Genomic DNA, 71,739 nt, shown 5'->3' on the forward strand with positions numbered 1-71,739 from the left:
AGCCTAAAGAATTAAAAGTGGAGTTGATTAAAAGCCCCCAGAAGAGTATCTGCCTGGTGTGTAGCAATCCTCAGTCAATACGCATTGAATGAATGGTTGAGAAGGGACGGAGTCTGGTGGACTGCCGTATTTTTGTCTTTCCATTCCATTGGAATTTGTAGCCACCTGCGCACATGACTTTAAAAGAATCTTAACAGATAAAGACAAATACTTATCACATATATGGAATCTAAAAAATAAAACAACAATGGAAAAAAATCTGAAAAAAATAGGCTTATATATGTACTTGTAACTGAATCACTTTGCTGTATACCTGAAACTAACATGAAACTTAAGTCAACTATTCAGTAAAAAAATTAAATTAAAAAAATAAATAGAACAAACTAGTGGTTACCAGTGGAGAGAGAAGGGGCGAGGGGCAAGATAGGGGATAGAGATTGAGAGGTACAAACTACTATGATGCAATAAATAAACTACAAGAATAAATTGTACAGCACAGAGAATATAGCCAATATTTTATAATAACTATAAATGGAGTATAATCTATAAAGTTTTTGAATCACTATGTTGTACACCTGAAGCTAACACTATTGTAAATCAACTACACCTCAATAAAAACTCTATTATCTGCATTTATTATACAATAAAATTTCTATGAAACAAAAAAATTATCAAAATTTTAAAGATTTGAACATGCACCTCACCCAAAGAAAAATTCATTATGTTTTAAGAAACAGATATCATGTATTGGTTTGAGAATAAATTTTGTATAAAATACAAATCAAAATACATTCTGCAGTACTGAAAATACAGTTTTCATTTATGGATATTTGGTATTTTTGCATTTTTCACTTCACTAGCTTCTTATCTATAATTGTCACATTTTTATCTATAAATGATGAGAATTTCCAACTAGCATTTGCAAGCACTTCTCTGCAAATACCACATTCCTATCATAGGTAGTCTTTATTTCCAACTAACATAAAGCCAAATTGGATAAAATTATCATATTGGATATAATTTTCTCTTTGGTTTATTTTTAACTACTCTAAGAATCTCAATATAATATCTATGAATTTGGGTCACATCCCTGCAGCTCAGGTTACTAGGAAAGCTGATCTTGAGGCGTGAATATGCTGATAAATTATAATTTTTTGCCTCCTACGTTCTTGCATTTCAACATCAGCATTCTCTTGGCCTTCTCGTTTTGTCTATTAGTCATTATGAATTTTCATTAAATAATATGCAATTATAAAGAAATGGTTCAAAACTTCATACTGATTACTGTCCTGCAGGGCAACAGTGTTTAGCTGAGTGAGTGACTTGCCAGTTGAGTGCCTGATTCTGACTGTGTTCATCTGACCATCAGGAGCCATAATATGCATGAGAGCTCTCAAAGTGGTCTGTTTTAAAGGCAGCAAGAAGAGAAGATACATCACCCTTCTCTTGAAGATTCCAATAAAAAATAGTGAGAGCGTCCCCATGGTAGAAGGAGGTGCAATGGGGCGTAACTTATATTGAGCTAGGAAATTTTGAAGAGGTTGAAGCAGAAAAAGAAAGATCACTTCTATTTCTTCTGTGGACTTCTCCCTGAGTTGTTGCTTCTGCTAAATTATTTGAATTTATAGATCACAACACATACTGTTCATTCTTCGTATCATTTTGGCTCATGCTTTGCCCATTCCCACCCTTGACTTTTCCAAGCAACACTGGATGGGTTCACATTAGGTTTTGCTGCGAGTGACAGGAAACCCAAAATGGCGATTTCTTTCCCTCTTACGTAAATTAAGTCAGGAGGTAAGCAGTGAGTGGCAGCTGTGATTGTCAGGAACCCAGGCTCCTTCTACCTTGTTGCTCCACCTTCCTCAGCAATTCAATTATATTTACTTTCATGGTCCATAATGGCTGTTCAAGCTCCAGCCATTGCCTCATTATCTCTTTTTTCAAGCCAATGGAATATAAAAAGGGGCAAAGACTTGCATATGCCGTCCTTTAAGAATACTTCTGAATGTTCTGTATACTCTAGTTCTACTACTTTGCATTGACTAGAACTTAGGGACATGATCATACCTAGCTACAAGCAAGTCTTAAAAATTTAATCTTTCTTTTGAGCAGCAAGGAATTGTAAGAGGCTTATTACTAAGGAAAAGAAAAAAGGAAACAAGTAGAAGATTCTGCTACCAATGTAATCTTAAACTAACAGTAAGTGCCAGTGGGCTGTCTGTGAATGTTTTACAGAGTACTCCCAAGGAAAGGAGCTTGAAAAAAGCCACATGCCTAGCTAAAGGTAGGCTTCTTGTATGGAAGAAGGGGAGAGTGGACTTTGGGAGAAACCTGACAGCCTCTAGTATGACCACGAACACTAAGTGGTGTGTATCAGGCTTCTCCTAAAGAGTCAGGGCAACAGAGGATGTTTACATGCAACATTGAAAAACTCTGATTGTAATCTTAAAAGTCTGTGACCATCCAGCTCCTGGGACTTGATCACAGGGCACTGGGCACCTGTTACCTCAGGGTGAATTCTCCAGCCTTCACCCCTTCTCACTCTCTGATCTTTTCTCTCAAGTCTTCAGAACCTCGAATTCCTGGAAGCTACATCAATCTGTATAAGAAATCAACTCTCTGCTTAGGTATGGAAGATGAGAGCCCAACGCCAAGGTCTGGAATTTTATTTTCCTTAACAAAGACAGTTCTTTCCCTAAGAGGATTTCTAGTTCCAGTTGTTGAAGTAAAGTTTCCACTCTGCTTAACTTGTTTGCTAAAAAAAATGGTCTAAATTTTTCTCTACAGGGTTCCTGGATCAATTGGAAAGATAAATTCTGGGGGCTTTAATCCCCATACCAACAAGATGCACTTGCCAAACAGTCATTGATTCAGCAGCTATTGTGCTGGCCATGGTGCTGGGCGCTCAGTACACAAAGGTGAGTGAGATAAAAACGATGTTTGTTCTCATGGGTCTTACCACCCAGCGCCATCTAGTACCATCCAGATTTTGTGAAGAGACAACAAGTGGCTCTTACGAGACCTGTCACCCACACATTTCTTAGACACATAGCAGGAGTTTGGGGCTATATCCAAAACAAGAAAAAAAAATCCATATTGATGCTAAGTTGACCCTTCCCAGAGTTTGTCATCCATGATGCACGTGGACCTCACAGCACAGCAGTAGACTAGACTTCAAGAATGAATAGGGATGACAATAATAGCTATTATCGTCTAAAATATTTTCAGTTTTTCGGGGCACATGGTAGAATAGCACTCCTGTGTCTCTTGCAGTTAGGTGTGGTCACGTGACTTGCTTTGGCTAATTAAATGTGAGTGGAAGTCCTTTACCACTTCTATTTGTAAGTTTGAAGAGTCAGTGCTCAGGTGAGCCAACCTCTCCTTCTCCCACCTTGACAACCTGCCACACATCAGCTGGTGGCTGCTTTGTCAGCCTGGACTAAAGATGTCAAAGAGCTGAGTCCTCAGCTAGTCAATGATAGATACAATATAAGTGGAAAATTAACCTTTGTCTTTTTAAGTCACTGAGATTTGGGAGTTATTACTAGAGTATAACCTAGTTTAATCCTAACTGATGCAATAGCCAAATCATCTATGCCTCTCAATAGAAGCATCCTTTTACGTCTTCTACAAAAGTTAACTCCTCTCATTCTCATAGGAAACAGATACTATTATTATCCCGGTAATTTTCCCAGATGCGAAAATTTAGAGATCAAAGTGTGGATTAGTTAAGTGTCAATACTCGGATCTGAGGATCCCAAGTCTGCTTTCATGCTCTGGTCACTCAAACCACAGTTTTGTTTCATTTTTCTCTTAATTAATAAATTAATAAATAACTCATCTATCACGGGTGCCAGGCTCTCTGCCTTGGGCACTGGGAATACAAGGAGTGAAGGAGACAGACAATAACTTACTCGGTAGGGGAGGAGAATGAAAAGACTGAATGAAAAGACTTCAGTAAACAAACGCAAAATAACTTCAGTTCATTATGAAGAACACAAAACACAGAGATGTGATAGAATGAGGGAAGGTGACAGTCCTGTGGGGTGAAATTGTCAGAAAAAAAGGTGGGTTTTCATTTGAAGTGAGAAAGATGAGAGACGTCCCAGGCAGAGGGACCAGGCTAACGAGGAGCAGAGGGAGGGAGCGAGCATGGCAGAGAGCACAGGCTGGTGGGCGGGTAAGAGATGCTGTTGGATCCTCTGTAGGGCTGGAGGGTTCTGCAAGCACTTTTCAGCTGGGGAGTGACTCGACCTCATCCGCTTTGTGGCAGGAGCTTTCCAGACGCGACAGGGTGCGTGAGGCGCTGGTGAGTGGAAGCAGGAGGGGAGGCAGGAGGCTACAGCAGCAGACTAGGGCTATTTACCGTGCAAGGCCAGCTCATCCCCTACGCCTATCCTTTTTGAAACTACGGACGTCTGCTGCGCATAGCTAGAACGCAGCCGGGTCACAAGCGAGCATCCCCTGAGTTTGAGCACACCCCACAGTATTACTTTATTCTGTTGCGCAGATCACGCGCTTGGACGCTGCAGTCGGAATCTTATGAACGTCTCTAAGTGCTCCTCTTCCTTTCTGTATCCATCCCCTCCCTGGGGACCCGACACGGGGACTGGCCCCTGTCTACACCACGCTTTGCCTAGCGCTGATCTAGGCGAGGGACGCTGGCTACTGGGACCAGCTTAGTCTCGGAAGCCGGGCCTGTTCTGTGCCTGGCACCGTGGTGTATCCTGGCGCCTCAAGAAAGAACAAAACCCCACTGATGTGTGTCCTTCTGGGACTTACAGCTCAGAGCCGGCGGCGCATGTTTATAAGTAAATCTAACACAATGTTGGGGAGGAGATGTGAACTCAATAGGAACGCCTTTAACCTCAAGCCATCTGAATCTTTCAGGGCGACATTTGCATTTGTTTAAATACAAATGTTACAAATGTTGGTTGGAAGAGCGCAACGGAGGGTTTCCCCTAAGGCCAGAGCCCAACGCTACACTGAGCCCTCCGTGAATTCGCCAACGGGGCAAGTCCAGCCTCCCACGGTCCCGCTCCCAAGGCATAAGAGAAGCAAAAGCAAAGCGGCACAACGCGATTCTCGCCGGAGGTGGGTCGGAGGGAGGGCTGGCCGCCGGCTCGGGGGTGGGAGCAGGGGACAGGGCTGAATCCCCGACGGCTTGGAGAGCGCGGGGCCGCAGGTGCGCTGGCGCGGGGTAGATAGAGCTCTACACGCGCGGAGCCGGGACAGCCCGCCGCGCAACGACGCCACAGGCCGCCGGCGGTACTGCAGCGCTCGGCGGGCGCGGGCGGGGCCGGGGCGAGGTCCAGGCGGCCTCCCGTGGCTCTACCGGCCGCGCATGCCCGGTGCGCTGCTCGCGGCTGCCGGCTGGACCCAGCGGGCTGGACCCAGCGGGCTGTCCTGCCGATCTGGACGCGACCAAGCAGGGCGCGGGAGAAGGAGGCAGCGCCGCAGGGAGGCAAGGGGTGGCTGGAGCCTGAGCCTAACCTCAGGCGCCCTCCTCCGCCCCTACCACCTCCACAAAACGTTGCCCCAGTTACTCTTTTTGCACCAATGAGAAAAGCGTCTCAGAGACCGGCATAATTTGCCCAGGGCCACACAGCCGGTACAGATGAGTAATGGGACCAGGATTCGACTCTGCCGCCTCCACCTCCCGCGCCTCAGGACTGGAAGGAAAACTGAATTTGAGTATCTGGGCTTGGGACCTTGGGCAAGGAGGCCTTCGTGTCTCTTTCACAGATGAGCAGACTAAGGCTCAAAGTTACTACGCATTCTTGAAATATTTCAAAGTGTTCAAAAACAAACAAACCAGCCGCTTCCTTGGGTCTACTGTTTATGCATGGCCTTTACATGCCCGGGATTTACATGTCTTTGTCCTCGCCCCCTCTCCGTCTCTCCCTCTCGCCACCCTCCATCCCCCAAACACTAGCATGAGGTTGCCAATCTGGCTGTTAGAGACCAAGCCGTCTTCCAAGGCAAAGTAGGGACAAGACCTTCCTCTGAACCACAGGGTCTTCACTGGCAGAATCCGAGTAAATGGCTCCCTAAAGTCAAACGGTTTTTAAGTGTGACCTCCTAGGATGACCTAAATCTACGCTGCCCTTCCTTCTTCCTCATTCGTGCACAACCTGTGCCCGTTTCAGGGTCTCTGCCCTTCTCTCTGTGTAAAGAAAGCTCTTTTCCATGTTCCTGTGCTGGGTCCTACTCATGGCTGAGAGCTCAGTTTCAGTCCCCTTCATTGAGCCTTTCAGCTCATCCTGTCTCTTGCTTTGCAGTCCCTTCCACATCACCCTACCCAGTTTTATTTTCCCCTTGGCCTCTAGCACTCCCTAATATTAATTAAATATTCCATTAATTGCTTGAGATCTACAGCCCTCAACAAAGTGAATGCTCCCTGAGAGCAGAGCCTCATCTGGTTCCTCTCTCTAACCTCAGACCCAGCCTGCGCCTGCACTAAATAGGCCCTCAACAAATGTTTGTTGAATTAGTAAGTAAAGGAATAACTGTCAGCTCCCAGCCCTTACACTCAGTGACTGGTCTTGGTCACAGTGTCTTCCGTCCTCTCTCCTGTCTGTTAACCAGTCATATCTGGGAGCTTGTATTAAGTGCTTAGGGCTGCTGTAACAAATAGACATTTATAGTATCACAGTTCTGGAGGCTAGCAATCAGCAGAGCCATGCTCCCTCTGAAATCTATAGGGGAGGATCCTTGCTTCTTTTCAGCTTCTGGTAGCCTGAGGCATTCCTTGGCTTGTGGCGGCATAACCCAAATTTTGGCTTGTCTTCACCTAGCCCTTTTCTCCCTGTGTCTCTGTGTCTTCTCTTAATCTCTTCTCTTAAGGACACCAATCATGTTGGATTAGGGCCCACCTAATGATCTCACTTTAACTACCTCTGCAAAGACCCTAGTTCCAATAAGGTCACATTCACAGGTGTCAATTCCCATTCCCACGTACTGAATTTTAACATCTTTTGAGGGGACATAGTCCAGCCTACAACAGAGGTGACCCACGGTTTACTGCGAAGGGATTTAGGCAAACTAAGCGAGAGGGTGGGGAAGAAGACATGAAGGGCAATCGTCAGTGTAGGAAATGTGCACTGGCTGACCGCCCTGAAATAACATTTCTGGGTGAACTCTCCTGCATCAAAAGAGTTTTAGGGGACAACACTTCAACTTCAAGGGTTTCTACAGGAGTGGTTTCTATCCCTGCTTGGCCCTTTTCCAGGCTGTAAACACCCCATTTCCAGATCTTCCACAAAGCATTTTATCTCCCTGAATTTGGGCTTCTGAGAAGTATAAATCTGTCAGGGACTGTGCTAACCCTTGACCTGTTTTCTCTTGTTCAATGTTGACAACTGGCTTGTGGGGTAGGTCCTAGTCTTCACTGAATTTCACAAGGAAAACTGAGGTTCAGACAGGCTAGGGAGCAGGCTCACAGCTTGCGTGTGCGTGAGGTCGGATTTATAACCTGCTAGCTCTAACTCCAGAGAAACTTCCAGGAAACCCAGAGGTAGTCTTTCAGCAGTTCTGTGTGACTCAAGAGGGCAGAACTATACTGCATGAGTGGAAGTTACAAGGAGAGGCAACGATTTGGGATAAATTTCAGGAAACAAATCTCTAATCCTTAGAATTAACAGGTTTTCTTGATTTGGCTTCTTTTGCCACCGAGACTTCCAGGCAGTGACCAGTTTGGATTCTCAATGCCCTTCCCAAACCCACCTGACTCCTGAGGCTTTGAACTCTCTGCCCCATTCTCTCTGATACGAACTGGACATAAATGTGTTTTTCTGAGAAGAGGTGCACTAGCTTCTCTGAGCCCCAGGAAACAACAGGAGCAGGGGGCTCCCTTATCAGGAGTAAGTACCTCGCATAGAACAGGGGGGAGGAAGAACTGCTGATGGTGGTCTCTCTCTGGGATGGCATTCTCTCTGCCCAACTCTTGCTATCTTAGTGGTGGGCGTGCTTGCCCGCTGCTGGTCCCGAAGCTGGCATTGTCTTCCCGAAGTTCACTTCTCCATGTTGAATAATTGTCCCAGCCCCGCATCTCCTTCCTGCATCCGGGCCGATGTCCACGCGCCCCGACCTCTGACCTCCAACAGGAAGGTGTTGGAAAGCAGCCTTGCCCCTTCCGGCGCTTTGAAATAAACTCTTAGCTGTTATTCCTGGAGAAACTTGGATTCCCGGTGACGCTGCTCCCCTGCCACAATCTGCTCGTAATAGGGAGAAATTGTATTGTGTGGGGAGCCGCATCCGAGTCACTGATTATAGGGACTCTAGCAATATAGTTCCCTTCTTTCTTAGAGAGGGGTCTATTCGAGGTATATCTTCCTTGTGTAAGGTTAGAAGGTTCCCCCTACACAGTACTGCAGTCCGAGAAACAGGAAAAAACACTGGCATTAGATTCGCTTACTCCATCTCCAGGCTTTCCCCAAATCACTGTCTGGTCTGCCCCTCGAAACAACCTACGTGTTAAATGAGGCTCTGAGCTCCAGGTCTGATCTTCCTCACTTTCAGAAATGAAAATTTTGAGACACCGAGAGATCAGGGGCCTTTCTTGCCCAAGGACCCGCAGCTAGGATGCAAGAGTCGGGATTCGAACCTGGCCTTCAAGGCCATTTCCTTGACTGCTGCTTTCAGAAGAAAGAATTTGGACGCTGAAGACTGAGCTCCTTTTCTGCTCCTGGACTTAAAGCTCCCCGAGGGCGGAGGGCCAAGGCGCCCTCGGCTTGGACCTAGCGCGGCCACACAGCTGGGGCCCACGACCGGTCTGCTGGGCCAACAATGGAAGCAGAGTCAATTCTTCTTCGGGGAGGCTCCTGGAGCTTGCGGGCATCCGGGCTAAGCACGGACACTGCACGCAGTAGACGTGGACGCGTCGGGTCGAGCTCTAAGTCCAAGACCAGGGCTCGGCGGGGCTTTCGCCTCCGCGCAGCGTGGAGACCCGGCGGGGGCGGGCGCAGCCTTAGGGACCTCGGACGCCCGCCGCGCTGCAGCCGAGCCTCCGCGCAGCACTGCGCAGGCGCGGAGCCGGCCGGGCTCCGCCCCCGGAGTAGGGACCTACAGCGGGCGCGGCGGCGGCGGCGGCGGCGGTGGCGGCGGCTTGAGGCGGGCGGTGTAGACGCCCCTTCCCGGGACCCGGACCGGCCGGCCGGGTGAGTGGCTGAGCGGGAGGACGACGGCGCCGGGTCCGCGTGCCCGGGGCGGGCGGGGCCGGGGTGCGGAGGGGTGCCGCGGGGCCGCGCGGGGCAGGAGCCGGACGACGAGGCCGCGCCGGGGCCGGCAGCCGGCGCCGGGTGGTGCGGGCCGCGGCCCCGCGTGCCCGAGCCGCCGGCCGGCGTCGTGGCGGGAGGCCTCGGGGCAGACGGGACGGGGCCGCGGGCCCCGGGCTGGGTGCGGGGGAAGGGGCGGCGGGCCCCGGGAGAGGGGAGGGGAGGGGAGGGCGGGGGGCGCCGGGCGGGGTGGGGGGAGGGGGCGCGGGGCCGGGCGGGGCGGGCGGGGCGGGAAGCGCAGAGCCCGGGGCCAGGGGTGGCGGGGGCTGCGAGTCCGGCGCCCCCCGGCCCGCCCGCCCGCCTGCCTTTGTGCAGCCACCGCGACCCTCACACGCGCCCCGAACGCTCTGGGTCGCGACCCTCGGCGGCGGCGGTCGGGCTGCGGGGCGACTGGAGTGGAGCCGCCGGGCCCGGCCTCCTCCGCCCGCCCCCGGCGTTTTAAATGATGCAGCTCCCGGGAGAGTTCCTACCGGTCGGCTGCGAGCAGGAAGTGTCGTCAGGAGGCCATTTTTAAAGCCTCCTGCGGGCCTCGGAGGTAAGCGTTGACGTGTTGGGTTTTCAGTAGTTAGACGAGAGCTCTGCGACCCCTGGAGGGGCCCGGACGTCCCCCGGGAGACAAGGATGTAACCCCATTGTCCCCGCGCCTCCCCTTCTAGCCGCCGCGCTGTGAGATGTAGACTCGCCTTGGAAACTGTGTCCCGTCGGTGTGAGTGTGCCAACAATAAACTTGAAAACCGGACTGGCATTGTCTTTCCTTGGGAGTTTTGGGGCAGGTGCCCAGGGATGGGCTTGTCCGTCGAGGACCTGTGCATCTTTTTGCTGGAGAGGGGCTAAGGGGAGGGCCGATGATGAAGGTTTGACTCATTCTGAATGCTGATGTCACTCTTTGTGGGAGCTCCCCCGTCCCAGCTGCCCTTTTCTCTGGTTGCGTTGGGGTCGTTGGGCAGTTTAAGGTTAGGAAACAACGCAGGGTGCAAAAGAATGAAAATGCCTTAATCGGAAAGGGAAAGCCAAGGAGAGGATGAACACGTAAGTTCCTCTGTGTGCTTTGAGTGTATCCCGTTAAAATATCCTTGATTTTAAAAACTGGAATGATGAACGATTTACCAAGCCAGCGTTAAAAAATAAAAAATGAAATGATGAGCCCTCTGTCCTGCTTAAAAATAAACGTCTACACAGCTCAGCTATAATGTGTTAGAACCCTTAAACTGTGTCCCTTAAGTTTAGAATTGAAGTCACCAGGAGAGAGAGAAAACCAAGGTCTCCAGGAGCCTGTAGAAAAGCAGAGAAACAGAACAGGAATGTATTCTTTGTCTGTACCTGAATCTGGTGTGTGAGGTTCATTCCAGCCCACGATGTGTGTACACAGCAGGCAATACTGGCCCAGCAAATCGTTGTTTAAAAACCATCATTGTAATATCATATCATCTGTTCAGGTAGAATACAAATGTTTGGCTTTTTTGAATTGTATTGATGTAATCTTTAACCGAGGATGCCTTATTTTGGTTGGTTTTTTTTTAAATCTTGGATCTAACGGCCTTGAAAAATAACACTTCTGTATGTATCCAGTTCTATTGTGCTGATAAACGTTCATTGCAGATGCATTCTGAAAACAGACAAAGGAGGACGTTATTTTATTTATTGGGCCTCCTCCCTGATGTGTCATGCCAAACTAATGTAGATTTTTAAAATCCAGTAATAGCAATTGAAAAAAAAAAACAAACAAACATCTATCTCTCTTGGTTGGTTTGTTTTAAAGTAAGAGGATCTGGGCCAGTTTAGGAGTAAGGGGGAAAACAAAACGTTGTTACTATTGTCACCACAAAGGCTGACATTTCTTTCGTTCATTGACTCATCCATTCAGCCCCTACGTGTAGAGTGCCTTCTGTGACCAAGCCCTGTGCTGTTGACCGCGATAAACGAGGTCCTCACCAGTGAGGTTTCCTCTGCCTTGATTGTTCTCAAGCTGCTTGGCGTAGACTGCATTTTCTTTGTTCACATACACAAACTCAGCCAGCTGCAGTTTCCAGGATCCATCCTTGGAGCAGAAGTGGCTGGAGACCATTTGATGCAGACATGCTTATCATAGGGTGGGGAGTGGGGAGGCATCAGAATAACCTGGGAGGAGTTTGAAACCACATGCCTGAGCCCACCCCAGGAAAAGGACAGTCTAACTCATTCATTCACCTGAGTCCAGGGAAGCCTTTTTTTTTTTTTTTTTCATTTTAGACTCCTTCACTTAATAAAGGCTTTGGGGGGCTTATTCCCCTTATTTTCCAGAAGAAAAGTACCTGGAGAAAGCAAGGCTATACAGGCCCAGGACTCAACCCCCAGTGTCTGGCTTCTGTTGCAGGGCCCTCTGCCGTGCCTCGCTGCCTCTCAGGGTTCTGAGCTTGGAACCCTGTGCCAGGGCCTGATGTTGAGACCGGATGGGACTCGGTGCCTGGGAAGAGGCCCGACAGAGAAGGAAGAGCCCGTGGGACTCACCATGCGTTTGACTCACATCAGCAGCTCGGTGGCTCCAGGCAGGAAGTCAGAACAGTGCCCGAGTGGCAGCCGACGGCTGTGACTTCAGTGCACAGTGTCACAGCAGGGTAGCAGAATACACAGAACTTAGACTAGACGCCAGCTGACCAACTCCATAACCGTAGAAAAGCCACAGTTTCTCCAGATCTTACAAGAAGCAGGTAAGTGAAGGTGTACTTTGAGGAGTGATGGAGGTAATGTATGAATCTACCTCCTTCCACCTGACTTGGGCCAGGGTGCTCCAGGATTGACAACTCAGCCAGCCACTGACAGCATCCTGATCAGGTCACTAGTGCAGCGTTCACCACTTCACTGAAACCATTTCTTTCCGGCTCCTTTTACTACTCTGTAAACAAGCAAGACTGAGAAAACCAGCCTTTGGCAGGTGCCGGGGTCAGCAGTCCTGGGTCACGCTCATTGTACTCACCCTGCCGGGCACATTTACGTTTCTAAGACTAAAAAGTGGTTCCTGTACTTACACTCTGGAGCGCATCAGTGATGTTGTTTCCAAGGTCAGATGGCTAATAAACAAGGGTAGGACCCAGAGTCTACCTGCCTGGTCTTACCATTGCAGTTCATGGCATGGGCCTTGCCCCACCTCCAGGCGCCCGTGGCACGGGGGCGTTGATACTACTGTCATTCCCTGTGTGCTCCTCTGCACCTCTAGTGTCTGGTGGTTGGTCACAACCTTGGCTGAACACTAGACCCACCTGGGAAGCTTTTAAAACACCCAAAGCCTCCCCCAGCACACAGTGAGGCCCAGACATGATTATTTGTACAGCTCCCCTGGTGAATCTGGTGTGTGGCAGGGTGACCAAACATCCTAGGGACCTCTTTATGTAAGCTTAACATGCTGGTTATATTGTGATAGGTTGATTACCCTAATGCAGCCAAGGTTAAGAATCACTGGTTTAGTGGGAGATAATTCTCCTTTGTATAATTATACTTTCTATTAAACTTTCACTCCATTTCTTCTACAAAATTCTGATTTTAAGGCAAAAAGGAGGGGAGTACAGAAATGTATTTGGCCTCCTCCTTTATCATCTTTGGAGACCTGGAGTCACTGGGAGTGTTTAATGACACAGAGTGTCATGCTTGTAGCGCTGCTTTATTTTTACCCTTTTTAATGCAAACGAGCATATTTGCCTCAACACTTTTTCCTCGTATAGAACCGTAACTTTTAGACTTTAAAGGCTCTAGCACTAGTCATACAGTCTTTAGAAATGTTGTCTCTTAAACTGTTTTTAAAAAAACTGTATAAAGTCCTTTGTTTTCCAGTGTAGCCTCAATTCATGTGCTCAGCAGTGTGCTCCACAGTGCCCAGCCATCCCAGGATCTCTCCTTGGTAGCCTGAAGGGTGGGGCGGGATGACCCCCTTCCCCAGCCATGGAACTCAGCCTGAGGCCTTGTTCTCACTCAGCTCGTTTGTGAAGCTGAGATTACTGGGCTCTTGTACATTTGAAGGAATCTTAAACAGGAATACATTGACTTATTTCCTGACAAAACACGCAGTTTGCCAAGCATAAGGTTACCTGCTATTTGCATGTACCATCTCCCCACACCGGCCATGTAAATCAGGCATTATTCCCATTTTACAAGTGAGGAAACTCAGGCTCAGAGAGGAGCTAGCAAGCCCAGAATGACACAGGTGTTAAGTCAGAAACCCAGGTTTTGAACCTCGTTCCTGATACCCCAAGGTGATTACGCTTTCCGCTCCGCTGCACTTGTCACCTGGAAAGCAGAGGAGTCAGAACAGGGGCTGTCTTGTCCAGCCTTCTTACCCCAGTCTGTGCCCCAAATAATACACTTAGTTTCAGAAGGAAAGCTAGAGTCCCAAAGATGTCCAAATGTTCATCAGCAACATTTGGAAGTGTTTTTAGCCATTAAGATGGCTGTCAATTTTCAGTTCAGTCATGGCTGACTGCAAGGTAGATTCACAAGAAGAAAATAATACTTCATTGATGTTTTTCATTGTTTAGATCTATTTACCACTCAGTGGCAATTCTTATTCTTCGCAATTGTCTGAAAAAGTTCTTGGCTGAGTCAGGCAGCAGTTTGTTCTTAAATACTAGCTTACTGGGGAAGTATTGGCAGTTTACATTCCTAACGTTGGATTTTTTTTTTTTTTCCCTCTGATCGGGTATTACTCGGTTACAAGCTACTGGTCACCTGGGAGTTGAGTGTTTTAAATTTTTCGTTATTGGGAGATGTTAGACTAGTCTTTGCTATGGCTAAATAGACCAGAGGAGCTGATACAGTTTGGGAGCACATGTGCCACTGGGCTGAGGGCTTTGCATACATTATTCTAGTTTGCTTCTCCTAATTACCCTTTAAGTTAATGGTATTAAAGCCTCTTTCCTTGCCTGACAGTAAGTGGGGAGAACTCCTATGTGTAAGGACGCAGCAAATAAGGGACAGAGTCAGAGTTCGAGCTGCAAAGCTGCCCGCTCCGTTCCCTGTGCTCCTCAGGGAGAGCAGCCATTCCTGCCCCAGCAGTGGAGGTGATAGAAGCCGCCGTGAAAAGGTTTCTGGAAGAGCTTCCTACGTTTGCATCTCCATCCAAAAGAGGACGCTGTCGGGCAGCTAGAACTTAACTGAGTTCGGTGGGCCTCTTGTGAACAGAAATGTATGTGGTGAGCCATGTGGCACTCATGTGACTTAATTGCCAAGCCCCTTTCTGTTTTTTTTTTTGACTTTTCACATTAACATCTGGCATGGGAACACATTCGTTTGCTACAGGGATAATTCACAATTCAGCTGGGCTTGGAGAATAAAAGGTAGGTCAGTAACTAGAGTGTATGTAAACCTGAGTTGTCACGAGCGCTCTTGGAGTTGAAGCATCTTTTCCATGGGGATTAGAAGCACCTTGGCCCCTCTGCCTCTAAGGTAAGGTGGCTGGTTTTGTTCCAGAGGTGAATTGTGTTTAGACTGTACAGCTAGGCAACTATGATTACAATTATGAAATGAGGTTCAGTGTATATTCCAGAAAGAGGCGATGCCAGGCAGCAAAGAAGCCTATATGTTAGCCCCTTTGACTACTTATGGAATAGGCATAATTTCTTCTATTTTCTTCATGAAAAAAAGAAAACGGTATTTTTAACAGTTTGTGATATGTGTGTAACCTACCTACGCACTTCAGTCACCTTGTCACACTTAGTCCCCATGACAGCCCTGTGAGGTGGGTGCCCCTACCGTCTGTTTTGGAGATGAGGATTCACGCGGTTTGCTCCTTGCCAGACACCTGAAAGGGATGGGACTGGGCTTTGAAACCCTGTAATCTGATTCCAGAGTCTAGCTGTAAACACTGTTTGCAGCTTGTTTCTGTTCTAATTCTGTTGAGCATTTGACATTGCCAGTATTTAGAAGTCAGATGCTTCCTTTTAATAAGACCCTCACACAGCCTTCGTGGCTTTTATAGCCTCAATGTCAGTAAACTGATTGCTGTCAAACTCAACATGTTTCTCCGTTAGTCCCCATGATAAATTTTTGAGAGACCAGGTCAAGTGAGCTCAAGGTCAGAAGGAAACCCCACCAGCAGCGGACGCTGCCCTCAGGCTTTTCCCCCGGGAAAAGATGAGACTCCGTCTAGAGGAAGTATGTTTGTCACACACCTGGCCCCTCCTCTCTGGTGTGTGGAAGTTGTCTTTGTCTGATGCTGTGGATAATTCTGCATTAAAAAGCTCACTGTTCCTATTTAAAAACAACATTAAGTAGCTATTTTATTTATTATATCCAAAGTTAATAATGCTAGGTATTTTCTGTGTTTTTGAGAACCTTCCTAAGTTATCCAAAAAAATGTTTCTAGTCCAAGGAGGTCAAAGGCACCGGTTTTGTAACCAGTGTTGTGAGTTTAGAAGGTAGGCAGACATTTCATTGATAGGGATTTTAATAGTGATTGATTTGTGCCCTCTCAGCGTTTGGTGCGCACAGGGCCTTCATCTACAGTGTTTTATATAATCCTTGGTCATCAGCCTACTGGGCAATAATCTGCCAAGAGGATCCGGCTTCACAGGTGGTTGTACCTGAATATGAACGAGGTAGAGAAAGTCGCAAGGAGGGAACGGGGGCTTGGGCACCCGTGACTCAGGTGTGCTCGGAACAGCCTCAGGAGTGTCCAGGTGTAAATGCTAATGGCAGAGCCGTCTGCGCTTTCCCCTGCCACGGCGTCCGTTTACCTCTGTCTCAGGGTGCGCCATCGGAGGTCATTTCCCTCCGTGACTAGCTACACCAGTTGCAGTGGCCAGAGAACTTTGCTTGGTTTAAAGAAGCCTGCCATCTTTGTCACCTGGACAGAGGGGAAGTACCAATGTAGAAATGTTAGAAATGTTGCATTATTGTGCAAATGGTTTAGAAGCCAAGACAGTGCTTTCAAACAGGTGACCTCCCTGGGTCATGGCCTAGGTGTCTTTCCTCCCCATCAAGCTGTATTTGTGAATCACAGCCTCGGTCCTCATACTGGCACTTGCTTCTGTGGATTCTTAATCCAGAATACCCACTGAGATGGTTTTGCAGAAGTACCTGCAGGAGTGCTCTGCATTCCTTAGTCACCAGAGCAGGCTTGGTTCATTCTCTGGACTTCTCCTCCAGCAGAATGCTTTCCACTTCTTGCTAAGGTATATGATCTTATCATCCAGTCTGTCAGATTTCAGGGCTTCAGTTCTAGGAGGAATGGCACCTCCAAGTTTTAAGAGGACTCGAAGAGAAAATGGCAAAACTGCCTCCTGTGATTTTTCAGGAATCTTGGAAGCTGGGAAAGGTGCTAGAAAACTTAAAGTGCACAAATGGAATCTTGGTTTGGATGATTCTTCAGTTATCTCGTCACATGATTTGAGAATTTCTTACGATTAATATATAAGGTGTTACGGTGAAAGAGTTGGTAGCAGGTTATACCAGGCAAGTAAGTTATTTTCTTCCCTCCCCCTCTTTTTTCCCTTCCTCCCTCTTGTCCTCTTTCTTTTCCTCCTCTGCTTTCTTTCTCTCTCTCATAGGATTATGAGGCTGGTAGGTGAGAGGTGTGCGTGTGGACTGATAATGCACATCTTCTGAACAGAACTGAGACTGGATGAGAGAAGAGAGGAGCAGGTTCATGGCTGGTCTGTCGGGGCTTAAGGTTGGTAGCTCCAAGGTCAAGGTATAAGAAAGTAACAAGGAGGTTGGTTTCAGTTTTATTTAGCGGTAAATTGTGGACGAGAGCTATGTGAAAATAAAGTGAGGTTTAGGGGTTTTGTTCATGGCAATGTTAGAGCATCAGCTGGTGAAGTTGTTTTAAAGGATTGAAGTGTTGCTAGAAGTTGCAGCCAGTGATCTCTAATACTGGCTTTTCAGCAGAATTATGTGGAGTGCTTTCACAAACCGCAGATGTCTCTTCCCCTTCCCTCTCCCTGCTGAGACTTAGATTCACGAGCTTTGGGATGAAGCCTAGGAATGTCTCTTAGCTGTGATTCCGAGGCCCCTCCGGATTCAGGAACCACTGGACCAGATCTCCTTAAATCCCCTTTCAGCCTCTGTGTTCCTCTGGCTAGAGGTTTTCTAGGCTCGGGTTGCAGCCATCACTTCCTCTGTTTTAACTGGATGGAAGTGCCAGCATGCACACGTTAGCGGTAGTGGCTTTCTTACATGATGAAAAGTCTGCAGTCATATAGGTGAGCATAGATGAGTGAGTGGATACAAATGGGCAGCTTGCTTGAGGTCACTTGGATGAGTAGCAGGAGCTCAGGGTGTCACGTCTGTCCCCCTTCACCAAAGCCAGTTTACAGATCCGGAAAATAAAGTGCCTGTGACGCGTCTGAAAGCCTTTCTGCTGTATGTCCCAGGAGTGCAGTGGGAAGTGGACGTCTTGTCTCTGCCCGTGCCCATCAGTGTGCAGGGCGGCAGCTGTGGGTCCTGTCCTGTCCACAGCCCCCTCACGCAGGTGTGTGTTTGAACACTGAGGGGCCGGATAGCACCTCGCAAGCCCCCGGGCCCCTGCCCGCTTGTGTACGTGCACACTCAGGCCGGGGTGGCTCTGCCTGAGCCCCTGGATGCCTGACTGTGCTGGGAGTCACTTTTGAAAGGAGGCAACTGTCTTGCAAAAGCGAAATAGGGAAAGATGCTGTTGCAAAAGAAAATAAAGCTTGTTATCAAATGTGATATGTTCTTATGGTGCTTTCCAAACATGCTTTTAAAGGCAGGTTTCATGCTAGATCTGAATGTGCTGTCGTTTCCACAGTAAGACCTTCTGCTCCCCCAGGTCGGCCTTTCAGACTTACTTTGTGTGGCTCTTGGCCTGTTAGCAGGTCCCAGAAGGGGGCTGCCCGCTCCCCAGTGAGGAGCTGCCCGTGAGGCTGTGCCTCTCGGCACTGAGGGAAGCACTGTAAACTTTCACAGGTGTTGCTTTGCGCTCCAGTGCTCGGTCATCGTGGCTGCACTGCGGAAGAAGCTGGCTACGTGTCCTCAACTCTGACTGCCAGATGGAAAAACAGGCTCAAAAGATTCAAAAGGTTTTTTTTTCCTAAGGTCATGAAAGAAAGGCTCTTAGCAGATCCCAAGCTAGAGAGGTTTTTGTTTAGCTCCTAGCTCTGTGTATTCTGAAAAAGGAATGTGTATTTAAAGACAATTAACTACATCTGTGTAAAAATTAGCCACTGTATTAGACATACTGTTGTACTTGCTGTAGAAAACAGGCCACCTTCCTGTCCCACCTGGGTCCCCTCCTCAGTCGTTTCACACTCACACACTCCTGTCCTTGTGGCTGCTGGAGGCGCTGGTTGGAACAGAAGTCAGATCATGTCCCGTAGCTGCTCCAGGCGCTGCCCGGTTCTTTTCGTCACGTAGAGGAAAAGCCCCATCCTTGTGATGCTGTGATACAGAGCCGTCCTTGACCGGTCTCCCCATCCCTCCGACCACGTCCCCCTCCTCCTCTCCCCTCTTGTCCCCGCTCACTGCCCACAGGCCTCGGCCTCTGCTGTTGCTCAGATGCTCCAGGCCCACTCCCCACACCTCTTTGCCTTCTCTCTGCTTGAAACCCCCTCCTTCCTGGCAGCCACAGCACCCACTCCCCGGCTGCCCCGAGGTCCCTGCTTCAACGTCAGCTTGTCATGGGGCCTTTCCTGACTGTCCACACCTCCACACCCTCCAGTCCTGCAGCCTCATCACGAAATTCCCTTTGCGTTATTTTATGGTTTATTTTCCCCAATTGCTTGCCACCCTCTGACAAATAGGTATATAACTTGTCTCCCCACTCTGTACCCTCAAGAGGAGAGGGACTGATCTGCTTTTGGTCACTGCCCTATAGCGTTCAGAGCAGTGCTGGCACGTGTCATGCTCAGGAAGATGTTGGAGTAAGTATTTGTCTCCATATTGTTGTCAGTATATTGCTGGCCTCTTACCACTTGTGAAGGCAAATGGGGCGCGTGCGAGAGAGAGGGAGAAAGAGAGAGAGGAGATAATCAGCTGTAACTTAGAAACAGGTGGGCCCCTGAGTGTAACTGGCTCTGCCACTGGATAACTTGTGTTTTTAGAAACTAAAATGATAGCCTCCTTCCTGTACAAAGTTTTAGTGAGGCTACTATGAAATTGTACCCTGCAATCTCTAGCGTGCTCAAAGTGACACTTAAGAATAACTGTCACTCATCAGAGGCTGCTCAGAATGACTGCTGTGGTTACCTCGCTCCTGGCATACCTGTGCTTATGGTTGATGTAAAGGGATGAATTTTGGGAGGCAGGCTGAGTGTGAAAATGTTTTCAGTTTAGGCTTGTTATTTGCCAGTTCTGTTGTATTATGTATTGTCGTCAGCATGTGTCTCAAGATAATAGGTCCAGATTTAGCATAAAATTCCCAAGGCCATTGGAATTTAGTGTAAGTTTGGGACTAGGTTAGTTGAGCCTTAAGTTCATGTATTAATCATGCTTTATGATTTCTTTTTTTTTTCCCCTTTAGTGTTGCCTGGAATATAAGAGAATTGGAAACAGTCGTATTTGGGGATCATTTCCTACTGTGGTGGCTTCTGAAAAAAGATACTTAAGTACACTCCCAGGAAGTCGCTGCTTCTCCGCCAACTGCACAGTGCACTGAAGGATGCTTGCCGAAGGATTTTATCATGTGAAGTCTTTCTGGATTTCGGTGGACTCTTTCTAGAAATGCAGATAAAGAAGATGAAGGATATCGGACAGCAGTTGTATACCACACAAGTGAATGACGGACGTAATTCCTTGACCATGTCACCCAAACAGCCTAATGCTAGTCGAGCGACTCGGCCAGACAGACAAGAAGCTCAGGCTCTTTTGTTTCAGGGCTCGGAGGCCGAGGCTGCCGTGATGACCATCGCTACGTGTGCCAAGTGTCAGAGTGTGCACAAGCTCCCTCTTCATGATCTGAAGAAGGGCGCTGGGCAGAGCCAGAAGGACGACAAGTACGTTTGCTTCAAGTGCAGCCTCGGTGCGGCTCCCCAGCATTTTCCTTTTGTGAACAGTAGCCCCGGTGCTGCTCAGATAGGAAATAACCCCGAGCCCATGTCAAGTGCTGTCGGTAACAAATTTAAGGTAAGGAACTTTAAGCCAGGTAAATACTATTGTGATAAATGTCGATTTTCCACAAAGGACCCACTGCAGTACAAAAAGCACACACTTCAGCATGAAGAGATTAAATTCATTTGCTCTCACTGCAGCTACATTTCCTACACGAAAGGGGAGTTTCAGAGGCACTTGGTGAAACATACAGGCATATTCCCTTACCAGTGTGAGTACTGTGACTACGGCGCTATTAGAAATGACTACATTGTCAAACACAGGAAGAGGGTGCACGAGAAGGCCGGTGGGAAACGGCCGCCCAGAACCGGGGCCAAGCTGGAGCCAAAGAGAACCAGCGCTTCAAAGCCAAACCTGGAGCTTCTAAAAGCTTCCAGTCCAAGGACTGCGTTTCCAAATAAGTTGTCGGATCAGTTGTCAAGGTTCTCCCTCCACACGAATAAAGACCGAACGCACAGCATTATGTTGTTCCCTGAATCAAAGGAACACCAGAAGGATGTCGTGTGCGTTCCGAATAAAGCGAGCCTGTCGGAGTCGAGCGGAGCCAGCCCGTTTGAGAACAGAAGCGTGGAGGTGGAAGTGCTGTGCCCCGCGAGGGAGCCCGTCCAGCCGGGGATGCCGCTGACCGTCGTGGCGCCAGCAGAGCTGGTGGTCCCTGCGAACTGTTTAGCCCAGTTGATGGACGTGAAGGTTGTCAATGGAACACAGCAGCTTGTTCTGAAACTGTTTCCTCTGGAAGAAAATAATTGCCTTGAAGCTGGAGGGGCTGATGGAGGCAGTTCTAAACGTGTGACTAAAGAGAAAAGTTCAAGTGAGCAAGAAAAAGTGGCTTCTTCTGAACAGACAAAGTCACTGACGATTGACGGGAATGTTGGAAAACTGGCAGGCATTGATAACCTTCAGTCATCAGTTCAGAAACAACTTAAAAACGTGAAATGGGTAAGGTCTTACGATTTTCTCATGTCAAATTCTAGTGTGCACAGTGGTGGGGAATCCTTTCTCAACTCTGATATAGTTGAGAATTTGCAGAGAAAATGTTACATGTATCCACATAGAACTGCTCTTCCCTCCGTTGCCTTAAAAGGTCATTCTCCATCATCTCTCATAAAGAGCAGTGTTCTAAGTGGTCTTGGGACCGCATCCACCTCTTTTCCGTACAAAGCTGCCGTTTCTTTTACTGAAGGTAGAAGACATTTACACGGTGACTCACACCAGTTATTTCCTGTTGCTGCTTCGCCTGCAACCATTTCCTTCTCTGGAGAAAAGGGCTCCCTGCCCTTAAGTAGAACTGAGCTGGAACCTAGACGTGAGGTCAGCATCCCTGTGAAGATGGTCCCCTCCAGCCGGAAGCTGAAAGCCCACCAGACACAGGAGCACAGGGCGGTCCCAGCTGCGGCCCAGGCCTCCTCCCAGCGCACCGGTGAGTGTTTGCACATAAACATAACGGGAGAAGACGGAATCGGGTCTCAGCAGCCCGGGGGCGAACCGCGGGAACTACAGAGTTCCGAAAGGACTAAGGACGCCTTCGACGGCCCAGTCATCTCCTCAGTGTTTTCTCTGAGCTCGGGGTCTGAGAACGTCCCTGAGGGCATTAAGTGGAATAGTTCGACGTCTAAAATAAAGTCAATTGAACTCTTGCGCAGAAAGATAGCTCAGCTGATTGAGTCCTGTGGCAGGCCTTCATCTTTGGCCGCAAACAGCGCACATCTTCATTCTGTGGGGAAGGCATCCAAGGCCACTTCAAAAGCCACCCCTGAAGGTATTCAAGAAATTAACATGTCATTCACTGGCGCTGGCTATTCCACGGGCACCCTCCAGAAACCTCAGGATGACGGTAGGGTTAATGGACAGCTTACTCGTCAGCAGGTGTATCCACAGTTTGTGGAAGGCGGCAGTGGGAAAGCCGACAGCAGAGTAACCAGGAAGCCACACGTGGCTACTCCAGTACTGATCTCCAAAGGGGCTGTGTTGAGGGTTCTTAATTCCTCCGAGAATTCCCACATTATAGAGGCCACATGTGAAGCACCTGTCAGCGTCCCTTGCAATGAGACACAGGTAATCAAACCCGCTCCGTTCTGTCCGGTGAAGCAGACAGACTCAGACGTGCAGTCTTTGACGAATGAAAGCGGGCCAGTAGACCTGTCCCAAACTCCTGATGTGTCTCTTCGGCCTAAATCAAGAAAAGAGACTGCTCATTGTAGCGCCCTGTCTAAAAGACCCGGACCCCTGCATGGACAGCAAGGAAGCGGTGAAGTGAGTAAGCAAGGGAAACTGTTGTCCAGGAGTCTTCCTATAAGTAAAAATAAAGCCAAACAAGTAAACTCATCCAAGAGGAAAAGCAGACTTCAGGCTGATGCCAGCCGCTGCCTCAAGGATCCTTCCATCTTTCAGGTTGCCAGACAGCTTCGACTGATTGCAGCTAAACCAGACCAGCTGATCAAATGCCCACGGCGCAACCAGCCTGTCATTGTGTTAAACCACCCTGACGTTGACTCACCGGAAGTGTCCAACGTGATGAAGGTCATCAACAAGTACAAGGGCAATGTCCTGAAGGTGGTCCTGTCGGAGCGGACCCGGTGCCAGCTGGGCATCAGGCGGCATCACGTCCGGCTCACCTACCAGAACGCGGAGGAGGCCAGTCAGGTCAGAAGGCAAATGATGCTGAAAATGAAGCTTAAAAAAGTGCATAAAAACAACTACCAGGTGGTGGATTCCTTGCCTGATGACTCATCGCAGTGTATATTTAAGTGCTGGTTCTGTGGGCGGCTCTACGAAGACCAGGAAGAGTGGATGAGTCACGGCCAGCGGCACCTGATAGAAGCCACGAGAGACTGGGACATCCTTTCCTCCAAGGGCGAATGAGCGAAAAGGTGGTCTTCGGAGCAAAGTGTTCTTACCTTCAGTTTATTCTGGTTGGGCTGTTTGGTTTGCTTTCCCTCCCTGACTCAACAGGAGGAGGACAGAATGCCAGGAGGGGCGGCTGGTTCATCCTTCGGGTCCTGGGATGTTGAGAGCCGGGCGTCGGCCCGGGACCGTGGCGACCGCAGCCCCTGAAGGAGTTACGCACAAGTTCACAAACATGCATTTTTCTGAAGAGAAGTGAAACTCTCAGCAGATTTTTTAGTGGGATCTGAGACTTTCCTTCGGTCAGCACCCTTCTCCTGAGTAGATGAAAATCTTTTCTGATCCATTCAGGGGGACGAGTTCAGGGTGTTCTATTCGTGCGCCTTGTGGAACAAATGCTACTGAAGAACTAAACCCATGTCTGGGTGTGCACCTCCACTTTTTCTTTTCTTTTTTTTTTTTTTGCATTAACTCATCTCCCGAATATTTGGTACATAATGGAAATTCTGTCTTCTACTTTGTTACCTTAAGTTTGGTTATAGAAAAGTGGCCATTCTGGTCCCTCACCCACTCTGCAGTGTTCCTGAGTGTTCTCTACAAACAGATTTGTGCTTTCATTGACACTTTTAAAAAATGATTCCCAGTGGTTTGCCTGAACTTACTGCAACAGCAGGTGTTAGGGGAAGAAAGAAACATTTTCAGGCCTTTGCTTTCTTTTTAAACACCTTGATTTATGACAGTTGGGGAGGGAGTGTGCCTTTTTGCCAAAAAAAAAAAAGGAAAAGTAGAAATAGTCACTGAGGGAAAATATATAAAACTGTCTCCTGTTTTCCCCAGCACTGCCACAAAAGACAAGTAAGTAACCAACCTAAAATGTGGGTGAACAGGCTTCTTACAGCATCGGCAGAATTTGGGGAAACAGTTCAAAACAGGATGGTGAGGAGAGCTGTGGCTTTAATGGAACTTTTGGTTTTCATTTGGGAAAACGCAGACCGTGGGTGGGGGCTGCCCACTCTTCCTCCGTCGCTGGTGGACCACAGACACTGCTCCCCAGGCCAGAGCCTCTTCTCCCTTTGCCTTGAGGCCACTTAAGGTTTTCCGTCATGAAAATAGTAAAATCAGGCAGGAATCAACAGGATGGGACCCGCCCATATCCCTGGCTTTCATTGATGGCAACGGTCTGCTTCTGACTCGTCTGAGTCGCAGCCATGGTTTCCCTGTTGATCACCTTGTCTCAGAAGCAGCACGGAGATGAGTAACCCTCCTGCTGCCCCCAACAGCGGAGGTCAGGACCCGTGCTTGTCTCTAGTCCTCGGTGTGCAGTAGGCAGAAACCTGCCCTCTGCACCGTCTCCTGGCAGGCGTAGCCCGGGCTGGATCTAGTCCGCACTTTCCCACTCAGCCGGGAGCCAGCCATCATGCAGAACACAGACGGCCCAGCCACGAGGCAGAGCGGCCCTTTCGGGGACTCCTTCCTCAGAACCAAGCGCAGTGAGTGGATCCAGCGCTGTTACACATGTGAAAAGGGCATGAGGGCGACTTCTGTTGTGTGGGGTAGCTGGTGGGAGACTTCCTGATTCTTTTTCCATGTGGGAAAGTCTTAGCTTACCCTCTGGTACATGGGATTGTCATTCTTTGTAGTTGGTTCTCATTACAGATAATCAGCATGGCTTGTGTATACTTCGTTACATAATCATTAAGTTGATTAGTTTGTATTGAAATTTAAAACTTGGGTTTTTTATATGTGTATATATGTACACATATAAATATTTTTTACCATATAAAACTGCAGTAGCTAATTTTTCGATTTCCTATTTTATAATGAAATTATGTGGGCTGGAAAAATACAAAACATTTTATATTCTAGAAGTAATTTATTTTGGAAGTACATTTTTATAATGGTCTGATCTCATTTTTAGACAATGAAAGCACAGTGAGTGATGGGTCTGATTTATACGAACAAATGGGAGCGGAAACCCCTGTGGATCATTGCAGTACAGTATTTGGTCCCTGCACATTTCTCGCTGGTGCTTTTTGGGAAATGGATTGTGTGCACCACTTCACTACATAAAGCAGAGCGTTCTCAAGTTTCATCCATGCAAAGATGCGCCCCCCCGCCCAGCATGAAAGAAGGCTCTTAAGACTCGGAGAGAAGAAAAGGCTGTGATTTATTCTTTCTCTCCTTCTATACCTCACTGCTTAGTAGCACCTTTCCTGAAAGGCTGGACCATGACCTTTCAGGAAAGATCATGAATCAGGTCAGAGTGTTAAATGTCCACGTGAAATATTTACACTTTGCAGCATCTACTCGAAATTTTCAAGTATTACCTAAAACTCAGCGTATGTACTTGTACAGAGATAAATTTTGTGAGTAGAATATGTAGTTAAGCTTTTTGAGATTTTCAGAACTACAGTGCGTTTTAAGGAGTTAGGGCTCCTGGAAGTCAAAAAATGAGAAAGCAAAAAATGCCTGTCTTCCCTATAGAAAGAACTTTAGAATATAGCTTAACATGTAGGTAAATGTCATGAAACGAACACATTCTAACAAAATAGGAGAAGGAGGGGCAGAAGTGTCCTGAGTGTTTGTGTACTTTCTTACCTTGATTTTGAAGGACCTCCACTCACTAAATGTTATTCATAGTACCTACTACTAAAATCATCTTTAATTTATTTTTTAAAGTTTTTTTTTTATTTTGGGGGATCAATAATGAGACGATCTTGTTATATTTATGATACCACAGAGTGGAAAAAAACTTTTTTTTAAGTATACTCAGATAGGTTCTGTTTTACTCAAATTTTTATCCCCAGTCTGGAACACTTTGTGAGCCCCTCTTCTGGGCCAAGTGCTGTTTGTTGAGCTAAACTGAACACAGTGTAGTAATTAACCCTCAAAAGTCGCACCCCTCTTTCTCTAGGACATACTGTGTAAGCCATCCCAGGAGATGAAGACACGATGCTGCTCAGCCTTGGAATGCTTGTTGAATCTGGTAAATGTCAGTATGAGCAGAAAGCAAAACATTGCATAACATGTTTCAAGCATTATTATAAAGTCCCGTGTTAACAGTTTGTGTCTGCTGCTCTGATTTTGAAACACGTTTGTATATAGATAGAGAAGTTGGCGTAAATTTTGTTAAATAAAGCAACTATAAAATTTTCTCTGTCCTTTCATTTCGAATGTTAAGTGCATTGGCACGTAGCCTGTCTTGTGCAATACGTTTCTGAGCCAGGTAAAGGCATCACTCTGCACAGTGCAGGTGCTCTGACGTCTGCGAGGGTGTATTTTGAATTAGATGCACTGCTCGTTAATCAAGCATTCCCTGAAATGAGGCCAGTTTGTTTTGTTCTGCTTTGGCTTAAATTCTTCACAAGAAATGCTGGTTTGGGCAGCAGTGGCAGTTTTCATACTATGGTCAGTGACATCAGGGAATGCGTGTGGGTCCCTGAGCTGCCCTCCGGCGTGCCCTTTCAGCTGGGAGTGCGGCTGGGCTGCAGGGGCTTCTAGGCGGTCAGCGGGCCTGCTGGGCCCTGTGGGCATGGCCGCAGAGCTGGTGCTCTATCCAGATACAGCAGAGCCTTTACATCTGCTCCTGCCCACACGCGGGAAGGAAGGGTCAGGATGTTTGGCGAGGGGGCTTAATTCCCTCATCTCCTTCCCGGCACGCAAGGAGTCAAAAAGACAAGAGACTTGGACTTGAATATTAGCAGACCTTAAGGAAAGCAGGAGATGTGAGTTGCTCAGTTCATCAGTTTGGCTTATTTATGATCTGGCTTGAGTTGAGTCATCCTCTCATCCTATAGATCTAGTCTAATAAGTTGTCACCTTGGCTGGTGCTTAGGGGAGAGTAGAGATAAGGCAGCAGAAGCCTGAAGAGGGATTTAATCAGGCCTGGACCTCCAGGGCTGGTTGCAGTGTGACTGGAATAGGGCGCCTGGGCAGAAACTGACTTCGAGGCCAGAAAGGCCCAAAACAGCAGCCACTAGTCCACCTTCTATCGTTAAGAAAACCTAAGCCCAGAAAGATTAATAACAATGGATTTCCATGAAGGTTTCCGTGAAGATGAGGGAAGTAGTGGCTAGCCCAGTGTTCTGGCAGGAAGCACCGTGGTGGCTCCCTGCATCTGTAAGGCTCTTCCCTTACGATGTGGAGAGCCTTTTGTTCCCAGGCTGCGTGCAGCACGAGTTGCCTTCCTAAGCTTCCAACACTCATCAGACACATTAGCTGGGAGGAGGTGTCATACTTGGAGTTAGCCTAGAGCAGTGCTCTCCAATAGGAACACACAATCCCTCTGCGTGGCCTAGACGCCTGGTAGTCGCATTTAAGAGTAAAATGCAGATGAGAGCAAATGTTTTATTTGACCCAATACATCTAAAATATGATCTAAGCATTTTTCAGCCAACAGAAAATCTACTTAGACACTTTTTGTGTATAAACACTGTATGTGTGTATGTGTGAATATATAAATACATACACACTTAAAATGTCCTGAAATCTGTATATTTTAAAGATAAAGCATGTCTCCATTTTGATGCTAAATTTTCAGCTATAATGAGCTGTAGTCCTACCAAGACACTAAAGCTGTGCTTAGTAGCAAGACTTTTACACTGCTTCAGTTTTTTTAATGAAATTAAAAATTCATTTCTTCCTGGCCACATTTGCAGTGTCCGTGACCCTTATGTGCCCAGTGTTTATGATACTGAAGAGGCGAGGACAAGGATAAACGTCCTGTATTGTAAGTATTACAGTACTTAACTTGTCCTGGCCTCCGAACGGGGGAATCGGATGTCGCCTGTCTCTGTATCTAAGGCTAGGCAGGCTAGGCGAGGTTTCACACTCACATTTAGGGAACGCCAGTTCTGTGCGGTTTCTGTATTAATGCCCAGCAAGCTGCTCCATTTCTAGATCTATCTGTACCTTAAAGAAATAGTTGCACATGCGACTTTTTGAGGTTATCACTTACTTTGCAGCTTTCGTTGGTCAACCAAGCAGAAGTGCATTTCTCATCCACACCATGTCCACAGTCTGCGGGAGGGTCCCCTTGTAGCTGCGCCATCCGAACCCCTTGGGCTTTTCCATCCCTGTGATGGAGGGAAGCAGTGAGAGGGCCCAGCACAGGTGGGAAACAACACACCACCCTTCCGCTCACAACCCACTGCCCAGAGGTGGTCACACAGCCTTCCAAAGGGGCTATGCAGCCCGCGGTCTGGGCGGAGAACAGAACAGCCTGCCACCCGCTGGCGACGTCTGACACGCTGCACCGCAGGGTGAGCACCGGAGGGGCGGCCCATGTGGAAAGCAAGCTGCCAACCTGACGGTTGTGAAATGGTGACAGTCCTCTAAGAGTTGGGGAAGACACGGAGAAACAGGAAGCTCAGCATACAATGTGGCAATAGCTAGACTCAGAGAAGCAATGCACCGGTTTTGTTTGCGTTTGCCTGATTTCTGGTGAGATACGATACTTCCGCAAGGGTTTATTGGACATTTTAATTTTCCACGTATGAACTGCATTGTCCATTTTACCATTGAACTATTTAAGTTTTTAAAAGAAAATACAGACACAAAAATCCATAAAGAAAAAATTTTTTTCCTTTAGGTTTGGTGCTTCTGGTGCTTTATTTTAGAAACCCTCCCCTACCTTGAGGTCAAAAGATAGTCATATTATTAAATTTAATGTTAAAAATAAACTTCCATACAATAGTGAACATAATAAAATACAAGCTGTCAGTTACAGGCTTTGTAAAAATGTTTTTCAAAAAGATCTGGGTCCAATTTTTTTTATGTGAAACAATACCTAAGTCATATGAGGTTCATATCCTCAGCAAAGTCAGTTCCAGGTGAATTACTAACTCAGGTGTCCTAATACCCGTTACTGGAGAGTCTGTGTCTCCAATACTCAGGTTCCGTCCTGGGTGGCTCTCCTGCTGGGCCCGTGCTGGTGCACCGCACTGTTCATCGTGATTCTTCTTCACAGTTAGTTCTGAGGAGATGGTGTACCTTCGACAGAGGCACACACAAAATGAGAAGAGCCTTCCTAGCAGGTGGCCTAAAGCTGCAGTAATGGTCTTGGTTGTTCTTGGCTGTTGGCTATTCCCTATGCATTTTAAACCTAACGCATCAACCCCGGTCAGTCTCAATCCCTGAGAGTTCGATTGGAGAAGCATAGAGCATACAGGTGCATTTGAGGAAAAAGTGGCATCAGTGGTAACCTTGCTACCATTTAGACTGATAATTGGCTTGAAAATGTAAGAGAAATCCAGTTGTGCTGGACGATAATGTTATATATATATATATATATATATATATATATATATATATATATATATATATATATATATATATATGTAAATTTTTTTGGTGGGAAGAGGTAATTAGATTTACTCACTCATTTATTTATTCTTGGAGGGACGTACTGGGGATTGAACCCAGGAGCTCATGCATGCTAAGCATGCACTCTACCACCTGAGCTATACCCTCCCCTCCAATAATGTTTTATAATGTATTCCTTTTATTTAAGGGAAAAGATCTCATTCACAATAACAATAAAAACTATAGTTTGCACAATCAATTGTAGCCGTAGAGAAAGAAGGAAAGAGTAGAATTTTAAAACCTAACAATATTGCCAAGTGCCCATTCAGTGTTTTAAAACTCAGTCAAATTCCTATACGTCAGCAATAGAAGGAGCTCTACCCAGCAGTCTGAGAGAAGTCCTGACTGATGTAACACGAGATTCAATATTAAAATCGGAGTCCTTGTATTTTCTATGTAGGCAATAGATTAGAGCTTCAAAAAAAGAAATACAGAAAGAGACAAGAAAGTTCCTTGGAGTTTCCCCCTTCCATGTAAAGCATAATTTTTGCCTTAGTTTTTTTGGAAGATAGATTTTTATCAGCTTAAGGCAATTCCCTTCTATCCATAAGTCACTTAGATTTTTTCTATAACTAAATTTACATAACATGTTTGAGTTACTTTTTTCTTTAAAAATCCTAATGTGTATTATTACTTGAATACATTTTTCTTATGTTAAATCCTCCAGTATTCCTGGAGTAAATCTGATCTATTTATATGTGTGCACTGCTGTGTTTACAGATCTCATGGTAGAATCTTTACGTAAGCGGTAACAATTCCCTCTTCAGTACTGTCCTTATGCCACTTTTACTATCAGCAAATGGGTTGGGTCACTTTCTCTATTTCTCTATTTGATGCAAATTGTTTCAGAGACTAGAGAGCAGTTTGTTCTGAAAATGTTACACCGTCTCACCAGTAAAAACACCTTGGACAAGCATCTTTGGCAGAGAAGGAGAAACGTGGGTGGGCAGGAGAAGGTTGGACAGACTCAACACTGACTTGGCTTCTATGATGATTATACACTTTCTCGGGTTTCCCATTTCTAAGTCATTGTGCCACTCCTTTCTGTTTAATGCTGCATCCCAAGAAAAATATAAACAGTCGTCTCGTCTTTGTGATGTTTACATGCAACTAGGATGGTGCATCTTGTTTTATGGGACACACAAATCCACGTGCCACTGTGTGCAGAAACTGCATCCCCTGTTTACTGAATGAACAGAGGTTGTAAAGTCAATCACTTGAGAAGGTGTGCATTAAATTGTTCTAAAAATAAGATTTCTTTCAGGTCTTGAATGGAGCCATAAAACCTCGAAAAGCAAGGTTTTCCTCATCCCAACCATGTTTGAAGACATGCCTTAATACGAGCCAAGAACAGAGCTAGAAAGTAAATGGCGCTGGTCAGAGAATAAACCTTCACCGAGTTGTAGAGGACGGTCACCGTGCCGCTACTGTTAAAGCTTTCACGTCTTCAGGTGTTTCTCTGGGTCCCGGGGCCTAACATTATCTGGGCTCCACCCACGGGCAGCACTGACTCGCCTCATCTAGACTGCATCAGGCACATGCGCACCTTCGGGGGACCGAGGGTCCCAGACAGAAAGCCCACCGTACGAAGCGTTGTCTGATAGCAACACCAAGCCCCTCCTAGTCGGCATCATCTGATAACAAACTCGAATTTGTAGTGGTTTAAATTCAGCACAGATCTCTGACTCCTCGTGTGAAGTCCCCTGCAGGCTGGACAGCATTCCTGCTAACCTTACCTTGGGGGCCGCGTGTTTCAGAGGGCAGAGTACAAAGCAGAGGAGAGAGGGGTGAAGGAGGAGAGAGGGCTGGCTCTGAATTGCTTCAGCTAGGAGGTGGCACATGCCATGTCCTCAGTAGACCATTGGCTGAAATTAGTTCAACAGCTTCAACTGACTGCAAGGGAGATCAGGAAATGTAGGGGAGCACATGGAATACTTGGTAAGGAGCAACTTGCCACAATAACTGTGTGACTTTCAGCAAGTAACTCAACCTCTCTGTGCCTCAGTGCCTATAGTATTAGCCCCGATTTTACAGCCAAAACTGACATATTGTTAATCTTGCAAGATTATTATGAGAATTCAGGCACCCAGCGTGGTGTCTCAGCTATAAGTGTTTAATTCAGTAACTATTTATTTACTAATTATTAACCATCTTTCCTTGGGCAGACACACATGATCATGACATCACAGTGACTATCATAGCAAGACCCTTGCCCTCACATTGCCAGTAACTTCCTACTCAAACTGTGGTCCTTGGACCAGTAGCATCTGCACCACCTGACATCTTGTAAGGGCTACGGAATCTCTGGTACCATCCTTGACTTCCTGAATCAGAATCTGCAGGTCCCTGGGTGACTTGTGCAGATGACAGTTTGAGAAGCACTGGCCGAGAACTCGGCTCCTTTATTTCTCCCCTCATCTGGCTAATTCTTTGTTTCCTTTTCCAAGAACACCTGCTCGGACACTCTCATCAGCCCCACCCCATCTCGAGGTTAGGGATTAGGCGTTGCCATGGCATTGCTAGTGCTCCTAGAGAATGAAAGGGGAAAAGTACTCACAGTCCAGCAGGGGAGAGGCACACTCTGTGTTATCAGAGAAAGCAGCATATGCAGGGCCATGGGCTATAATTAATGTTAATATGAACCAGGGGTGACGGGCAGGGAGGGGCCAGCAGGATGGAAGACTGCGGGAATTAAAGGAGAGTCTCCTTAGGCTGGACACGCTGGGCCCTGAGTCACACAGAGAAACCCAGGTTGCAAAGCAGTGACCCAAGATGCTGCTGTGGCCCGATGGGTGAAGGGCTTGCTCTGGACTCCCCTCCTGAAAGCTGGCCGGGCCACCTGCCCACCGCACTGTCCTTCTATGGCTGGTTTACAGGGCAGCTGGGACTGAGGGCCTCGTGCAGAGTGAGCTTGTGATTTAAATTCTCTAGTTTGGTTTTCTGTGCGTACGAATCACAAAGGATCTCGCTAAAATACGGATTCTGATTCAGTGTGTCTAACGAGGCAGGTGCTGCTGTCGCAGGGACCACGCTCAGAGATCCTAAAGTTCTCTTTAATGAAAACAGAATGAAGCACAGCATTCGGGTAAAGCAGTTTAGAGTCTTGCTACTCAGACCTTCTTACTGATTCTGTGAACTGAGACAGAAAGCAATTGTCTGCCTAACTTTGCAGTTTTCCCATTTTGAGCCCAATAGACTCAGCCATAAATTCCTGAATTTTGTCTCAGAAAGCTAAAGGACAAATAGGGAACTTGACTGTGGAGTAGCCAGCCCCCTGGCATCTCAGCAACTCAGGCAAGGCTGATCCAAAGGTACCTGCACCTCACTCCTCCAAAGCCCTCCCCTCCACTGTCATCCTTGAGGATTTTGGTCCTGGAGGCTCCTAATAAGGCAATTTGAAGCATGGACGGGTATCACCTAGGGAGTTTGAATAACACTTTATAAGGAACTCCTGGGACCAGCCATTGTGTGGGTGGGCTGTTCCTGGACGGGCCCAGGCTCATCCACCGCTTTTAAAAACCACGAGGGAGCCTGGCAGATGCTTTGGGGCCAAGCAGAGGCACTAAAGTAGACATCCCCCACCTCAGAACCGCCCTCCTTGTCACTGTGGCTGTTGGTTTTGATCTGTCTCCAAACTTTTTTGAAGAAGAAAAGCAATTCGACCCCTTGAAAAACTAGTTTAGCCTTTACCCTTTGTTTTAGAAATCAGAAACCAGGCATTTCTTCCAGTTTCAATATCATACCTAAAAGCCCCTGTATTTCTTCCAGGATCCACAGCGTTCGAACCCCTGTCCTTTAAAGGGATGCCTATTTAGAGGGAAAAGAGGCTGCTTCTTTCCAGTCTTTCTTCACTTGGGTAGAATTTTTACTAAGAAATCCAAATTGTGGTTTGGAACTCAGAGGTTTCTCAAATAAAACAAGAGAAGACCCCTGTCGGCAGCTATATTTGCTGGGCATTCACACAAGTGTTCTCTAAAACTGAAAGTCATCTGTCCGTTCCAATGCAATTAAACCTGAGATTTGAAGGAAAGCTACGAAATAATAAAAAGCTTAGCCATAGTAAATATTTTAATGGGACATGTATTTTTAAGAGTAACTGGTTTCTAGTCAAGGGAGGAGCAGGGGTATGATCGCAGGGGCAACAGCCGTGGTCACAAAAAGGAAAGTTGCTTTTAATCAGAATGCCTGCAATCTAGTGGACCCAATGTCCCCCCCCTACAAAGTAAACAATCTCCAAAGATTCTGTTCAGCCATGAAAGGTTTAAAGGGAAATGGGGGTATAATCTCAGTTACTCGTTGAGGTAGGCGGTCAGAGTTGTCGCCATTCCCCAAAGCCGGCGGGCTTGTCCTCATCAACTGCTTGAGCCTGCTCTTCTCAGACTCAGGGAGGCCTGCAGACATCAGCTTTTCTATAAACAAGAGGTGGGGGTGGTGGGGCCCAGGGTCCTGCTCAGTATCAGGACCAGCGAAAGAGAACCCGGAGGTTCTGATCCCTCTTGTCCTTACTCCTTCTTCCAAACTGCATAAGTCATTCCTTCTCCACAGGGAGGAGTGAGTGGGGGGTGGGCAGGAGGAAGACTGTCTCTGAGCACTATGCCCGTCGAAGACCCCTCCTGGCAATGCGAGGTTTCCCACTGTGCTGGGAATGTGACTTTTGCCCCTCCACCACCCTGCTTTGTGCCCAGAGAGGCTGAACTCTCTGGACATAAATAACTGGGCTTCCTTTGACATAGGAAAAAATGGGGCACAAGAGGAAGGCCGTGTCCCAGGTCTTGGGGGAGTCCCTGGGATGCGCCCCACCAAGTGATGGTCCTTGGCTTCCCTCAGGAAAGAATTCGAGGGCAAGCCATAGCTGAGTAAAAGGAGATTTACTCAGAGGAGATGCACGCTCCATAGACAGAGTGCGGGCCGTCTCAGAAGGCCGGAGAGAGCGACCACGAGGTGTGGGGTTGTTAGTTTTTCATGGGCTTGGTCATTTCATATGCTAATAAGTAGGAGGATTATTCCAACTACTTTGGGGAAGGGGTGAGGATTCCCAGGAATTGGGCCACTGCCTTCTCTCTGACCTTTCATAGTCAGCCTGGGAACTGTCGTGGCGCCTGTGGGAGGGCCACTTCGCAGCTAATGTATTATAATGAGTGAATAATGAAGCTCAAGGTCTACTGGGAGTCAAATCTCCCGCCATATTGGGCCTCAAGGTCTATTGGGTGTTGAACTCTCTGCCATCTTGGTGCTAACTGTTGTGTCATTCCTTAAACGGTCGTGCCCTGCCCCCTTCCTTCCTGTCTCACCTTACCCTCTGGCTCCCACTGGGTTGCAGGATAAAGAGGTCAGGGTATGTGTGTTCCTCTAGCTCCTTCATTGCCAAGTCCCCTTTTAGACATGGTTCTCTGCCTAAGGCCACAGCCAAGGGCAGAACTGGTTTTGCAGCGTAGAAGTTGTGAATGAGAAATATTGCCACCGTATCAGGAAACAAAGGACATTGCAGACAGCAGTCACCAGCCACTACCGCAGCCCCCAACGGTGAGTTGGGGAGAACTCAGGACGGAGACAAGCAGGCCGCCTGCTGCCAAGCACTCGGCCACTGCAGCCACTCCCAACGGCGGCCCCAGAGGGGACTCGGGATGGGAAAGAACAGGACACCGGCCCCAGAGAGCTGAGGTGCACATCAAAGGGACGATTTCAGTGAGCCCAGAGCTCTTCCATCTTCCCTTCCACAGAAGAGCACTAAATTCCTTAACCTGAGACATCTCGTTTTGTTTAATTAGCAGTAACCTTTCGATGTTCCAACTACCTGGTCTTTGTTGCAAAAACTCCTGTAGATCCCGCTCCCCCCTTCCCCCTTCGGAGCAGTCCCTCGGAGCTGCCTGAGAGGCCGCCTCTCCGGCTTGAAGTCCTCAGAAAACCTGCTGAATAAAACATAATTCTCCACGAGTGGCCTGGCTGATGTAAAGGACAGCCCACCGTCACCTCTCTCAGAGAGCCCCAGTCCTCTTCCCCGCCCCCCACCTCCTCTGGTCCCAGAGGAGGAACTCAGGAAGCATGCTCCAGACACGAGGTCTGCATCGCCCCCCACTACGGAGTTCTAATTCATGGGGGTTCAGGTGAGCTAACCAGGGACCCAGGGCCATGCAGCCGAGTATCCTCTTGAAGGTTTTCATTTCAAACCTCTGTGCCTTGTCAACTGGATGAGTCAGTCTCATGACCTGGGCTCATTAGTGAGACGGCATTAGTGAGACGGCATTTGTGCCCGCACGGAACTGACTCGGAGGCAATCACACCTCCCTTTTCGTTCTCCCACTGTGGCGGGTTTCTTCCCAGCTCCGGTACCAAGAGCTGTAAGACTTTTACCAAGTCCCTCCCTCGTTCTTGCTCTGCCACGAGTCCTCTGTGACATGAGGGGTGGGATACATTTGTCTCCGAGATCCTCGACACAGTTTAACTTTTTTTCTGGCCTATTTTTGCATTTCGTCATTCCATTAGCTTGTATTTTCCAAATGTGGCTCCAGAGCATGATCTGGGGTCCATTTGTCAACTCTCTTGGTATCGTGTTTGAGTTCTTGTTTAAATTTACAGGGAAAAGTGAATTTGGAAGCACTCAGGTATTTCATAATTATTATTCTTAGAGCACGAAAAGCAATGTTAAATAAAACCACTCTTCGCGTCAGTCATTCTGATGGCTCACTAGACATTTCCAGCACGTTACATTAAAAGTGGTTGTTACTTTTCACTTTTCTTCCCTATCCAGGCCTAGACGCACACTGTGAATCTCCGGCCACACGAGGACTGAGCACTGAGCCACGGCCTGGACCAGGCGTGATGGGCAGTGGGCAGAGGGCCTCTGCAGGAGGGGCCGAGGCTGCTGACAAATTGTGATGGCAGAAGCTGGTGATTCATTTAGTCATTCAACAAACAGTTTTCCTCCAATGTTTCCCCAAAGATGATTCCTTTGCTATCATTTTTTTTTTTTTTTGAGAGTCCTTAGGGGCAGATACTGATGTACACACCTGTGCAAGGCTCAAGAGAAGGCAGTGTGAGAATGCACCGCCAGGGAAGCTGCAGAAAGGGGACCGGCCAAAGGACATGGAGAAAGAGAAGCCACCTCTTCATATCTCTGTTTGAGTGGAGGGATGTGGAAACAGTTTTCCTCAGAAATGAGCAGGAAGGGCTGAGATGTTTCCAAGGATGGGCACAAATTTTAACAAAGGGTAGTTTGTAGAGAACATTCCAGGCCGAAGGAACAGCACGGAAAATGCCCCGTGGTGGGAAAGTGATTATATGTTTGACAAACAGGCTCTGTAGGGTGGATTTATTCTGTCAACAAGGACTTTCTGTGGCTCAACGTTGTCTTAAGCACGTGTGTTTATTTCCAGATCTTCGCGACGGATCATTTGAGATGAGAATGCCTGATGCAATAAAGACACTGATGCTGAAGTCTGCCTCACACTAGCGGCCGGCTCGGCTGCCGGGAAGCAATGGAAATCCTCTCCGGAGTCGTCCAGCACTCGATGCAGCTTCACTGCCATGTGGCTGGACAGATGGTAACATTCCGTAGAGAAATCTCCTTCCTTCGCTGGTAGAACACAAGATATTTTTCCTTGCCGTTCTCTCCAGATGAAAATGCATATTGGGGGAAATATAGCTCAAAACCAAAACCAAATAGTTAGGCTCTTAGAGAAAGTTGTCAGGAGATAGAGTTCAGTTAGGGTGGTCTAACCTCCAGGCTTTGCTTCTCAGGTGCCCCTGTGAGCCACGGACTCCAGAGCACGTGTGAGCATGAGGAGAAAGAGGAGTTTGAGAAAGTGGGCTCGGTACACGAACGCCATTATTTTAATTTTATGGGTCACAATCTGCATCGGGTGAAAGATGGAGGAATTAAGAATTCACCTTAACAAGAACCTGCATGTCCTGTAAGTCTGTCTGAAAGCCCTTTTTATTTACCCGAGTCCCAATCTTCTAAAGACAGTGAATCCCAGGGAAATTCCTCTGTGAGCTGGGCAGGGCAACAACTGCGAAGTTGGAAATGGGAGCCAATGGGACACAAACTGCTTTACATAGAAAGGGCTCTGGTGAGACCCAGGGAAGGTGGGAGGATTGGAGGAGGGGAGGCGGGGAGGGCTTGATGTGAAGGAAGAGAGAGGGTGGCTGATATTGGGAGAGAATTTGAAGAGAAGGAAGAGAAAGACTTAAAAAGGTGTTTGTGTGAAGACCGTCTTGTTACTTAGACTGTAAACATCTTTCCTCTTTGAAACAAAAACATCTGGTAAAACATCAGTTCTTTCTCAAGCAGTCTGGAGTTGAGGTAGTCCCTGCAAGGCAATGAAGTACTGAGTTTTGCTTTAAAGAAGCAGTAAGGCCAAAAGAGGCTTCTCATAAGGACAAGAAATTATTTTTCACCCTCCCATCATGGGCTGAATTACCAGCTGGTCTCAGTTGGGATAAAGAATCATCCTGGATAAAGAAGCTCTGGTATATTTATACAACGGAATACTCCTCAGCCATAAAAAGAATAAAATAACGCCATTTGCAGCAACATGGATGAACCTGGAGATCATCATTCTAAGTGAAGTAAGTCAGACAGGGAAATAAACATACCATATGGTATCACTTATATGTGGCATCAAAACAAAAGGGTACAAATGAACTTATTTACAAAACAGAAACAGACTCACAGACAGAAAACAAACTTATGGTTATCAGGAGGGAAGGGGGGTGGGAAGGGATAAGCTGGGAGTTCAAGATTTGCGCACTAACTTCCATACATAAAATAGATCAATAATTTTCTCCTGCAGAGCACAGGAAACTGTATTCTCCATCTTGCAGTAATCTATACTGAAAAGGCACATATGTATGTATAACTGGAACTGTGTGCTTTATGACAGAAGTCGACGCAACATTGTAAACTGACTATACCTCAATTAAAAAAAAAATCATCCTGGATTCTAAACTAAAGAAGTCTCAGACTCAGGTAAGATGTGCTGGCGGGGCTGCCTGTGCTTCTGCAGACGCACGGATCAGATTCAGTGACCTTTCACGCGTGACTGGTGCCTGGAGTGAACAACAAGGAAAACTGTCACTCCACCCTCTTCCTCACCACCCTCGTCAGGACATCCAGGCGAATGCAAGCAACACCCGCCCCCAGTTCCTCCCGCAGAACGTTACATTTGCAGTTAGTTTGGTTTTCATTAAAAATTAATGTAGTTCAATTATATTTTTAGATTAAGTGTTTTCCTTCATTCAAACAACTTAAATTTTTTATTTATACTTTTTTAAAAATTTCCATTTACTTTTATAATGGATATTTATAAACTTTATTGGAAAATATGTGAACGTTCTTTTTATTTTTTACATTGATTTTAATATGTTTCGGTCATTTCAGTCAACAGAATACAAAGTATGTGAAAATCATGATTATAAAAGCATGACTAATGACTTCACTGAGTTGAAAGTGAGCTAAATAGAGAGTTTGAAATGCTAATTAATTTATAAGTCATGTCTATGTTTATTTCATTACGCATCTAAACACTGCCAGCCCGTCGGCAGAAATGTAGACGTGCATAGTTAAATTTGGTCATCTTTGGTATTTTGCTGGCATTCAGTCATATAAAGCCATGACTTTTCACAGATTTTAAATTCTCTTATCATGAAGTTATACTTGTCAGGTAGGAGGAGAGACCACATCGAGTTAACACATGATTGAGAAAATACCTTTTAAATACTTGCACATGTGTATCTGAGCCTTCATTTGGCTTTTGTACAGGGACTTGCTAAAACTGGGGCAGTCCTGTTCCCCCGAATCTGACCCGGGGCCTCCTGGGCTGTAGTGGAAATGTCAGCCCACATGGGGCCCACGCAGTGGTCAAGTTCTCTGACTAATGATTAGTTTGCTTGAACTGTAATCCCTGTTGAAGTGCTTTTGCGTCTATTCAACTTATTGCTCATTTGTAGTTGGTAAAACAAAAGTGAAAACACTCAGGCATTTAAAGGATTAAGGACAAAATTCACATCAGGTCCTTGACAATTACACGTCTGTGTGTGTTTGTGCAAGCGTTAGTTTCCCGGGGCCGCCATCACAAAGCGCCACAAACTGGGTGAGTGGCTGAGAACAACAGACATACATTCTCTCACCGCGCTGGAAGCTAAAAATCCAAAATCAGGATGTCAGCAGGGCCATTCTCTCTCCAGTCTCCAGAGAAGAATCCTTCCTGCCTCTTCTTGCTTCTGGTAGTTGCCAGAAATCTCTGGGGTTCCTTGGCTTGTAGATTCAGGGCTGTGGAGGCAGCTGGCACTCCCTGGAGTCATAAAACCCCCACGCCTGGGCTCTCAGTGTGCCTGCAGCCCCACAACTTAACCCCCACTCCCCACTGCAGGCCCACCCCTCATCCTGCATTTCTGCAGGATAAAAAAACATCTCTTGATGTGTGTTTACCCTAACAAAACCCATCACCCCAGGAAACAGCTCATCTCACAATACCCTGGGTGCCAGGTCTCACATCCTGCCCTTATCAAAGTCGTAAATTCTATTATTCAGAGAAGTCCCTGACAGGTCTTACAACCAACCTGGTACCTGCGCCCAGACTGACCATGGAGACCCCTACTCCTTGTGTTCACGGACCCCTTACCCCCCAGTAAAAGACCCTGCATGCCCCCCTTGGTGCTCGTGCAGGCGCCTCTCGCCTGTGTAGCCCGCTGTTGTCTGTAGAAGCATATCTATTAAACCTGCCCTCTGTTCTTAAATCCTCATGGTCTTTGGTTCTTGGTTAATTCTTTTACCACCATGCACACTGGCCCATGACCACCGCGTTGTGCCCCACAACAATGACTACAATCTGTGCTTCAGTCTTCATTTGGCATGTGTGTCTGAGTCTGTGTCTAAATGTCCCCTCTTCTCTTAAGGACATCAGCTGTAAGGGATTCGGGGCTCACCCTAATCTAGCATGGTGCAACGTAATTTGATTGCATCTGCAGAGACCCAATTTCCAAATACGTTCTCATTGAACGTATCTTCTGGGGGGACAAAATTCAACCCACCAGGCACGTGTGCACAGCATGTGTGTAGTTTCCCTGGTGTCTATTCCTGACACTGTTAGTCTGCCTTTAAAAGACACGCGCAGTGTGCGTTCCCGTGCCTCAGTGTGGCACCCCCACCCCGGCCTTCTGCCCCGGGCGTCTTGCTGCAGCTTTGTGTGAACAGTGTCAAGAGCTACATTTTAATTTCTTGCTCAGCAGCATTTGAAAATTAATCATTCCAGTTTTCTTAAAAACCTTCCTTTTCCTTAGCTTTTCCAAGTCAGTTTTTTTTTCCTCTTCTTCCTAATTTTCATTTTCGCTTTCCAAGCTCTCCGTCAAGTGTCTCTGTCGGGGTCTCCAAGAGCACCCTCAGGCTCAGTGACACACTAGAGGAACTCACAGGGGGCAGTATGCATTTGCAATCATGGTCAAGAAGTGTTACAGTGAAGAGGTTCAAAATGAAATCAGCAAAAGGAACAGGCACATGGGGTGAAGTCCAGAGGACACCAGGCGGGAGCCCCCACCCATCTGCTCACAGCAGAGTCACATGGGACACGCTCAGTGCTTAGAGCAACAAGTCGTGACCACACACGTGAAGTGCCGTCTACCAGGGAAGCTCACACTGACTCAGAAACCAGCCTGTGATACAAATCCTGGGCACTGAGTTGATCAAATAAAGATAGCTGCTTCCTTGTGAGCAACGGAGAAATAAACTCCCTGTCCCGCCAACCACGATTATTATTAAAATCGAAGGTCTTATGCCCTGGTTTAGCCCAAAGCCTTGATCTTGGCTCCTCACTCATTTTATCTCCAGCCACCAGAATTTGTGTCTCAAGAGTTCCAGTGGATCAAGGTATTAGCGTCATTCACTGACCTTCCTAAAACCCTTTGATCCACTCCCACACTTGCAATCAACTGAGAGATGACACAGAGGTCAGACAGGTGGTGGAAACACGTCACCTTCCCTAGTGGCACAACTGGACTGGAGAATGTAGCTTACGTGTGTGGTCCTAATACACATCTGTGATTTTTGACATGGATGTAGGGCCCTGACTCCCAATCAACGCATCCACCCCACTGGATGGATACGGTCTTTTCTTACAGGACCAGTGTGCCCTTGTCAGTGCTGCACAAGAGGACGCAGAAGGCATGCGTCCCGTGGGCAGGGTGAATCAGAAAAGAATGAGCATCACGGTGGGGACCACGCACGCTCAGGTCTTACTCTAACGCGACAGGCTCCTCTGGGCAGGAGTGAAGGTCAAAGGCAAGAGCGGGAAGGGCGCCTCACACACTTCCGGGGAAGAGAGCAGAATATCCGTCCTGCATGTGAAACTGGGAAATGGGGGTAAGGGTGTCAGGACATCCGTCTTGGGGGAAACAGAAAATCTGAAAAGGGAGCTGTCAGGGGCATTTTGGGACCGGTCTTTCTAGCTGTTGGGTGTGCCAAACTGTGTTAAGTGCCCCTGGGTACCAGCATCCTGCTAGATGTTGTATATTCCTTGTCTGATTCTCTCCTCCCGACAGCCCTTGTGGGAAATAAATACTAACCCTCACTAGGCGGGTGGCCCTGGGAAGATTACTTGACCTGCCCGAGTCCTGGTTTACTCATCTTCAAAGGAGATAGACAGACACTCATTTCCCAGCTCTCTGCTTTCCTTAGTACAAAAGCCAAGCAGCTTTCAGAGGTCATGATTCATGAAAACAAATCAAACTCACAAGCTGCCTTCCCTGCAGTCTGGTTCTAACTCAGGAGTGCCATGCGCTGCCCTCACCTAGGAAATGTGCGCCCGCCGTCCAGTCACGGAGGGTGAGGCAGGACCCGGGGAAAGGCAGAGAGGCTGCCAGGAGAGTGCTGTGCTCCCCTGTTCCCTCGCTTTTTTCGTTGTTGTGTTTTTTTGTTTTTTTTTTCTTTTTTCTTTTGCCAGAAAGCTTTAGAATCTTTAGCTGGGCCTAGTAAAGGTGCTGTAATAAAAGAAGAGGTTGATTCAATTTTCACAATCCGTCATTCCAAGGCCAGTGAACAACGGAGAGAAAAGAGCTGCTTTTGTTGGAAGGAAAAGGGAATGTCTGTCAAGTTAATCCCGTTCCTTCACATTCACAAGACCTGTCTCTCCCAACATGTCACCTGCCTCCCCTAACAGGATGGAAGCAGACAGGGGTAATAGCTCTAAATTATGTGTACTGGGAAAACAACTGGAAAACAGCAAGCCAAAGGATCCAGGAAAATTAAGATGTTTGTTGCTCAGTTCTCATGCTCCCTGTTGGCCTCAGGAGGAAAATAACATTTCCCTTCAACTCAGTTCAAACGATGTTAGGAGCTGGAGATGCAAAGGCAAAGACAGCATCTCAGCCCTAAAGAATCTCAGAGGAGGGAGCGAGTCAGGAGGCAGCTTGGGAAAAGCAAAGACGGACGTGGTCCCAGGTGATTCAGGCAGCCTCTCCCCCACCGCCCAGCCCAGGAAGCTTGGAGGGCCTTCTGAAAGCTCTGTCTGAGCTGAGTCAGCGGTTGAGTAGGTGTGAGCCAAGTGAAGGGAGTAGTAAGCCAGACTCAGCTGAGAAGGAATTCTAGACAGAGGAAATCACCTCTAACACCTGCCAACTCTGTTGCCTTCCAGTGCTGTGCTATGCTTTCCATGAAATCCCTGAACTCTGTGATACGGTGATTTATAATAAGAAAAATATATTTGGTCTTCATCCTCACTTCTGGCACAGAGCTCCTAAAACTCTTGCAATTGCCTAAGTGATGAAAGCAATTAAGGTGTCTTCTGTTATGTTGAAGAGGTGACTTTTGGAACACACACCTAAGGATGGGGCTGGCTGCCAGTGTAGACACCCAGGTGACTTTCAGTCTCACCCTAACCACCCCCAACCTCTGGGGAGCAGAAGGGACTGAAGATCGAGTCCAATCATCAATTGCCAATGGCCAATGATTTAACCAATCGTGCATAGGTAATGAAGCTTCCATTGAAGGGACTGGGCGCAGAGGGCTTCCGGGCTGGTGAACATGTGGAGGTACCGGCAGAATGGCACGCCTGGGGAAGACATGGAAGCTCTGTGCCTTTTCCTCATACCTTGCCCGATGCATCTCTTCCATTTGGCTGTTTCTAGGTTATATCCTTTCATAATAAACCAGTAATCCACTAAGTAACATGTTTCTCTGAGTTCTGTGAGTTGCTCTAGCAAATTAATTGAACCCAAGGAAGAGGCTGTGAGAAGTTCCAAACAATAGGTGGTTGGTCAGAAGCACAGGTGACAACCTGGGCTTGTGACTAGTGTCTGAGGTGGGATGGGGGTGGGCGGCAGTCTTTTAGGACCAAGCCCTTCACCTGTGAATCTGATGCTACCTCAGGGTGGAAAGTGCAAGAATTGAGTTGAATTTTAGGATATCCAGCTGGACAATATTCTCTGGACAATAGATGCTGGTGTGGAAACACCTCCCCCCCCACCCCCGGCATCACCACCAGTACCACACACACATGTTGGAATCAGGTTCAGAACCTTTAAATTCTCATGGCAACACGCCCATGAAGCAGCTACTATCAGCACCCCTACTTTTCCAAATGAGATACTAAACTCTATGCAAATATGGAGGAAATCTATCAACACACAGTGGCTTGATGTCTTGGACTTCTTTGCCTCAAAACTGTGCTCATGGAATGTATTCTTTAGGATTTCTAGATTTAGCAAATAAAAATATAGATGCCCTGTTAATTTTTTTAGTATAAATATATCCTATACACTCTGAAACATGTACAAAAAAGTAGCATATTGTCTGAAATCAAATTTAACTGGACATCATGTGTTTTTGGGGGTAACCCTACCTTAGCTACCCAAGTAGGTATATCATTAAAGGTCACTTCATGCTTTTCCTACTGAACACGGCCATGAAACTGATAGGGGACTAATATCCAAAATATATAAGAAACTCATACGGTTCAACAAGAGCTAAACCCAATTGAAAATGGGCAGAGGAACTGAATAGACTTTTTTTCAAAGAAAACATACAGATGGTCGACAGGTACATGAAAAGGTGCTCAACATCACTAATTATCAGGGACATGCAAATCGAAACCACAATGAGATATCACGTCTCCGATGACTAGCACCAAAAAGACAAGAGAGAACTACGGGCAAAAAGGCGGAGCAAAAGGAACCCTAGCAGGCTGCTGGTGGGAATGTAAATTGGTGCAGCCACTGTGGAAAACAGTATGGAGGTTCTTCAAAAAATTAAAAGTAGATCTACCATATGATCCAGCAATTCCTCTTCTAAGTACATATCCAACAGCAATGAAATCATCAACTCAAAGAGGTGTCTACCTCCCAGGTTTATTGCAGCATTATTGGCAATAGCTAAGATATGGAAACAACCCATGTCCATCAACACATGAATGGATAAAGAAAACGTAGAGGGCGTGTATGTGGGTACATACATAGAATAGAATAGTATTCAGCCATAAAAAGGAGGAAACCCTGTTATTTGCAACAACATGGATAAACCTGGACAACACTGTTAAGAGAAATAAGGAAGAACACTGTAGACTGTAGAGTACTGTATACCGTAGAGCACTGTAGGCTGAAAATCTTCTAGTAAAGTAAATTTTAAGAGTTCTCACCACACACAGAAAAAAAGTACCTATGTGAGGTGATGGCCGTGTTAACTTGATTGTGTTCATCATTTCACAGTATGTATGTATATTAAATCATCGTGTTGTACACCTTAAAAATATTATACAACTTAAGTACGTACAACTTATTTGTCAATCATACCTCAAAGCTAGGAAAAAGTATTTTAAGATTAAGTGAGTTAATACACGTAACACACGTAGATCAGCGCTGGGTGCTTGGTAAACTCTCGATAAGGGTAGTCATTTCTATTGTTTTCTCTTTGTTTACATCCTGCCTAGTCGGGAGGACTCCTGTCATTTAACTCCTTTCATTTGTGGGAGAATGGGGCTAACATGGAGTTGAACCCAAAGGTGCTGGTGAATTTTTAATTAACTTCCTATATTTCTTTCTAGTCTAAGTGGGGAAAAAAAAACACAGCTAATATTCATTACATACTTGTCGTGACTGATGTTGCACTAAAAACAGTACATGGGTCGCTGGGAGGATTAGAGGCTGGAATCGTTGTCCAGTTTTATACCTGAGGGGACCCGACCTCAGCGTCCAGCCAGGCAATGGCCACGCTCAGGGGTGCCCCAGCCCTGTCCCTGAGTCCGAGCTCCTCACTAGACTCCGGCCTTCCCAGGGCTCCACCCGTCCCCCCAGGCCACCCCTCCCTTTCACCTCGAGGCTCATTCAAGTGCTACCTGTAAAGGTTCATCCTACCCTTTCAAGTTAGTTGCAGTGGCCTGTGCGAGGCTGTTCCGACCTCTCTTTTGATATCCTGAGTCTTTTTTCATTTGTAAAATGAGGTTAAGGAGACAAACATTAAAAGACAATGGCTCTCTTATTTTAAAGGACCTCCCTTTTGGGAATTCAATCCCTGTTATTTCCTACAATTACACACCAGATGGCAGTGCTCAGTTAGTTAAAAGAAAAATCCTAGGCTCTGGATTTGCTGTAGAGGGTAAAGGAATTTAACTCTAAATTGCTTTCAGAGCTTCTTGGAGGTACTTTGTAAACTGCCAACAATTGTAAGTGGTGCCACTATATTCTGATCATAGTTTGACGTTCACGTATGTGAACTTGTTGCCCGAAAACTGTTTTCGCTTCTTGATGGGTTCGAGCCATAAATCAGAAGCCAAAGATGAGAAGGAAACATTCCTTACTTGCAGCAAGTAAGGGGAACACCAGGGATCTTTTCCAAACCAGTGTCTTCCAGGACAGCAAAATCGGGGAAGATTTAAGCTAAGGGAACATTCATATTCATGGAGGGGCTTGCGTGGTGTATGCATATTCATGAAGGGACTGGAGCAGAGATACAGGCAGCATAGAACTGGGGCAAAGGTTGACAGAGCCCAAGCTTCAGTTGAAACCACTAGGGTCAAAAAAGGTCAGCATCATCACCCCTCAGGCTCTAGCTGACCGGAGGTTGAGTCCTGGGGGTGGAGGGTGGGGTTAAAACCTGGAAGACGGCTCAGCAAAGCGCCTCAGGCTCCTGTGTCCCACTGAGCACAGCCGAGCCTCTCCAGCTGATTGATTACCTTCCAGTGTTCTTCCTCTTCCTGACGACAGCTTATTTTTTTCCCTTAAGATCTTTATTGCTGAGACCCGTTCAAGGGCAGGCGCTGTGGCCAGGCTTAGCTCACGACAAGGCTTGGGCCTACAACGGCTTCTCTTACGTCAAAAAGCTGTAAGTGATTCTTTTCCTACGGGGACCCCCTACCCTATCGGCTTCCAAACTGAAGGAAAATTACAGGTAGTCTTTTTTTTCTTTCAATCTTCTTCTCAAAGGAAGTCTTGGCCCATTGGCCCACATCCCTGCCCCACCTTCCTCCACCTCCACTCTGTTCAGGAGTTATTTTTGAGAGTCATGGTTCCCTTTATGAAATGGATTCTATTTTAATTTATCTATTGGCTATTGGCCTTTTAGCTTTTTTTATTTCTTTTTTAAATTGTTCCTCTGGGAATTACAATATCCATCCCTGACTTCACACTCTATGTCGAATGTACCACTTCACAAAATGTGTAAAAATCTTGTAAATCTTGTCTATTTACCCACCACCATTTTTCTATATCATATGTATTCCATAAACATATAACCCTCATAAGAAAATTAGTTTCTTTAAAACACACAGAACTGTTTAAACCAAAAATGAAGAGGAAAAATAGCCTTAAATATTTACCTACAGATTCACCACTTCCAGTGACGGGCTTTATTCCTTCCTGAAGACTCGAGTTCTCCTTCGTGCTTTTTCTCTTCAACCTGAAGAACTGACTTTAGCCTTTCCACACAACAGGAAATGACAGACGACAAATTCTCCGCATTTTCTTTCATCTGCTAATGTCTTATTTCACTTTCGTCCCTGAAGGACAGTTTTGCTCAATACAGAATTCTAGGTCGAAAGCTGTTTCTTCAAGCAATTTGAGATACCCCCCCTTGTCGTTTAGTTTCTATAGTTTCTGAGAAGTCGGTGACAATCTTAATCATTGTCCCCTGTATTATACCTTTTTCTCTGTACGTTTGCAAAACTCTTTTCATCTTTGGGGCTCAGTAGTCGAAGATGTGTACAGCCAAGGGTTTCATGTGTTCATTCCATTTAGGGTTTGCTGAACTTCCTAGATCTGCACATTTATGTCTTTACCCTACTTTGAAAAAGTTTGACTATCATTTCTTCACTTCACTTATTTCTACACATATGTCTGTCCAGTTTTCTCTCTCCTTTGCTTCTAGGATTAGAACGACCTGCCTTGTGGGCACATTTGGTATTGTCCCACCATCTCCTAAGGGTCTCCAATAGTTTCTATTTTTCAAGTTATGTAACTACAGTTGCTCTTAGACTCTAAGTCACTCACTCTAGTGGCTTACACTAAGTTTTCTATTGTCTGGAGGCTTTACAATGGATTTGGTTCAAAGGGAAAAACCTTGACTCCTTGACCCCAGCTCATCATTCTGCTGACAATAACCATCTCCACAGACCTCAGTGACTGATCTCAGAAGAAAATCAAACTAAACCAACCAAAACAAAATCAATACATGCCAGCAGCTATTCACAAACTCACAGGTTCATTCTCAAGGAGACCACAATCGTGATTGTGGCAGTTTCCAAATTACCAGTCCTCTCAGATGCTCCCCCTCCACTGGGTCGTGAAGGGAGAAATTTGGATTCAGTAAACTCGAGCATGCTCACCTTCCCTTAATTTAAATGGTGTCTTTACCTAAATCAGTTTCTGCTTTGGTAACCCAGGGGAAATCCCTCTCTTATAAAGTCTGTCCTCTTCCTGCAACTCTTCAAAAGAGAACTAGAAGGGCAGAATGCAGCTTCCACAAAGCCCTGGTGATGGGGGTAAGAGACACAAGGTCTTCATACTTTTCATCGTATCCTCAGGGTTTTCTCTTCACATCCTCAATACGAGGGGGTGCACCAGGGCTGCAGCCTGGCCTGACGACCTCCGCGGAATGACTGGTTGCATTAGAATTCCCCAGAGAAGAACCAGTAGAATATATATATAGATTGATTGGTTGATTGATTGATTTCACTATAGGAACTGGTTCACATGAATTCAGAGGACAAGAGGTCCCACAACCTGCCACCTGCAAGCTACAGAATGAAGAAAGCCAGTGGTGTGATTCAGAGTCGGAAGGCCTGAGATCCAGGAGCACCGATGTCCAAGGGCAGGAATAGATGAATGCCCTTCTTCTGCTTTCTCATTCTATTCAAGCCCTCAGTGGATTGGGAGATATTCCCCTGCATTGCTGAAGGTGATTTTTTTTTTAACTCAGCCTACTCATTCAAATGCTAATCTCACCCAGAAACACCCTCAGAGACACACCCAGAAATACTGTTTCACCGGACACATGGGCATTGCTTAGCCCAGTCAAGTTGACACCAAAAACTAAGCATCGCACTGCACCTGTCTGGGTTGTTGGTAGACTTGATGCTAGAATGTGTGGTCCCAGGAATTTCCCTTTTGTTTAAGGCCCTTCTTACCAGCAACACTTCACTTCCTATCAAGCCTTACTCAGTCGGCTTTCCCTCCCAGCACATCTGTGCCCCATCAGAGAAAATGCTCTTTCCATGACTGGGAGCTGCTAAGGTCATCAATTTGCTACATCTGTCTAGCCGTCATTCCTGATTATACTGGAATTGGCTGCATGAGGTGCTTCTCCTAGGGCTCACAATCCTTGTAGAACTCTCATGGAAGTGGTCTCTTCCAGTAGTGTGTCTTGCTGGTCCCTGATCAACCCGGCCCAGTCATTTCTCACTGCTCATGGGTCCGTGGAAAGCCTTACTTCAGGCCACTTCTTTCTCCACATGAAGTCATTGGCCAGGCGCAGCCTGATCCCTGTCCGCTTTCTGTCAAGGGCCACCTCCAGGCGAGGCTGTGGCGCCCAGCAGTTTCATTTCCCACTCGCACCCACATTCCATGCCGACTTCATCAAGCCGGAGCTTTTCTTCCTCTATTAGCAAGTCTTGGCGAACTCCCCAAAATCAGGTCAACCATGTAAGCTAAGAGCGCTTACCTGTGCCCTCTGGACCTGCTCAGCCCCAACCTCATGTGCGTCATTTTGTGGTCGGACTGCCCAACCTTATGACTTTGTGGGTCTGACAGTGCACACCATGGGCAATTCTGACCATGTGACTGGGGTTAACGAGACTCTTGCCCCTTCTTCTTGAGAATTTGATTAAATCTCTAGCTCTGAGAGCCTAGTAAGCTGGTAAATTTCAACAATGTTACTAGGCAAACTTGCTTATGGTAAAAATGACCCTGGTAGGTAAACCAAATCTGGACTTTGAGGAACTATAAACTCTTGATGGGGATACCATAGTTTGAGTTTCTCTGCATGCAGCGACTCTTGTAACCAGCACAGGGGATCCTGGAAACTACACCAGTGGTGGTATTACAAAAGATATGGGCTCCTCTGTGGAAAGAGGCTTTTAAGTCAGAGCAGTTCTTGTTCAATGTGGATCACAGTAGCTTGAACCTGAGCTGTCTCAGGCAGCTGCATGGACTGCTCAGTGAAGTATTAGAAGGAGTCACACTGGAAAAGGAGCTCCTGATTCTGTCACGCTGGCAGCTGTGGTTTCTGACCCATATCCTTCTAAGTCAATGAAAGTGTGTGAGTCTGAACATTTAGTAGAGCTCATCAAAACTCTCTGGGGCACATGGCAGGTTACGCAGTCACTTTGGGTACCATGGGGCCGCGTGCCGTGCTCAGTTGCCACCAGGGCATGGACCCAGACCCTCTCATGCTTTGGAATAACAGGCAGGCACTGAGGACGGGGCCAGGCACTCTCTGTCTGCACCTTCACAAATTCAAAGGAAACTCTCCACAGCAACAGCTAGAACAAAATGCAAGTGAGGTACAGGGGATCTGAAGTGGCCAAGAAGTTTCTGGTTCACAGAATTACAGAGGTGAGAATCAGGGGCTGAGTTAATAGCAGATTGGATAAGGAGGGCTGAGAGAAAGAGTGAGGTAGAAGATAGAGCGCAAGCAATTACAGTATAACGACGCACAGAAGTGGAAATCTAAGAGAGCCATCAGGGGACATGGGTGATGGAGTCAGAAAGTTTTAAAATGTCTGTTTGGAGTTACAGAAAGACAACTTAAACCCATGCACTTATGGTCAATTAATCTATGACAAAGGAGGCAAGAATATACAATGGAGAAAAGACAGTCTTTAATAAGTGGTGCTGGGAAAACTGGATAGCTACACGTAAAAGAATGAAATTTGAACATTCTCTAACACCAGATACAAAAATAAACTGAAAATGGATTAAAGACCTAAATGTAAGACTGGATACTATAAAACTCCTTGAGGAAAACAAAGGCCAAACACTCTTTGACATACATCTCAGCAGTATTTTCTTGAATCTGTCTCCTAGAGTAATGGAAACAAAAGTAAAAATAAACCAAAGGGACCTAAGTAAATGTAAAAGCTTTTGCATGGGAAAGGAAGCCACAAATAATATGAAAAGACAACCTACAGCATGGGAGAAAATATTTGCAAACAATGCAACCGACAAGGGACTAATTTCCAAAATACACAAATAGCTCACACAACTAAACAACAAAAAAAGGCAAACAATCCAATCAAAAATGGGCAGAAGACCTAAGTAGACATTTTTCCAAAGACATACAGGACAACAGGCACATGAAAAGATGCTCAATATTGCTTATGATTAGAGAAATGCAAATCAAAACTACAATGAGGTATCACACTTCACACTGTCAGAATGGCAGTCATTAAAAAGTTTACAAATATTAAATGCTGGGAGAGTGTGGAGTAAAAGGAACCCTTCTATAATGCTGGTGGGAATGTAAATTGGTGCAGCCACTATGGAGAACAGTATGGAGGTTCCTTAGAAAACAGAATTACCATATCATCCAGCAATTCCATCCCTGGGTATATAGCCAGAAAAAAACAAAAACACTAATTCAAAAAGACGCATGCGCCCCAATGTTCACAGCAGCACCACTTACCATAGCCAAGACATGGAAGCAACCCAAGTGCCCACTGACAGTTGACTGGATTAAGATGTGGTATCTGTATACACAATGGAATATTACTTAGCCATGAAATAGAATGGAATTTTGCCATTGCAGCAACATGGATGGACCCAGAGATTATGCTTAGCGAAGCAAATCAGAGAAAGAAATACTGTATGATATCACTTAAATGTGGAATCTAAAAAATAATACAAATGAATGTATATGCAAAAAAGAAACAGACTCACAGATATAGAAAACAAACTTGTGGTTCATAAAGGGAAGAGGGTATGGGGGAGGGACAAATTAGGGGTTTGGGACTCACATATATATGCATAAAAACATTTTATGCATAAAATAGGTAAGCAACAAGGATACATTGTATAGCACAGGAATGTGCAGCCATTATCTTGTAATAACTTATTATGGAGTAGAATCTGCAAAAATATTCAACCAGTATGCTGTATACCTGGAAATAATATTATAAATCAACTACACTTCAATTTAAAAATTATTGAAAAATTTAAACATATGCAATAGTAGAGAAAATAGTAAAACCCACATGGACCCATCATCAGACTCAGTAATTTTCAACATATGCTTAATCTTGTTTTATCTCTGTTCTCACACACTACCCACCTTTGCTGCTGGGTTATTTTAAAGTGAATTCCAGGATTATACCATTCTACCTATAAATTATATATATATATATATATACACACACACATATAATATAAATATATATATATATATATAAAGACCTGAAAAACAACAAGCACAAAGATACTATAACTAAAACATGTCAACAGTTCCTCAATATTGTCCAATATCTAGTCTCTTCAGCTTTTCCCAGTTGTCTCCTAAATGTCCTTTTATGGTTGGTTGGCTTGAATCAGGATCCAAGCAAGAGCCGTTCAATGTGGGTTTTGTTTTTTTGTTTTTGTTTTTGTTTTGGATGACTCTTACATCTCTTTAGTCTCTAACAGTTTCCCCCTCTTTTTTTTTTCTCCCCCTTGGAATTTATTTGTTGAAGAAGCACTGTTGTTTGACTTGTGGAAACAGAGGGAGGCGATCAGCCTCATGTACAATGAGGGAGCTTCTACATGTTTGTAGTAAGACAGATTTCCTCGAAGCGGAGCCTAAGACAGGAATTTTTGTGAAAGTGGTTTATTGAGGGGGTGCTTTCAGGAACAGGAAAATACGGGGTGGGGAAAGAGGGAGGAAAACAGCTAAGCAAAGACAGGTCTCAGTTGGAGATTAGCTTCAGCCTGTTGCTAGGGGGAGCCCTGGTACCACAGTTGATTCCCCTTTGCGACAAGGAGCCAGCTTATAGCTGCTCTTTTCAAAAATCACGGGCTACAGCGGCACTGTTTATAACAGCCAAGACATGGACACAACCCAAGTGACCATCAACAGACGACTGGCTTAAGATACTGTGTGTGTATACACACACACACACACACACACACACACAATAGAATATTACTCAGCCATAAGAAAGAATGAAATAGTGCCACTTGGAGCATCATGGATGGACCCAGAGAATATTATACTTAGTGAAGTCAGAGAAAGACAAATACTGTATGATGTCATTTACATGCGGAAGCTAAAGAGAATACAAACAAATCTATATACAAAACAGAAACAGACTCACATAGAAAGCAAACTTATGGTTACCAAAGGGGAGAGCGAGGGAGAGACAAATTAGGAGTCTGGGAATTAACAGATACAAATTATTACACATGAACTAGACAAGCAACAAGTATTACCTGTAGAGCACAGTGAATTATATTGAATATCTTGTAATAACCTATAATGGACTGTAATAAAAATCTGAATCACTTTGCTGTACATGTGAAACTAATATTTCAATTTTAAAAAATTGCGGGCTAGGAGTTCCCGGAGCGGGTGGGCATGGCAACCTCTTAAGCAAGGACTCGCTTTTGCCTAAAGGCAATTCTCTAGAGGAGGGGTGTCAGTGAATGTGAAGCGGCCAAGGCTCCCAGCAGCAAGCAGGTTTCTATGATCTGAGAGGGACACCAAGAGCATTTGCACCAATGTGTCTCCATCGTCCTGTAAACAGTACTTAAGTCTAGAGGCTTGATCCAGATCAGGTTCTATTTTTGGTAAGACTATTTAGAAGACAGTGCTTCCTCCTGCACCACATCACAGGTACCTTATATTTGCCATCTTACAAATACTTAACGAATGCACAACTCCAGTACTGTTAAATATTTGTGCCAGAAGCTGATGTAACCACTTTCCTATTGTGAGATAGATAAGTTGGTTTAACAAAGAGTTCAAGAGTCTGGTTTCACTTAACAGGATGCATGTTTTTATGTGTATTTTATAACTCGTTGTGATCCATATGAACGCACAGTACCTGTGTGGGAAATCTGTTTTCCAACAACAAAGCTGGAAAAGTGGGCCCATTCCTTCAGGTTCTTCCAGATGACCGGGAAAGAAAAGCTAATTTAAACTGGCTTACATAAGGCAAAGTCATCAAGTCCCTCACTTAACTGGGGAGCCCAAGACTTTAGTCTCACATGTAGTTGGATCCAAGACTTCAAACAATGGTGTCAGAAGCAATTTGTATCGGCCCCATGGTATGTTTCCCCTTAGAGTTTGCATTGTCAACCAGAGTCCCTCGATGGCATTTGGGGTGGTTTCAACGTTGTCAGGTTTGCATCTTATTCTCCCTTCAGTCCCAGCCGGTCGGGTGTCACTCTGCCCAGAAGTCTAGTAGGGACTGAGTTCTGTTACTTGTGGTAAATTTGGGTCTTATAGGATGAGATTATCAAAATAGCTTCACAAGAACTGAAGCTCTTATCCAGATCAGGCTGCATTAACAATTTCAAGGCTAAGAATATTCACGAGGCACAAGCCGAGCAGGGAGGGATTCAGGAGCATCAGTGTCTCTCTCCATGCCCTTTCTTGCCACTTTAGGACCTTCTCTGACCAAGATTTAACAGGTGAGGTCTCTAAACGATGCCTATGCTCACATAACTTACACAGAAAGGCGCTGTTTCATCATGAAATGTTTATTTTATATTCCACTATTTATGTAGCCTCCATAACATGTTTATTCTGTACAAACTGACAACCCATGGGCATATGGGGCATAAACAATTCTGGATGGATAAAAATATTCCTGGATAAGGAAATCCTAGGGGGAAACAAAAAAACACTGGTGGTTTGCCAGGAGGTCTGTCATTAGGATATTTTCAAAGATTTGACCAGGTTACTATCCTTCTTTCCCAGAAGTATTCCCCATGAAATAAAGCAAATGCATTGCCGACCTGCTTATAGCCATTTCCTTCCACTAACGCATCACTGAGCCCACTGGTATGATGAGGGGCTAAGATGACCTGATTGATCAGAACTGGATACTTGAACAGAATGAGCTCAGCCTAAACACACAAGCTGGGAAAAAGCGGGGTGTGGTACCAGAAAGAGGGACAATGGATGCTAAGCAGGCAGAAGGAAAAGGTGTCCTCAACCCATGACCTAATGAGGGACCACAGAGATCTCAGGGGGCGGGCAGATTTTCTTAGGACTTTTCTCTTGTCACGAGGATTTGCAAGAGATCTCGGCACTAAAAACTCAAGGATCTAAACTGACCGTTTAGAAAAGCAGTGTGAAACTGACACTGTTGATTTGATCAGTGGATCCCATGATCACGATCGCTCTCCTGCATCTCATTTACTGCAGGCTGGTCTCGCACTAGGCATGAGGCTGTGTGGAGTCTGGTCCCAGGGGATCCAACATACCCTAAGCTAGAGATGCTCCCCGGGGTTCTCACAGTTGAGAGAGCACAGCCTCAGGCAGAACAGGTATCTATCACTGTGAGTACAGACCAGCACACCTTCTAGGACCCGGAGGACCCAATGTAATAAGCTTACCACCACCTTGACAGTTGGTTTCCTTGGGAAATGGTGCCACACTGGGGGACCAGTGTCAGTCTCCATTGTTGGCAGGGCGGACAGTCCATGGTGGCCAGTGCTAGACCAGCCTGGGAAGTGGGGGCCCATGTTGTTTGACCCATTTATAGACCCCACCTCTGTCACTGGGGCCACTTTGTTCATGTGTTCATCCTGCCTGCACTGGAGTGACTCGTGCCATAAGGGACTTGAATCACATTTTCTACTTCATTAAGTGATGGATGGATACTCTCCATGGAGATTTAACATGGAAACTGAGGCCCTCAGCCCGACAGGCCACAAGGAACAGAATGAACTCTCATAACAAGCACATGCACTTAGAAATTCATCCTTCTCCAGTTAAGACTGGAGCTGGGACTGCAGCGCTCGCCAACCCCTAGAGGGCTGCTTTGTGACATTCCAAAGCAGGCGACCCAGCTAAGTCACACCCGCATTCCTAAGTCACAGAAATTGAGAGATAGTGTGTGGTTTTAGGCTGCGAAGAGTGGTAATTTGTTATACGGCAAGAGACAATGAATACACCTGCCAAGTGTGAATTGAAGTTTTCCAATGAAAAGAACTCACCCAAGATACGGGGTGCAAGAGACGTGGTACTAGATCTGGTGGCTTTGCAAACTTCTCCACGAGCTCTACCTCCTAAGAGCTCTTCCTAAGATTCTGCCTGTAACTACAGTAGCAGATGTGATAGCACCTCAGCAATTCTGAGCTCTGATTTTTTTCCACTCTTACCATCACTTCCAGCTAAAGCCTTCAGTGACCACTTTTTCCCAATCCTCCAACTATAAGCATTCCCTTTTCCATTTCCTCCTATAGTCATATAAATTTTAGCTCCTATGATACGTGCAGTGTCTCGGTTCTTGATTATAGAGGCAAGCATATCAATTGTATCAACTCAACCTATTTCTAACCAACTTTCCTTAATTATGTTTGCATGAATTAATGCTAGCTAATATCGAAAACTTTATGTTTCATACATCACATGACAAGATGACTTGACTTAAGGTATCATTTAAGCTGGAATGGGGTCTAAGGGTATTCAGTCACTAGTGGGTAATCCCACACCTCCCTATGGCTATAACCAGAAACCAGACTCAATGTTGCACCCACTGTAGACTTTGGATCTACATCTCTGCCCTCTTTTGGCAATTTGTGTCACTGCATGCAGAGAACCTTCATTTTTTTCCCTTTTTTCATTTTGGAAACCAGACCCTGATGGACATTCTAACGCAATTATATATTTGAGGAAAATTAGAAAGTAACCATGCATGCTTCAGGAAAGTCACAGGCTCAGTAAAGACCTGAAAAAGACCTTAATTTAAACCTCAGGTGGATCAATGGCACAGAGAGTGTCTATAATTATTATAAAATGAACAAACAAGAGAAAAAAAGCAAGCTGTGAAGGAGAATCTGATTTACAGAGTTATATTATTAGATTGGAATATCAAGTTTAACCAAAAAAATTAAAAAGCACACCAAAAAAGGCCCATATGGCCCAAAGTGGGGAAAAATAAGCCGAGAGAAACTATCCTGGAGAGAGAGCTGATGGCAGCTCTACTAGACAAAGATTTGAAAACGACCGTCTTAACGATGTGCAAGGCGCTAAAGGAAGATATGGGGAAAGTCAAGAAAATGATACATGAACAAAATAGGAGTGTCAATGAGGAGACAGAAAGCCTAAAATCCAACCAAAAAGAAATTCGGGAGCTGAAAACTAATGGCATGACTGTCACCAGCAGCAAGAGCAAGAGGAAGAAATTTCCTCTTTGTCTGGCAATTGCTCACCCAGTGAGGGACTGTCACAACTTGGCTGGTAAGAATTAGCCCCTGCCCAAGTTCGTCAGCACCCACCAAGGCGGGAGCCATGGGCGGGGTAAGCGCTTCGACACCAGCTTGCACTGAGAAGGGCTCAGCATGCCTTGCGCCAGCCCTTGTGACGCTCCCGTCCTGCCAGTTAAAAAACCTGATGGCAAGGGTTGGAGATTTGTACAAATCTGAGGTCTATCAATGCTACTATTATTTGTCATTCTGCAGCGCCAAACCCCCATGCCTTATTGTCCTATATTCCTAAAAACAGTGACTTCTTTTCTGTGATAGAGCTATGCAGTGCATTTTTAATATCAGTATCTTTTTTGCCTCTACTTTTAATGAGAGGCAATATAAGGGAACCATAACGCCACAGGGCTACACTGAAAGCCGCACCCACTTCTCGCAGGTACTAAAAGCAGAGCTGGAAAACCTTTTCAGAATTCTGACACTGAGGGAACACGTACTTCGAGGAGAAATTGCTTTTCTCTCCCTGTGCCTGAAGACCAGGGCTCTCAGGAACGTTTATCTTACCTAGACCATCTCTCATTCCTGAGGCTGCAGGAACAAAAAAAAGGGGGGGGGGGGAGAAGCCTTTTTAAATTTAGCTTATTCTAACTGTTAAAACTAGTGAGTTTTATATTGTAATATCTGATTCATTATTAAGTTTGGAAAATGAAGCTATGAGATCTCTGGTTGTGTCTGCCTATATGTCTGTGTGTGTATTATGTATGTCTTTCCCTTTGAATGAATGGCATTATCAAAATTAATTTTTAAATGAGCTCTACTTAATTGGCTTAAAGGAAATTAAGCACTTACATAAATTCTCAGAAATATAAAAGGAAACTGACCAGAATGAATTTCATGTTCATATGAACTGGGAAATATTCGGTATTAAATTAACAACCTGATATTAAAGTTTGCTAATTTAATTAATGTAGACATGTTTTTAGAGTCACCAACATTAAGTAAAATACCTTTGTTGTACCTAGGTTTAATAGAAGTCAAATAAGATCTTATTATATCTGTTGCAAATTTGTCAGCAAGAAAAATAACTTGGTATGAAATCTTTTAAAGTAAATTGAATGCAAGTGAGGTAAGAGCTTTTGGGTGAATTCTTTAGGAGTAATTATACTTTATAAATGTCTACTTAAAAATAATTTCTCCAGGTATTTAGTAACTTAAAATTTTAGAGTTGTACTAATCATGTTAAATGATGGAAGTTTATTGAATAGCTAATAAAGAAAGACACTGAAACATTAATTACTGAATATTGGCTTCCTTTTGCAGGGAAACTGAAGATATTTAGGAATTTTAATACGTTTAGTGTCAAAATGGGACATTTTCTACAAGAAAGCACATGGTTTGAGACATTATTGTTGGTATGTATGTTCACCAATCTACAGAATGCTAATGTAAAAGACAATTCATTTTTGCTTACTTCTTATTTTTCACCAGAAATTGAGGTTTTAAGAGTTGAGGATTATTTACCTACTTTATCAAATAGTGATGAATAAAAATTACATTACAGGATCATTGGCTCTTGTGAAGACTAAAGAAGAAACAGGAATACCCAGTGTTGAGTGCCTGGTCTAGTCACACGGCTGACCCAGGAGATTCAGGAAACCTTGAAACATACCTCACTCTCTCACGTAAGGAAAGCCGTTACTCCAAGAGAACCACAGGGTAAGGCTTTCATGACACAGCCCACCCAGGTCTGGAAAAGGCGGCGCAGGCGGCCAGTGCCCGTTGTGAGGGTGCTGGGTAAGCATCAAAGATCAGCATCAAGCAAATTTCCCTAAGCTTCGCACTCAAACCTGGTGTGGACCGTCCTTCAAAGGACAGCAGTCCGATACACGTTCTGGGTTGATTCATTCCCCCATCCAAATGCATTTCAGACACAGTAAACAAAACCCACGAAAAATGGACCTACAGATAAGGAAGGATGTCACCTGAAGGGACCACCATATTAAGACACTGAATCCATTCCTCTGAAGACAATGCACTCACATGGGATCAGCTTCTAATGATGGCGCACTTAGGTTATAAGAGCCTTGGAGAAAGACTGGAGTGGCCCAGGCCTATCAAATACTGCCAGGTAATGCACATTCAGTTGACATATCCAAGAATAAATTAGAGCTAAACGTTCTCCCAGGACATCCAAAAGGTTAACGGCTCCACCTAGAATGTCACACACACTCAAGGATGAAAAAGGCCCCTCTGACATATAAAGAATAATTCCAGGCACACAATGTTGGAGCATGACCTAGGCTGTCTCCAGCAGGGCTGGCAGGATAGAATTGCTCCAAAATAAGACCCCTCAGGCAAAGTCAAAGCAAAAATAGCTGTGGAAGCCTTTGCCTTGGTCAGTCAGCACATCACAAGTCCCAACCTACCCTTGGGTTAGACACTGCAGGCGAAAGAGGAATTGAGTCACCTCCTCAAAGCTGCATTTAGCAAAGAGACATCTTCATTACATGCATGATGGGGGAAAGGCAGTGGTGTTCCTAAACCACCTCTGACCAAGAAAGAATTCTAAGAATACATTGAAGAAGGGCTGGAGATCCCAAAGAGAGCCTCCTTCATCTAAGATGGCAGTTAGAAATAAAGAGAAATCTTTTAGGTCACAGGAGAAATTACTACTCTGAAAGGAGTCGAGTGGAAAATTATCACACCTTGGGTGATTGATCGAACCGCTTAGAGACCACGCCCAGTGACTCATGCTGGGAAATGGGAAGTTTACACCCCAGGTGTCACCTCTGGCCCCATGGCATCAAGCAGGAAAGCAGTTTTCATCTCACTGCTCCAACCAGACCCTACAGCTGCACAGCACACGAACCCCCGGGTGCTCAGCGGCTGGAGAAACACAGGAAGGAGCTCAGGAGTTAACAGGGAGCAGCTCCCGCACTAAACACTCCTCTTACTGTGAAGATGGGGACTGTGTTCTGGGGAGACTGCCCACACAGGTTCCTGTCTGCTGCGATTTGCCATGTTTAAGTGTCACAATCTTCAGTTTTCCTAAACCCAGGTTTTGCCCCTTTAAGAGCTAGTTTTGCATCTTTATGAGACACTTGGCACCTTCACATTTCTTGGCCAACTCACAGAATTGGCCCCGTCCCTCTGGAGCCTCACTGTTGCCGCTGAAATGGAAGCCCAGAGAAGGGCAGGAGCAGCAGGCTCGCAGATAGACGTTGACCAGGCGGCTGACCACAGCCTCCGCCTCAGTGGAATCATTCTGAGGGATCTGGGAGCTCATGGTTGATTGGCAATAAGGGACGAAGCTCAAAAAATGGTGTCGGCTGGTCCCAAAGGCAGAGGATACCAGAGAAAATGGTTTTCAAGTTTGCAGCTGGAAAAGAAGTTAGAGGGAGGGGTCATAAGCTGGAGCAAGAGGCATCCCTGGGTCTGTTCTGTCCAAACACTGTTGAAGACGCCAGTCCTCTGGAGCACTGGGCTCGCGGCCCACACGTGATTCTTTGCTGGCCAATGAGCCTACATGAAGCAGGAACCTCACTGGCCTCCTGAAATACAGAGCTGCCAGGAGAGGCAATCCCATCCCACCCGCTCCTGTCAGCCAGCATGTTCTTTACAAACAGTCCTAGCATTGTTCATTTTCCTCTTATAACAGACATTTCCTCAGGACCTCTGGGCACTCTCCTCGGGAAACCATCACCAAGAATAAGCCAGAAGGTAGGGCCAACCGCTGTTTCTCCCACCCAGAAAAATGTCTCTGGCTCCTGGTTTGGGGCCAATGTAAGTATTCTCAACTGCATGAAGCTGTGGGACTGTGATGGTTTCAGAATTCTGCACTTGTCTCTGAGATAAGCCTTGGCTGCACACAAAAGAAGGTGCAGTGTTGTCCATGATGCACACTGTCCCCTCCCTGTCTGGGACATTCTTATTACTATTGATGCCAAAGGCTTTCAGAATTAAAAAGAAAAAAAAAGGGGCACCTACTTTCTACCATTTAGGTCCTTTCTTCCTGGGCATATATATTCACCAACCTGCTAGATTTAAACGATTTTGGTTTTCTAACTGATTGAGGCAACGTCCCTCTGGGGTAAATACCTTTTGTACTGAAACTGGATGTTCTCCAAGACTGGGAGGTCTCAGGTTCTTCTCCTTGAAATTTCCCCAGAGGAAACAGAGTCACCCAAAGAACACAAAATTCCAAGAAACTAACTAAAGGGCACCATATTCTAAAGAAAACAACCTGTACACCATAAAGGGATTCATAGAGCAAGAAATGAAGATGTAGAGTCAACATTCTCAAAGAGACAGGGGTGGATACTAGCCCAAAGAACGCAGACATCAAATGTGAAAGGACGTATTCAGCATAGACACAGAATTGTGTAAAACTATGTGGAGTCAGTAAGAGTTCCTACATCTGATCTTCAGCCACGTTCATTCTCCCACAAAACATCAAGGAAAGACAAAGGCTAATGTGCAGAAGACGAAAAGAATGTTTTCCTCTCACTCAAGCACCCCCTTCCTCAGGTGCACCCATAGTGCAAGGGAGAGAGGAACACAAGTCATCCGTGCATGTGGATTCAGGATTCTATCCACGGTCATGGATTGCGGTTAATTCACTGTGGCCCCTGTTGTGTTCAGACGGCTGTTCTGACTCTGAGTTATGGCAGATTTCATTAGCAGTAGAAAGAGGTAACAGTTTTCTATATTATATATTTAGAAAGTAATCTATCTCCATCAGTCTAAGATGTCATCCTTGCTAATGACAATGCAGATTTAGGTCTAGATTCCACTGAGAAGTCAGGACAGAGTGGAGAACCAAACCACACTTAAACACTGGCATTTCTAAGAACTAAGAAGACGACCTGGAATATTCAGGGTTCAGTTCCTGATGTAGCAGGGAGGATCACACAGAAGATCACGCAACCCTGAGAAACAGCTCCGGCTCCTTGTCTCTCCTAAAACCATTAATGCTGAAGAACCACAGGAATGGGCTTACAGGTGGGACTGTTTTAGATGCAAATGACTCATTTTTAGAGAGGGAAGAACATAGGGAAAACAATCATAGAAGATGAGGAGGGTCCTCCGGCCCCTGACAAAGGCAGGCACCTGGACAGTATTTGCCTGGAGAGCAGGAAGTTACAGACCTTGCCCCTGCATCACAGGAAAGCATCAGGCAGGAGTTTTTCTAGCTGGTCCTTGAGTTCACCTTCAACCAACTCACCCCAACAAAGAAAGTCAGGGCTGGGGTCCGTTAAGGGGACACACCTGTGTCAATACAGCCATACCCACCCATTTATATTTCAAATTACAAGATTAACTATTCTTTCCCTGGCAGCACTGACAAAAAGTCATAAACATACCAATATTTCCTCTTAGTATCCCAACCTACAGCATTGAAAGTATATTATGAACAGTGCTCATTTAAACTTCAAATGTAGGCACAAACACCTTGAAAACCTGGAACTATTAATCATACTGCAAGTAAAGTAGATTTTTAATATCTAGGTATCTTATGATAGAAAATATACATTTGAAACCTTTCCACAAAATATTCTCTGGGCCTAGATAACTTCGATCCTGGATTCTCTAAGAGTTCAGACAAACATAATCCAATTATACACAAATTATTCCAGCAAACAGAGAAAGTCAGATTTCTCCATAAGTGTACTCTTCCTTGATGGTCAGATAAACTGACCAAGACTCTAGCTGTACCCTTCACTTCTGCAGCAAGTTCTCTGTGAGCCAGCTTTCACCCTTACTGCCATTCCCTGGACCGGCCATTGTAAAGGCCTCCTGGACCACTTCACAGAAAAGCATCACCAGATACACACCTGAAGGGGCTAAGATCTGGAAGGTAAGACCGACAGCTGTCGCACAGCACAGAGGGCAAAGCTGGCTCACACTCAACTCCACTGTCCTGTCAGGCCCCAGAGTCTAACACCAAGGTGATAGGAGTCACTTCAGAACCCACTGAATTGAGACCAGCAACCGAGCCCTTCCTGCCAGAGGAGATGGTGATGGTGTTGACTGATCAGCGCTGTTCCCAGACTTCCTGAGACACATTTCAGTTGGCACCAAAGGCATCGAGAGAGAAAGGCAAAGGCTTCCACCCTGCCCTCCCCGCATCCAGCCACTGCCTCCTCTGGGCAAAGTTCTAAGGGGAAGCACCTACCAGTGACCACTCTGAGAAATTGCCAGAACAGATTTAAACCTGCCACTGCAAGGAACACCTGCTGCTCACGAGATGTGCTGTGAATCAGGGGAATCTAATTCCCCCTGGGCTCCTGAGCAGCATAAACAGCATCAGAGACAGAGCCCCAGTACGTTTACAGGTCTTGCAACTGACACTGATGACACCCAGCTCCCAGACACCAGGGAGCTGTCCCCTCCTTCTGGGGTCTGTGTTCTTAATGCTCCTTCAACCTTGGAGGCCCTGGTAAGGAGGGGTCAATGTGAGAATGGGGGTCATATACCAACCCTGCTACCACTGGCAAGGCAGCTGTTCCTTGAGAAGGAACCTTGTTCCTAAGAGAAGGGCTGAGTTTCCGGTCTCTCAGATGCTCTGTGGAAGCTGGGCAGTGGCTAAGTCAGGATCCAACAGGATGCTCCATCAGCCACGTGCCTGCAGGCATTAATCCATCTGCCCTTATGAGATTTAACTTAATTACTGGAGCATCATTTAATGTGAAATGGTTTCCCTGATTCTATTGAGAAGTCCTTAGACTGTTGAATTAGCTTGGTAGTTCTCTCCATATGGACCAATGGCCATCAGCTCAGCCAGGCAGTCATGAATCCAGTAATGCTAAAGGGCTTTCATCCAGGTAGGCACAGCGCTCACCTCGTGCAGGTGTATCACCTGTAGTGACCAGAATCACAGCTACGTGTGCCTGTCCCTGCGGACATCACTTTGTACACTGAATGTGGGTGCAAGGAATCCATTCAGATGTGGGTGCACACATCCTCTGGATCTTCTGGGGTTTGGAGGGGTGTCCAGCAGGCAGGGCTCCATGAGGGTCTTGGCTCAGTCAACCTGAAATGAACTGAGTCTGACCCCACGGCTCTGAGCAAACAGAAGAAAGCCATGAGCTCAGTTGTTGAGAACACTTAACTTTTAAAGTTTCTACCATCAGTATAATTGTCCCTGTTCCTTGCTACTATCTTTTGACAACTAAGTGATGGAGATGAACACAAACTGTCAACCCAGGGGTCCCCACAGCACAGGGTGGGGAAGTACAGACTTTTGGGATTTTGGGTTCTGGGTATCCTTTATGGTCATTGACATGTGGTTCAAAAGGACCTGCATTCTCAGGCAAGTAACCACAACCAATGGAAATAGGAACCCACAGATCAGAGAGACCCTGAGGGTTCCACTCCTTTAAGATACTGAACTTAGTACCAAGAACACAACATTGGAAGGATTCCATGGTAGTGCGACAGACCAGGTGTCTAAGGGTCCGTATGTGCCAGATCCCTGGGGGCAAGACTACAGTGGCCCAGATTCCCAATAATCACTGTCCATATAATCAACATTCCATGATGTGTGGTGATAAATTGAAGATAAAACCTCTTCCTTAGCATCCAGAAGGTGAAAAACCTCAACTGGCTAATCTCAGAAATCTGGGAAGAGAAGGACCCCAATTCTCAACAAAAGACTCAGGCAGACAATTTAAGGGCATCCTAGGCTGGGATGAGGGGAGATTGGAAGGATGAAGATCACATAAAACTTTTATAGACACCTATGGGAGGAAAACTAAACCACCGTGACCTGGGGTCAAACTCTGCAGTAAAGGCAGGAGGACGAAACTCTCAAACCCACCTCCCTTTGTCTTCCGAGTCAACCTTGGGGTTTCAAAAGACACGGCAGTGCCTCCCTTCCCGGGCTTCATTAGCACTGACGGGAGCAAGTAAAGATAAATGTCTGAGGAGAGACACTCTGCCCTCACAAAGGACCACAAATTGATCACGTTCAAGAGAGTAGAAGCTTCTCTCTGAGAAGCTTACATCTAAAAAGAGGATCGTTTGGTAAACTAAAACATACTAGGAACAATTTCAGCTTACGTTTTCCCCTAAATGATAGGACTATAATGAATTGTCTACCATTAGAAATGCTATAACTGACATAGTAAAGTGTTCGTACAGAAATGAAACATAAAACTTTGGCACCCACTTCACTGCAGTGTAGTAAACAGACGCTAGACACTCTCCACAGGATACTTCTTGGAAAAAGGACTACATTCAAGTCAGATTGACAGGATGAGTACAGGCGAGAACACAGCTCCATTAACATGAGGTAAACATAGAATTCATCACTCGGGCTAACTTGTCATTCTGTGAGTGGTTGAGTTCCTATCGAGTGTTCCTCGTGCGGTGATAGTCACAGACATGAGGGCAGCTCCACCGAATTCTGCGAACCATCAGCGGCTCTGGAAACACTGGAGTAGAAGAGGCTGACAAAGGTTTTAGACAAGGGTGTTATATGCTTTTGCTCTATAAAAAAATTATCGAGAGTTAATATGGAATAGGTTCCACATAAAACATTTCTATGAAGACAGGGGCTGTGTTTTGGGGAGAACTCCCCACACAGGTTCTTGTCATATATTTGCCATCTTTAAGTGTCATACAATCTGTTAAGTTTTTCTAACTCTGGGTATTTGCCACTGGAATTGACAGACCATCTTTGTTAAGAAAAGAGAGTCAGATACCCAAGGATACATTTTCAGGAGACCTTCCTAGGGATGTGGGCTAGTGAAGATAGGAACTGGAAAAGGGCTTCCTGCTCCCTCATCTTCCTGTGGAAGGCCCCATTGCCTTTCGTGGTCATCTCAACTTTGTACAGAGACACAGGAGCTCTTATCTTCCAATGGCCGAGGCTTTTGAGATCAGATGTGTGTAGTGCCACCTGCCAGTTCGTTTTGTCTAAGGCTTTCTTCACCCTACATAAAGGAAGACGGACTTGCCTCTTTCCATCCTGAGAGTGACACGATAAAGCGACTAGTCACTGGCAGGAGGGTCAAGAAACACGGGAAGAGCGGACACAGCTAGCGTGGAGGGCGTCTGAACCTGCCCCATCTGTATCAAATCACAAGCTGCCAGCATCGATCATATACAAACAGAAAACCGAAGCACTTTACGGGGAACCAGCGAGGAGCCCACTGAATGGAGCTGTAACATGCCAAGACTAGGTCACACAGCCCACCTCTGAAGACTCAAATAGGCTTATAACTCTGCTCTCTAAGGCATGAGGAAGAATTCCAAATACACACCAGGAAGCAACAAGCAGCTCAGAAATCTATTCCCATGACATCATTGGCAACTGGAATTCCACCTTAGCACAATCATCTGGGCTGAATTGGTCTGGTACTTTATGCAAGGGGCATCAGAACACAGGGTGCTCCAGACTCACAGTAGATTCATCCCTGACATCCATATATACTCTCAGTCCAATGGCTTAATTCTCACCAGATTTACTGCCAGAGGAACTAAGATGCATGATTCTCTGTGCTTCAGAGACTAACGGTGTCCCTGATTCGCACAGGCTTGTGGTCAGCAGAGCTGCCAGGAGAGGCACATCCTTCACCCACCTACTGGTAGACAGTATGTTCTTCATGAGCATTCATTTTCTCATCATAGCCATTCCTCAGGACCCCTGAGCCATTTTCCCCAGAAAATCATCACCAAGAATAAACCAGAAAGTGGCTAATGCCCAGACATATGGCCAACAGTTGCTTCTCCCACCCAGAAAATGTGTCTCTGGCTCAGAGCTCTGGGATAAAGGTCAGTTGTTCCCATCTGTGTGACACTGTGGGCTTGTGATGGTTTCAGAATTCTGCCCATGTCTCCCAGACAAGCCTTAGCTGCACACAAAAGGAAGTACAGTGTTGTCCACGATGAGCACTGTCTGGGACATTCATATTACCATCAGTGCCAAAGGCTTTCAGAAAAATGTTAGTGTCCAGCTCCAAGTTCCTAGCATTTATGTCTTTGCTTCCCCTAGGAAACTTTCAAGGAGCAGCACCCAAGACAGCCCAGGTCTGAAGAACAACTAGGTACAGTACAAAAGGTGTTCAACACAGGTGGACAGCAGCTCAATTAAAAAACTGACATTTTAAACAGAGCCTCTCCTCTTATATATATGCTCATGCAGAAGAGTCACCACAAGAATTCACAGGTCCAAGGAAGTCACCTTAAGGGCACCATTTTCTTAAAAAATTGAACCTGTGATTAGCAGATCAAGAAATTCAGATATGAAGTCAGTGTACTCAGAGATACTGGGAGGGATATTAGCCCAACAAAGCAAGAATATAGACAAAATATAGATGAAACATTAAACATAAATATAGTGCTATGTAACAATATACAGGATTACTAATAGAAGGAACAGAGCTGAGGATCAGTTGAAGGAACTCTTGGCAAGGCATCAGGAAAGGCAAGGCTATCGCATAAAAGACAAAGGGACAGGACATTTTCATGTCACGTGAACATCCCCTCAAGGGCCCCCAGAGTGCAAGTTTTTTAATCCTGTTTCTATTAAGAAGTCAGGACTGACCATCAAAGTAAATCCCACTTAAACAGTGGCTTTTCTAAAAATAAGGAGACCTGAAATATCCAAGGTTAAATTTCTATAGAGTCAATCTTGGAGCCCGGAGGATCTCACAGAGGATCAAGAAACCCTGAAGAACAGCTCTGTGTCTCTTCTAAATCTAATGAAGAACCACAGGACTGGGCTTACAGATAGAACAATTTCAGCTGGAACTGTCCATTTTTACAGAAGGCAATACAAGGGGAAAACACCCCATGATGAAAGATGAGAAGTGTCCGTGCCCCCGACAAAGGGAAGCATCTGTTCTGTGACATGTCTGAAGACCAGGAACCTCTAAGACCTTGTTTCTGCATCACAGGAAAGCATCAGGTCAGGAGTTTCCTAATTGGTCAAGTCTTTCGCCTTCAACCAACTCACCCCAACAGGAGAAGTCAGGGTTGTTTCCATTAAGATGACCCACCTGTATCAAGAAATTCAGGTAAACAGGTTTGGAGCTCAACATGAGATGATGGGAAGCCCTTTCTTCTACAATGTTTGTCTTAGAGTAATTCATGACATTTAAGGGAGATCTAACATACAGGTAGATGTAATTTGTCAGTCTTAAACAATACATTTTCATGTATTGTAGCCGAATGAGTTTGAAAGAGACAAATCATTCTTTGAACACAATGAGAGTTCATTGTTAATTTTTGGCAGTCTAAGGTGTGTCATATAAGCAGCAAATCTTGGAGACAGAAGAGGTGGACATAGGAGGTGAATGGGGTCTAGGGTGTGTGTAAAGGATTTCCCACGAGAGGTAAAGTCTTCATCACAGGAAGATAGGGAGCTCCCTGTTTTCATAGGCACTGAACCTGTCCTTCTTTTGCTAAAAAGGAAATCCAGGAGGTTAGACATTCTTTTGGAAAGACTGGTCTGCCCCCTGCCTCAACCTCACCTTTTCAATCCACTTTTATCCATACAGAGCAACATCTCAGACGCACAGGAGACAACCCAGGCTAGTAAGGTGAACACAAAGAACTTGGCAGAGTTGGTGGTTAAATAACTAGACTCTTGTCCCTAGCAGGGACAATTCTTAGGCATTGTACACAGATCTTCAAAGCGTTCTCTGGGGGATTAAACCCTAGTCCATTACAGGCATCCAGCTGATACTGCCCCTTTCGATGTCCATTCCCTCCCCCCACTTCTGATTCACCCCTCCTTTCACTGGGCTTTCTGGGATCACTTTGAAGGGTAATATTCTATATCTGATTTGACCACAGATAATAACATAGTGTTATATTCCTGGGTCAAAAATAGTATTTGGAAAGACAAAGCAAAACCACTCATAGAATCCACCAACAGCAAATTAATCTCCATTAATCAGAATGCTAAGATACTTGATCCCGGCAGAAAGCACAGATGAGGATAAGGGATGGAATTAGAGGTGTAAGGAACGTCTTTCTCAGGGGGGAGAAGGCATTATCAATGGCTGTATCTCAGAGACTTCAGCTATGGAATCGGATAAGCTTTGCTGCTGTTGGACTGATCTATGCCTTTCCTACTGAAAGGAAGACCCAGGAGTACTGACATTTTCCTGAAACAGGTAGGCATTTCTCCAGAGCCTGCAGGGATCCACAGCACATTTCTAAACCTTTTTTCAACACAGCACAGCAGTGAGGTACACTCCTCTGCTTCTGCACTGTCATTCCTAGGGAGGTCACACCTGGCTTAGTCAACAAAAAGACATGGGAAGTTTAAGAAGAGACCATCTCCTTTTAAAGGGAAGGATCTTGAAGCTAAGACAGCACTTAACGCACACCTCATGATGATTCCTTATTTACCTGACCCCAACCAACAGGGACATCAATGATGCACAAGCTGACTCTTGAGCAACCTCCATGACCCCATCAGTTAAGAGACTAGTCTTCCTTTACCGTGGCTCCCTCTGTAGGTGAGCCTGATTTCTACTCATCACCTTCTAGGTAGGGCAGCACAGGGAAGCCTGGGGAAAAGGAGGCCCAAGGAGAAACCCACTGGAGAATAAAACAGCCCTCTGTTCCTTCTATGCAGACATGCCTATTTATTTAAACATGTCCCTCTAAGCTAGTCTGCTAGGATTTCAGGTAAGGAATATACCCCTCCTCTGAACTTGGTGGGGATTTCTGTGCAGCAGTAAAATAGGAACTAGGTCTCTTCACGGATATTGTCTTCAAAGATACAATTTGCTCTCTTTACCAGCATTTCTTTTCAAATTTGCAGGTACAGATGGATGGTGACCATCATAAACTATCTTTCAGGGAAGAATCCTGGAAAGTCAGTTCTTCATAGTCACCAATCTACACTACATACATAAAATTCTCCATGTCCTACTTTAGGGGAGCGGGTATTCATGAACAGGTAACAATCCAAGGTCGTATCAATAATAGTACACAGCTACATCAAAGTGGAAAGGAAAATGTATGGTTTATCTCTAGTGCTAATCTCTTGCTATACGAGTGACTAATGTCAGCATAGTCTGACCCAACCAGGGTGATCTTATTCAGGTGACGTCACTGATTCAGGACCCTAAACACATCTGAAAAGCTCGCCCTTGCCATACTAATGGTGGTCATCACATCAGTGGCAGAGATCCTGGGGCCATCTTAGAATTTTGCATGTGAACAGCAAGTGTTCCCTCTAAGATCATCTTTACTTAGCCAGTGATGGTTAAAACCACACTTTCTGCAACCTAAGGGGAAAAAAGTAAGGCAAGATGCGGGCTATAAGAAGATGCTAAATTCAAAAGTCCATATGAAACAGTAAATTGAAGCAGACAGAAACTTAGAAGTGAGCCAGTTGGTTGAACTATTGTACTTGCAAAGCAATCCTGTCAACAAAGTGTGTCCCTCTGGGCTGCACATTATAGCTGAAGAGCATCGAAGGATGTTCTCAGCAAGCCCACACACTCAGACTAGGTTACCTGAAGAAACTACCTCAACTCAACCTTGATGAGCAAGCAGTTCAAGCACTGCTACATCAAATGCAGAAAACAGTAGCGCAGAATTCAGCAACGGCTGTCAGCAGAAGCGCCAACCAGATTATATCAGTGGCGAAGGTGGTGGCCCCATTATACAGAACTGCTGCAAACATTTGCCCCGTGAGTCCTGGAATTTCCTGTGACTTTGCCACCCAGAACAAAGGGAGCACGTGGCAAGGAAGGCTGAAAGCCTGTGACTCAGAGCCATGGGTATGAGTGTCTGGGAGAGAAGATCTAATTGACCCAGACCCACAAAAGTACTGCTCATTGTTAACACTCACTGAGAATTGTCTGTGTATAAGTTGGTGCACTCATACTCAACTCTTCCAGGGAAGCTGTAAAGTAAGGCAGCTCACCTGGATGTCACAAGTATGCAGGGAAGGAAGTTTCCCTTTTTTAAGATGTAGGAACAACAATATTGGCTAGACAAAAGTAAAAGGGCAAGGTTCTATCCATCAAGGGCTCAGGTGTTGGGCATCACCACCTACCTCCTTCCCCACTCACAGACTTCTGGACAGAAGTCAAAGAAACATATTTTTGAAAGGATTCCCCTTTGAATATCAGTGCAGGGTCTAGTCAAGCCATGCTCTGGATTTAGGCTTTGCCAAGCTTTGCACATAAGGAAAGTGGTGGAAAAAACCTCTCAGTCTCCCTTTTGAGGCAATCATGGGAGTTGCAAATGGGAAGACAGCATGGCTTCCTTTGAAATAACAGGAGCTGGAGAAGGTGGAATATCAGGACAGATTATGCTATTTTGAAAGAAAAAGTTGGAAATTGTTCAAATACAACTTTTTCTAGCAAACAAGGCAACACAGCCTCCATTCCCTGTATAGGCGAGATGAAATCTCTCCCCTGGATATGACTCT

The 71,739-nt window shown here is 45.9% G+C and overlaps 1 protein-coding gene and 1 long non-coding RNA gene across 7 annotated transcripts; both read left to right on the plus strand.

Annotated features, from left to right (window-relative positions):
- Nucleotides 1-9,080: 9,080 nt before the first annotated feature.
- Nucleotides 9,081-26,306, plus strand: ZNF518B (zinc finger protein 518B). Of its 5 annotated transcripts, none has more exons than XM_064488076.1 (3): nucleotides 9,085-9,161; nucleotides 11,632-11,965; nucleotides 19,723-26,306. In XM_064488076.1, exon 3 carries the CDS (start codon nucleotides 19,923-19,925, stop codon nucleotides 23,169-23,171), a length of 3,249 nt encoding a protein of 1,082 aa, XP_064344146.1. In that variant the 5' UTR covers nucleotides 9,085-9,161; nucleotides 11,632-11,965; nucleotides 19,723-19,922; the 3' UTR covers nucleotides 23,172-26,306. The 5 variants fall into 5 exon arrangements, with proteins under 5 accessions (XP_031293200.1, XP_064344146.1, XP_064344143.1 ...); XM_064488073.1 differs by lacking the exon at nucleotides 9,085-9,161 and adding an exon at nucleotides 9,584-9,813 and having other exon boundaries at nucleotides 9,935-11,965; XM_031437340.2 differs by lacking the exon at nucleotides 11,632-11,965 and having other exon boundaries at nucleotides 9,081-9,161.
- A 3,348-nt stretch (nucleotides 26,307-29,654) lies between these two features.
- LOC135321820 (uncharacterized) lies at nucleotides 29,655-38,713 on the plus strand. 2 transcript variants are annotated; one of them, XR_010381930.1, is made up of 4 exons: nucleotides 29,655-35,620; nucleotides 36,265-37,057; nucleotides 37,254-38,084; nucleotides 38,309-38,713. It is a non-coding gene; the product is annotated as an uncharacterized LOC135321820 (long non-coding RNA). The 2 variants fall into 2 exon arrangements; XR_010381928.1 differs by having other exon boundaries at nucleotides 29,655-37,057.
- The last annotated feature ends 33,026 nt before the right edge of the window (nucleotides 38,714-71,739 follow it).

This window comes from Camelus dromedarius, chromosome 1 (genome assembly GCF_036321535.1).
Source record: "Camelus dromedarius isolate mCamDro1 chromosome 1, mCamDro1.pat, whole genome shotgun sequence".
Lineage (NCBI taxonomy): Eukaryota > Metazoa > Chordata > Mammalia > Artiodactyla > Camelidae > Camelus > Camelus dromedarius.

What these genes read in the sequence shown, in the direction of transcription:
- ZNF518B (XM_031437340.2), top strand. Translation starts at nt 19,923, where the DNA reads ATGCAGATAAAGAAGATGAAGGATATCGGACAGCAGTTGTATACCACA.